The sequence below is a fragment of the Thamnophis sirtalis genome, unplaced genomic scaffold, assembly GCF_051295495.1.
Source record: "Thamnophis sirtalis isolate CommonGarterSnake01/CBP01778 unplaced genomic scaffold, rThaSir2_p1.2 scaffold_38, whole genome shotgun sequence".
NCBI lineage: Eukaryota > Metazoa > Chordata > Lepidosauria > Squamata > Natricidae > Thamnophis > Thamnophis sirtalis.
Genome location: NW_028261418.1, coordinates 88,241 through 160,329, shown reverse-complemented (window position 1 = coordinate 160,329; position 72,089 = coordinate 88,241). Strand labels below are relative to the sequence as shown.

Genomic DNA, 72,089 nt, shown 5'->3' with positions numbered 1-72,089 from the left:
CCTAAGTCCTTTTTTGATATGATAGAGGATTTTGAATTGAGAGATATCTGGCGAGAAAGGAATGCAGATGAATATGACTTTACCTTTTTCTCTGATAGACATCAATCCTTTCCTAGGATCGATTTTATACTAACAACCAATGATTTGCTTTCTAAAGAAGACGAAGATATGTTCCAGAGCCTTATCAGATCATAATCCAGTCTGGATGGAGTTGGGGGTGGGGATGCGAGTAAGAAGGTCTTAGAGACTGAATGAAAACTTATTTAGATATGAGAAAAACAATAATGAATGTAAAAAGTTGCTAAAAGAATATTTTGTTTTTAATATGAACAAGGGTACATCTATGAAAATGGTATGGGATGCAAGTAAAGCGTACATGAGAGGAGTTCTGATAAATATGAATAGACTACATAGACGCAAACAGGGGGAAAGGAGAATTGAACTTGAGAATGAAATTAGGAAGAGAGAGCAGGAACTAATCTTAAATCCAGGAGACAAAAAGATTAAAGAAACAATCACATTATTAAAAGAGCAATTTAATATGTTAATATCAGATCAGGTGGCTACCAATTTGCTATACACAAAACACAACACTTTCTGTAATGCAAACAAATCCGGTAGATGGTTAGCATATCTGATTAGGAAAAAACAGAAGTCTCGTAACATATCGAAATTACATTTTAAAGGAAAGGAAGTGTATCAACAGGAAGAGATTCAAAAAGTTTTTGGTGAATTTTTTATAGGATTGTATACGAATGATAAAATTCAAAGCTTAGATATAGATAGATACTTGGATAAAGAAAAAATATCCATAGTTAAAGATGAGCAGAGGGAAAGACTGAATCAACCAATAACCTCGGGGGAAATCCTACAAGCAATTAAACAGCTAAAGGCAGGGAAAGCACCAGGTACAGATGGCTTGACAGCGGTTTATTACAAAAATTTGCAGTTAGAAATGGTAGAACCGCTTAAGGAATTATTTAATAAGATCCAAGTGGAAGGGAAGGTACCCCCATCTTGGAAGATAGCCTTTATATCTCTGATCCCCAAAGAAGATCAAGACCCTACTCATCCAGGCTTCCGGGGAGTGGCCTGTCGCCGTCGGCAGCTTAACAGAGCTGCCCCCAGAATTCAGGTTCGTTATCTACTTAATATCAAGAAGATAACTCTTTTTTCAGACAAGAAAAAAGCAGTGAGGAATCTCAGCTGGTAAGAAACTTCTTTGAAGTTCACAGTTTGTTTTTTTGTGAGCTGTGGACGGAGGGGGAGGATCAACCTAAAGCTGAGTCATTCAACTCCGACCTGAACTTCGCAGCTGTTATTCACAGCACTAGACAGGACCCCCTCCCCCTCAGGACAATCTTTAGAAAAGAGACTATTAAAAATCAATACGAGCAAAGACCAAACTTGTGAACTTTGAAAACCTTTCTCTATCTGAAATACCAGCTTCAATGTTATAAAAAACTCTTTTGTTTAATTGTCTTCGAAATGGCGTTTACAGCTTCTGCATTTGTTATCTCCGGCTTCCTGCTACAGAATTAAAGAAACAATCTCTTATAATTTAATTAGAGCTACTCCCTTAAAGCTTTTAAGACTCTTTGTTGTTGAAACAGGGACATTCCAAACATTCCAAACGGACTTTCTCTTTTGAAATCCTCCGTAAAACCCCTTGAAAAAAAAAAAAAGAAGGAAAAAAAGGGGGGGGAGGAATTTCTTTTTCTCCACATAGCACAGTGGATTAGTAATTTAGAATAAATAATTAAAACTAAAATATAATGGCATCTAAATCAACCTCTGTCAAATTACCTCCGAAAACGTCTCCCATACCTGGTACAAAGCTGCAGCCCCCACCATCTATGCCCCCTAGTAGAGATGTACTAACAAAAGAATTTTTTCTGGAAATGTTCAAAGAATCCAGAGAACAGAACTTAGAAATGTTTAAAGAATTCAGAGAACAGAATCTAGAAATGCTCAAAGAATTCAAAGATGAAATAAGGAATGAGATGGAAGTTCTATATGACAAATTTGATACCAGGGTCACTAAAACGAATGATAATATGATGGGAATTGTAAATGTGATAACAGAATATATTTCTGGAATGGAAGATAATTTAGAAACTCTCAATGAAGCTAAAACTAACCTGATATCCAAAACTGAAGTGGTGGAACAAAAAATTGACAATGCTGAAAAACAAATTATTATGATACAGTATAAGCAGATGGAGCTTGCATTAAGAGTGAGGGGGCTGCGTGAAGAAAAGCAGGAGAACTTAAAGCAAATGTTTTCTGAAGCTTTTGACCGTCTGGTGGGAAAACCGGGATCCAATTTTGATTGGCAGATTGACAGGATTTTTCGTGTTAACTCATGGGCGGCAAAACAAAGGCAACTTCCCCGAGACGTAGTAATATACTTTGTTACAAGAGAATCTAGAAATATGATACTACAAGAGTCTTACAATACTAAGCTTCAAATTGGTGGACAGGACCTGATTGTTTTGAAAGAAATACCACCTCAGATGCTAAGAGCCAGAAGAGATTATGCTTTTCTGGTGGAAGAGCTCAGAAAGCGTCAGATACAGTACAGATGGGATGCCCCATTCGGTATTATAGTTACAATGGACAAACAAAGATATCGTCTCAGCTCTGTATGGAAAGCTCGTGATTTCTATCATAAGATTCTGAAGATGGGATACCCTGAACCTTCGGGATATGGTGAAAAACCACGAGACGAACAAGATAAACAGCAAACCACACAACCATCAGATAAAATGTATCATCTCCCTCTTCCGGAAGGGCAAGGAGTCAAGGAAAAAAGATCCAACCGTAAGACCACCAGACAAACGGATAAACAAGCTACTATGCAACAATCTCAACAATCGTTGGCCACTGATCAAGGAGCTACTGCAACAAGCTCAGAAGCTGTGGGAGGAGCTAAACCAAAGGTGAGACAGGCCTTGCGGGAGGCTCTAAAAAAGCTTCAGGCAACCAAAAATGACAACTAAGATTTTGACATGGAATGTTAACGGACTGAACTCTCCACAGAAAAGAAAGAAAATATTTCATTATCTCAAACAGTTTAAGAATGACATAATTTGCTTGCAAGAAACTCATATCAAATCAACCGATCAAAAATATTTGTTTAACCCCAAACTGGGCCAACATTTTGCGACCTCAGCCATGGAAAAGAAAAATGGCATAGTAGTATATTTAAGAAAAGATATTAAAGCTGAGCTAATTGAAGCAGATCCCTTTGGAAGATATATTGCATTAGATTTAATCTTAGAAGGGAAAAAGACGTTACTTTTGGGAATTTATGCTCCTAATCAACAACAAGATGGATTTTATAGAAATCTCCACGCTAAATTAGTACAGTGGGACTTTGAGTCTTGTATATTATTGGGTGACTGGAATGGCGTGATCGACACCAAAAGAGATAAGAAGACAGCTCGCCCGAACACCAAATTTCGAGCTAAGTTACCCAAAGCCTTTTTTGACATGCTGGACGACTTTGAATTGCGAGACGCTTGGCGCGAGAGGCATGCAGAAGAATATGACTTTACCTTTTTTTCCAATAGACATCAATCTCTTTCAAGGATTGATTTTATACTAATTACAAATGATTTACTTTGTAGGGTGAAGAAGACAAAGATTATGGCGAGAGTTCTTTCAGACCATAATCCAGTCTGGATGGAATTGGGAAGGGTAGCCCAGCCAAGAAGGGCCTGGAGGTTGAATGAAAACTTATTTAGATATGAAAAGTATGTTAATGATTGTAAAAAATTGCTATCGGAATATTTTGTTCTCAATATGAACAAGGGTACATCTTTGGAATATGTATGGGATGCAAGCAAAGCGTATATGAGAGGAGTATTAATGAATATAAACAAAATACATAGACACAAACAAGGGCAAAAACGAAAAGAATTGGAAGAGGAAATTAAAGGGAAAGAGTCAGAGTTAACATTGAATCCAGGAGATACAAAGATTAGGGAAACAATTGCTATATTAAAATCTCAGTTTGATATGCTGATCTCTGACCAGGTAGCTACTAGTTTATTATATGCTAAACATAATACTTTCTGCAATGCAAATAAACCCGGTAGGTGGTTGGCTTATCAGATTAGAAAAAAAAGGAAAGCTCGAAATGTATCCAAATTGTGTTACAGAGGGAAGGAAGTGTTTCAACAGGAAGAGATTCAAAAGGTATTTCGGGAATTTTTTACAGAGTTGTATAAAGGGGATAAAATTAAGGACGGAGATATAGACAAATTCTTAGATAAAGAGAAAATCCCCCTAGTTAGAGAAGAACATAGGCATAAGCTGAATCAACCTATAACCTCTGGGGAAATTTTGCAGGCAATTAAACAATTAAAGTTAGGGAAAGCACCAGGCACAGATGGTTTAACAGCTGTTTATTATAAAAATCTACAGTTAGAAATGGTAGAACCCCTCAGAGAACTATTCAATAAAATTCAATCGGGAGGGAAAGTGCCTCCTTCGTGGAAGACTGCGTTCATATCGTTGATACCCAAAGAAGATCAAGACCTTACCCAACCAAAAAATTATAGACCTATTTCATTACTCAATGTAGATTATAAAATTTTTACTAAAATATTAGCAAATAGGCTAATGGGGGTAATTCAGCAACTGATACATACCGATCAAACTGGTTTTATACAGGGCAGACAGATGAAGGACAACGTTAGATTAATTATCAACGCTTTAGAATACCTGGGAAAGAACAATCAAATCCCGGCCGCATTCATATTTTTGGATGCGGAGAAAGCCTTTGATCGAGTTAATTGGCAATTCCTGCTGAAGACATTGCAAAAAATGCAGATAGGAGATGGCTTTTTACGGTCAATTGGTGCAATATATCAGCAGCAAACAGCCCAGATCATTGTCAATGGAAATCTGACAGACTCCTTTCAAATTGAAAAAGGTACAAGACAGGGCTGTCCTCTGTCCCCATTATTGTTTATTATAACTTTGGAAATATTGTTGAATAAGATACGGGGCCTGGGCGGTCTAAAAGGGATTAAAATTAGACAGCAAGAATATAGAGTCCGTGCATTTGCGGATGATCTGGTTATAATATTGGAACAACCGCAGGAAACTAGTAGGGTATTATTGAATACAATCAATCAATATGGTCAAGTCTCAGGATTTAAAATAAATCTAGGAAAAACCAAAATAATAGCTATAAATATGACTACCAAACAGAAGGAAGAACTGAGGGCGATGCTAAGATGTGAGGTAGTTAAAAAAGTTAAATATCTTGGAGTTAATATTTTAATCTCAAATGGGAAATTATACAAGTATAATTATGAATCACTTTGGCATAGTACACAGTTAGAGTTGAAAAGGTGGGAAAAACTGCATTTGTCCTTGCTGGGTAGAATAGCGGCAGTAAAAATGAACATTTTACCAAAATTTTTATTTCTTTTTCAAATGTTACCAATACTTAAAAGAGATGCGAATCTTTTAGAATGGCAGAAGGGTATCAACAAATTTGTGTGGGCAGGAAAGAAGCCGAGGGTAAAGATGAAAATAATGCAAGATGCACGTGAAAGAGGAGGATTGAAATTACCTAATTTAAAATTATACTATGATGCAGTACTAATTGCACTATCTGCAATTAGTGATTGGATTCATCTAACTAATGACAGAATTTTGAATATCGAGGGATATGACTTGTTATATGGTTGGCATGCTTACCTGTTATTTAACAAAAAAACGGATAAGAAATTTAAAAATCACATCTTAAGAAATGCTTTATTGCGGGTTTGGAAAAAATATCAACATAAACTAAATGATAAAGTGCCCATGTGGGCAATTCCTAGACATGCAATTGAAAATATGAATGTAGAACAAAAACACGATAGAACCACCTATAGACAACTTCTTATCTCAGAAAGAGGGGTGATGGAACTAAAATCTTTAGAGGTACTTAAAGAAGAGAAGGTAGTTCAAACGTGGTTTCAGTATGGTCAACTACAGGCTAGGTGGAAAACAGATCAAAAAATTGGCTTTGTAAAAGTTGAGGATAATTTGTTTAAACAAATAAGAGATCAAAGCTCAATGCATATAAAGAGGATATATAATGTATTAGTACAGATGGATTCTGAAACGGAACTGATTAAGGATTGTATGATAAAATGGGCTCAGAATATCGAGGAACCAATAATGCTTGAAACATGGGAAAGAATCTGGGTAAGAAATGTGAAATTTACACAAGCACAAAACTTGAGAGAAAATTTTTATAAGATGTTTTATAGATGGCACCTAGATCCTAAAAAGCTTGCCTCTATGTATCCAAATGTTCAACCTAAATGTTGGAGATGTGGTTCTTGTGATGCTACATATTTTCATATATGGTGGACATGTCGTAATGTCAAGGCATTTTGGATAAAAATATGGTGGATCCTGCAAAACATCTTTAAAAGAAGGATAAAATTTACCCCCCAGTTGTTTTTACTGGGTATATGTATTGATTTTACAGCAGCAGAGACTAATTTGATTCTGTATTTAATAACGGCAGCAAGACTCTTGGTGGCGCAGTATTGGAAGAAGAAAGATTTACCTACAATTCAAGAATGGACTTTGAAAGTTATGAACTTAGCCGAAATGGCCAAAATCTCAGCATATCTCAAAGAACATTCAAACGAGAGATATAAACGAGACTGGAAAAAGTGGATTGATTATATAAAAAGTAAATATGGGACTAAGAAACTCCAGATAGCTTATGCTTAGTATCAGTAATAATCTAAATTGTTTAAAATTTGGGTAACAGTAAGAAGCTGAGTTCAATGTAGAGATATTTTAGACTGCGATTGTTCAAAAATTATACCACGTATGGTCTTTGGGAAGTCGGGGGGAGGGAAGGGAGGTGGGGATTTAGGGGGAGGGGGGAGGGGGGAAATACAATATGTGTTAAATTCCATGATTGTATTTGTATACTGTGGCTTTTCAATGTTAGTGCGAAAATAGAACAAACCGAATATACTGGAAGGTAATAGATACCGAAGGAAAGAGTCGAGTGAAAGAAGAAGGAGGGTGGAGAGGGTGAGAGAGAGGAGGAGGAGAAGGGAGGGAGGGAATGGAGAGGGAGTGATAGGGTTAAGGTTAGAAAGAAGGGGAGGGGAAGTAGGCGTAGAGGGGTGTGTGAGAAGGAAGAATGAAAGTTGGAGGGGGTTGAAAGAGGGTGTATGGCAGGCCAAGGTGGTATACTGGGTTTGTATTGTAGAGGGCATTTTCTATATAAGTGAGGGCCGTGTTTATTATTCAATGTTATATGCCCTGATTAAGCACAGTGAATATGTGATTGTATAGAATGAAAACATAATAAAATATATATTAAAAAAAAAAAGACCCTACTCATCCAAAAAATTATAGACCCATATCATTACTTAATATAGAATATAAAATCTTTACTAAAATACTAGCGAACAGGTTAATGTTGGTTATTCAACAATTGATTCATAACGATCAAACAGATTTTATTCAAGGGAGACATATGAGAACTAACGTAAGGTTAATCCTTAACACACTAGAATACCTGGGGAAGAACAATCAAATCCCTGTGGCGCTTATATTTTTAGATGCTATATGAAATGATTAAGAAAAAAGGCAAAACAATTGATTGGCACTACTTTATAATAAAATGTACTGCACTTCATCTACTAATGTACTCCTCTCACTGAAATTTTAGAGTGACTTAAGACCAACCCAAAACCTTTTGCAAAACAATAATGCCCCACCTACATATGAAAACTAAATGGACTGGCTCTGTTATGATGTACACGTAGTCCTTGATTTGTAACTGTGGCTTGGCGATTGTTCAAGGTTATGACAGACTCTTCCCCCCAAAAGGTACTTATGACTTGGTTCCAAAATTTCAATAGCCAGGCCTTATCTCTGTGATCACATGACTGTATTTTGGGCACCCAGTAACTGTCTGCAGAGTCCCACATTCAAATGACCACAATTTATGATGATTTTCAGCAAAAACACCCAAAGCAAACAATGGATTTGCTTAACTACTGCACTGTTCGCTTAACAACCATGGATTCACTTAAGACCATGGTTATTCAGTTAATGACTACTGCAAAAAAAAGGTTGTATATCAAGGATTACCTATACTGTGTAATATTGATTAATGATATTACTAACTTTGCCTCTGTAATGTTAGCCATCAACTGGAAATATTGTTCATCAATCAGAGACAAATCAGGGAGCCACAACATAAAGCATTTGTGAGGAGTATCCTGGGTTGATTATGTGCCTTCATGAGTGCTGATTTTTAGTGACTATAAATAAACTTTCTTGAAATGATCTGTCCCCAGGCTGGCCCTTAAGATTTCCCAAAGATATTTCCAGAATAACAGATTAATAGAGTTGGAAGGGACCTTGAGGTTTTCTAGTCCAACCCTTTGTTTAATGAATATTTTTTATTTCCATTTTCATTTTCATAACACACACTAACATGTATACTATACATAGCCCGTATCGTATAGTAATAAATAATGATTACATCAGTTCCTCTTGTCAACAATACCCAGAAAAATAGAAACCCATTATAGCTCTTCTACTCTCCATGCACCTCTTTTTTCTACCACCCTCCAACTTTCTATCTTCCCTCCATCATCCTTTTCTGCTCTATTTCCCCTCCCTTTCTACTGCTCCTCTCTCTACAATCCACTTCTCCTTATCCTTCTCATCTTCCCCCATTACCCTCTCTCCTATCCTTCTCTTCCCATTCTTCTCCCTTCTATTTCCCACTCCATTTTTTGCAGTGTTTTCAGCAGGAATTGCCAATTAACTCGATCAAAGGCTTTCTCAGCATCCAGAAATATGAACGCAGCAGGAATTTGATTGTTCTTTCCCAAGTATTCTAGTGCATTAATAATTAATCTTAAGTTACTTCTCATTTGTCTCCCTTGAATAAAACCTGTTTGATCACTGTGAATCAATTGTTGAATAACCAACATTAACCTATTTGCTAGTATTTTAGTAAAGATTTTATAATCTACATTAAGTAATGAGATAGGTCTATAGTTTTTTGGTTGAGTAATATCTTGGTCTTCTTTTTTTATTTATTTTCATTTTCATACACTCACATGTATACTGTACATAGCCAACACCATAGAGCATTAAACAATAATTGCATCAATTCCTCTTGTCAACAATGCCCCAGAAAGTAAAAACCCAATATAACTCTTCCGCTCTCCATAGACCTCTTTCTTCCACTACTCTCCAACTTTCTATCTTCCCTCCATCATCCCCCTCTACCCTATTTCCCCTCCCCCTCTACCACTCCTCTCTCCACCTCCACTCCCCCCTTCCTTCTCACCTTTCCCACCCTCTCTCCCATCCCTCTCTGCCCATCTTTCTTCTTTCCCACTCCTCCTCTCCTTGGTGTATTTCCGCTACATGTCTATATACTTGGCCTATCCTATTTTTAAAGAAAAATTAAAAAGAACAGTATACATGTGAAGTCACATTACATTGAGATCTAACACATCTTATCTAACCTAATATATATCCCTCCCTCCCCCACCCTCCCCTCCGACCCCCCACATCCTTCCCCCCCCCAGCTTCCCAGAACCCATACACGGTATAGATTTTTAACAGACATGGTCTAAAATATATTGAGAAGAAAAGAATAAGAAATTAATAACATCTCTACATTGAGCTTAGCTCCTTTTTGCTAAGCTAACTTTAAACAACTTAAATCATTCCTGATCTTAAGCATAGGCTATCTGGAATTTCTTAATCCCATATTTATTTTGTATATAATCAATCCATTTTTTCCAGTCTCGTTTATATCTCTCATTTGAGTGGTCTTTAAGATATGCAGATATTTTAGCCATCTTGGCTAAATTTGTAACTTTCAATGTCCATTCTTGAATTGTAGGCAAGTCTTCCTTCTTCCAGTATTGCACCACCAACAGTCTTGCTGCCGTTATTAAGTGCAAAGTCAAGTTAATCTCTACCGCTGTAAAGTCAGTACTTATACCTAACAAGAATAACTGAGGAGTAAACTTTATCCTTCTTTTAAAAATATTTTGCATAATCCACCATATTTTTATCCAAAACGCCTTAACCTTTTGGCAAGTCCACCATATATGGAAATATGTAGCATCGAGAGAACCACATCTCCAACATTTGGGTTGTAAATTCAGATACATAGAAGCCAGCTTTTTAGGATTTAAATAGAACATCTTGTAAAAATTTTCTCTCAAGTTTTGAGCTTGTGTAAATTTCACATTTCTTACCCCAATTCTTTCCCATGTATCCAACATTATTGGTTCTTCAATATTTTGAGCCCACTTTACCATACAATCTTTAACTAATTCTGTTTCCAAATCCATCTGTATTAATACATTATATATCCTCTTTATATGCATTAAACTTTGGTCTCTTATTTGTTTTAAAAGATTATCCTCAACTTGGATAAAACCAATTTTTTAATTTATTTTCCACCTGCCCTGTAATTGCCCGTACTGAAACCATGTTTGAACTGTCTTCTCCTCTTTTAATACCTCTAAGGATTTTAGTTGTAGTGCCCCCCTTTCCAAAATGAGAAGCTGTCTATAAGTAGTTCTATTCTGTTTTTGTGCTATATTCATATTTTCAATTGCATGTCTAGGAATTGCCCACAAGAGTATCTTGTCATTTAGTTTATGTTGATATTTTTTCCAGACCCGCAGTAAAGCGTTTCTTAAAATATGACTTTTAAAGTTTTTGTCCAGTTTTTTGTTGAATAACAGGTAAGCGTGCCAACCATATACCAGATCATATCCCTCAATATTCAATATCCTATCATTGGTTAAATCAATCCAATCACTAATTACGGATAATACCACTGCATCATAATATAGTTTTAGATTGGGTAATTTCAAACCTCTTCTCTCACGTACATCTTGCATTATTTTCAGCTTTACTCTCGGCTTCTTTCCTGCCCATACAAATTTATTGATACCCTTCTGCCATTCTAAAAGATTTGCATCTTTTTTGAGTATAGGTAACATTTGGAAAAGAAATAAAAATTTTGGTAAGATATTCATTTTCACTGCCGCTATTCTTCCCAGCCAAGATAAGTGCAACTTCTCCCATTTTTTCATCTCTATCTGTATACTATGCCAGAGTGGTTCATAATTATACTTAAATAATTTCCCATTTGAGATTGAAATATTAACTCCAAGATATTTGACCTTTTTGACTACCTCATATCCTAACATTCCTCCTAGTTCTTCCTTTTGTTTAGTATTCATATTTATGGCTAATATTTTTGTTTTCCCTAAGTTTATTTTAAAACCAGACACTTGACCATATTGATTAATCGTATTCATTAAAACCATACTGGATTCCTGCGGTTGTTCCAATATTATGACCAAATAATCTGCAAAAGCACGCACTCTGTATTCTTGCTGCCTAATCTTAATTCCTTTTAGACCATCCAAGCCCCATATTTTATTCAACAATACTTCCAAAGTTGTAATAAATAATTGTGGGGACAAAGGACAGCCCTGTCTTGTACCTTTTCCAATTTGAAAAGAGTCTGTTAAACTTCCATTGACTATGATTTGAGCTCTTTGCTGTTGATATATTGCTTTAATTGATTGTAATTCAATTAAATTACTCCACCTCCACTCCCCCCTTCCTTCTCACCTTTCCCTCCCACCCTCTCTCCCATCCCTCTCTACCCATCTTTCTTCTTTCCCACTCCTCCTCTCCTTGGTGTATTTCCGCTACATGTCAATATACTCTATAGTTTTTGGGTTGAGTAGTATCTTGATCTTCTTTGGGTATCAAAGATATAAAAGCTGTCTTCCAAGATGGAGGCACCTTACCTTCCGTTTGGATCTTATTAAATAATTCTCTAAGAGGTTCTACCATTTCTAACTGTAAATTTTTATAGTAAACCGCTGTCAAGCCATCTGTGCCTGGTGCCTTCCCTGACTTTAACTGCTTAATTACCTGTAAAATTTCCCCCGAGGTTATTGGTTGATTCAATTTTTGCCTGTGCTCTTCTTTAACTAAGGGTATTTTCTCTTTATCTAAATATTTGTCTATATCTAAACCATTAATTTTATCCCCCTTATACAACTCTGTAAAAAATTTCTGAAATGCCATTTGAATCTCATCCTGTTGAAACACCTCCTTCCCTCTATAGAGCAATTTAGTTGTGTTTCGAGAATTTTGTTTTTTCCTAATCTGATATGCTAACCATCTGCCAGATTTATTTGCATTACAAAAAGTATTATGTTTTGCATATAACAGACTAGTGGCTACCTGGTCTGAGATCAACATGTTAAATTGTTCCTTTAATATGGTAATTGCTTCTTTAATCTTTGTGTCTCCTGGTTTTAAAGTTAACTCTTGCCCTTTCTTCCTGATTTCATCTTCCAGTTCTGTTCGTTTTACCCCTTGGTTATGTCTATGTAATCTATTTATATTTATCAAAACTCCTCTCATATATGCTTTACTTGCATCCCATACAATTTCCATAGGTGTGCCCTTATTCATATTAAAAACAAAGTATTCTGATAGCAATTTTTTACATTCATTAATGTACTTTTCATATCTGAATAAATTTTCATTCAATCTCCAAGACCTTTTTGCTTGTGTCACCCCTCCCAACTCCATCCAAACTGGGTTGGGATCTGATAAAACTCTAGCTGAGATCTTTGTCTTCTTCACCCTGGAAAGCAAATCGTTAGTAATTAATATAAAATCGATCCTAGAAAAGGATTGATGTCTATCAGAGAAAAAGGTAAAGTCATGTTCTTCTGCATTTCTTTCTCGCCAAATATCTCTCAATTCAAAGTCATCCATCATATCGAAAAAGGACTTAGGTAGTTTTGCTCGCATTTGAGTATTTGGGCGAGAAACCTTCTTATCTTTCTTAGTGTCCACAACACCATTCCAGTCACCCAGTAGTATGCAAGACCTATAATCCCACTGTACTAATTTGGCATGAAGTTTTCTATAAAATCCATCTTGTTGTTGGTTGGGAGCATATATTCCCAATATCAATGTCCTTTTCTCTTCTAATAGCAGATCTATTGCAATATATCTTCCGTGGGGATCTGCTTCGATTAATTCAGCTTTCATGTCTTTTCTTAAGTATATAACTATACCATTTTTCTTCTCCGTAGCAGAAGCTATAAAGTGTTGACCAAATCTTGTATTGATCAAATATTTTTGATCAGTTGATCTGATATGAGTTTTTTGCAAGCAAATTATATCATTCTTGAACTGTTTAAGATAGTGGAATATTTTCTTTCTCTTCTGTGGAGAGTTCAATCCTTTGACGTTCCATGTTAAAAGCTTAGTTGTCATCTTTGGTTTTCTGAAGCTTTTTTTAGAGCCTCCTGGATATCCTGAAGTTTAACCTTTGGCCTGGCTCCTCCCACTGCTTCTAAACTGGTTACTGTAGCTTCTTGACCGATGGCAGGTGATTGTTGGGATTGTTGTATTTTTGATTGTTGATCCATTCGTCTGGTAATCATACGGTTTGGTCTTTGTTCCATGGCTCCTTGTGCTTCTAAGAGAGAAAGATGATCCATCTTATTTGGTAATTGTGTAGTTTGCTGTCTGTCTTGTCCTTCTTGTTCTCTTCCTCTAGGTCCAGATGGTGCAGGATGTCCTGCCTTCAAAATATTATGGTAAAAATCTTGAGCTTTCCATACAGAATTAAGACAATATCTTTGCCCCTCGAATGTGAGTGCTAGGCCAAATGGTGCATCCCATCTGAACTGTAGCTGGCGATTTCTAAGCTCTTCAACTAAAAAAGCATAGTCTTTCCTGGATCTTAGCATTTGAGGTGGTATCTCTTTCAGAACGGTCAATTCCTGACCCCCAGTTTGAAGCTTGGTTTTATAAGACTCTTGTAATATCATATTCCTCATGTCTCTTGTAGTAAAATATATCACAATGTCCTGTGGAAGCTGCTTCTGCTTCGCCAGCCAAGAATTAGCACGGTAAATTTTATCAATTTGCCAATCAAAGTTACCCCCTGGTCTTCCCATCAGGCTATCAAACGCTTCTGAAAGAATCTGTTTCAAGTTTTCCTGCTTGTTTTCAGGCAAACCCCTTACTCTTAGTGCCAGTTCCATTTGTCTACTGTATCATAATAATTTCTTTTTCAGCATTTTCAACTTTTTGTTGCACCACCTCTGTTTTCGATACCAGTTTAGTATTGGCATCATTAAGATCATCTAGTCTGTCTTCAATTCCGGAAACATGTTCTGTCAATAAACTTACAATCCCCAGCATATCATCTCTGATTTTTTGAACCTGGGTCTCAAGTTTATCAGACAGATCTTTATGCGCCACGGATATCTCTTCTTTGAGCCCTTCTTTGAGTTCTTTGAATTTTGTTTCCACCGTAATTGCCTGAGTATTAAAAGCCTCAACCAGCTCCTTCAGGAATAATTCTTTCGTTAGTGGCTCACCTATAGGGGGAGTAGGAGGCAGAGACTGCAGTTTTTTTAAAAAAATATTATTATTACATAAACAACACATATACACAACAATGAAAAAAATACACACACCAATAAAAAAACACAAAAAGAAAAAAAACATCATCACATACAGCATGTCATTTGGTTACAGGTGTTTTAACATCCATATTCTCGAATAATATTTACCATCTCAGACTTTTCATCTAGTATAACTAAATACCTCACTTTCATTCTACAATATATATTCAGTTACCATTAATATTATTTTCCCCCAGAAAATATGCTTATATTTATTATTATCCTTGTACGTCGTACTTTCAAACGGAGGTCTTATTCCTTCATTTTTCAACAAAATATTCTAAATAGTCACTGCATATATATACCAATTTTCAATTATTCCCTTATTAAAATTATTTATCAACAACAAGATATCATTATAGTACGTTCTTAACATTATACATTATATCACCAGTCCTCTGTTAAGTATACATAAAATCATTATTATTCTTATCCTTTTTAAAGCAAAAAGTTCTAAAATATTCAATTCATAGATATATTAATTTTCCATTGTATCATTGTTAATTTATTTCACAGCATAATTGTGTTATCATTTAACTTCTTCAATTAAAGCATGAGTAAATCATTTTTCATTTCCAAGTTTTTTCCCCTAGCCACTGATAAAACAAGTCCCATATCTTATAAAATTGCTCGTCCTCTTTTTCTCTAATTTCAATTGTCAATTTACTCATTTCAGCACAGTCCATTATTTTTCGGATAACTTCTTCCTGTTTTGGTATTGTTTCATTTTTCCAGTTTTTTGCAAATACGATTCTGGCTGCTGTTAACACATTTACAATCAGATGTTTTAAGTCTTTGTTGTAGATTTCTGGTATGATCCCCAATAAGAAGACCTCTGGTTTAAAGTCTATTTGTTTGTGTGTCATTTTCTCCAGCCACATGCGGATTTTAGTCCAGTATCTTTTAGCTTCAATGCAAGTCCACCACATGTGGTAATATGAGCCCGGTATCTGAAGACATTTCCAACACTTTTCTGATTTATTCTTGGACATTCTTGCGATTCTGGTTGGGGGTAGATGCCACCTGTAAAACATCTTATACAAGTTTTCTCTATATGCAGTAGACATTGTCATTTTATAATTTTGAGACCACAGTTTCTGCCATTTCTCTAAGTCAATCCCATACCTAAAAAATTTTCCCCAAGCTATCATAGTTTCTTTAACTTGTTCTTCTTGCAATTTAACCTCCAATAAATATCCATATAATTTTTTAATTACTTTTTCATCAGTACCTGTTAAAATTTTGTCTAACTCAGTCATTTTATTGTAAAAACCTTTGGATTTTCTATCTTCATTATATCTGGATTGTATCTGTACATATGAATACCAGTTCATTTCTATCCCTTCTTGTTTCAACTCTTGGATAGATTTGAGTTCACCCTCTGCATTCAATAATTCAACATATCTAACTGTTTGTTCCTTTTAATATATTATTGGGTATGAAAATGTTTCAATTGTTGATATCCAGACTGGAATTTTTAAGTAATCTAATCTTTTAACCTTTTCCCAGTTTGATAACAACGCCTCCCTTATATAATGTCTTCTAAAATAACCATGTGCTTTAGTTCCCTTATACCATAAGAAAGCATGCCATCCCAACAGTAAATCATGACCTTCTACATTCAATAATCTAGAGTTTTTTAATGATATCCACACCTTAATCCACATCAAGTTTCTTGCTTGGTAATATAGCTCCCAATCAGGTAGGCCAAATCCTCCTCTAATTCTAGCATCTTGTAGCAATTTAAGGTTCTTTGAATTTTGTTTCCACCGTAATTGCCTGAGTATTAAAAGCCTCAACCAGCTCCTTCAGGAAGAATTCTTTCGTTAGTGGCTCACTAACTAGTCCCCTCACTAACGGGGAGCAGGAGGCAGAGACTGCAGTTTTGTGCCAGGTGCAGGCGATGTGCCAGAGCCTTTAGGAGCTGGGGGGGCATCTTTAGAGTAAGATTTGGCTTAGAGGCCATTCCAAGTTGTCTTCCGGGGAGGGGCTTGCTGATGGGAGCTGCTCATTACAGCTCCCGAATCCCTGGTCACGTTATCTGTCGGATGATCAATCCATCAGACATCTGACAGCTTGTTTACCTTATTCTTCAGGCAAAGAAGATAAGGTGAGCCGTTCTGCTGAGCAAAGTGCCATCCGGCCCTCACAGTTTGTGTCTGGGAGGTGGGGAAGGCCAGCTGAGGGTAGAATTGTCTCCGTGCCGGGAATTCCAGCTGCGATTTGCAGTGTGAAGCAAACTCTCTCTTCCTCAGAACAAAACTTGATTTATTGAGTCGAAGGCGAGCAGGACTGGTACATGTGAGCCCTTAATTGTTTGTTTAAATCTTAGCTTCATTTTTACAAGAACTTCTTCTGATATCTTAACTATTAAAGAGACAGTTAAAATGGCACCGAGCTCGCTGAGCTGCTTCGTAACACTGTTTATGTTTTGAATTTCTACGGAGTTTTAAAACTTCAAAGGAAAGGAGTGATTTATCACTTCACTTCACAGCTGTATAATTGGCCAGCAGAGTTTTATTAATTGGTTGAAGTAGTCCAACCCTTTGTTGAGGCAGGAAACCCTACAGTGTTTCAGATAAATGGTTGTCCAATCTCTTCTTAGCAACCTCCAATGTTGGAGCACCCACAAGTAATTTCACTGATTAATTGTTCTAACTGTCAGGAAATTTCTCCTTAGTTCTAGTTTGGTTATTGCTTTTTGTCTGGTGCTTTGGTTTTCCCTTTCTTCTTTTTGGCAGCCCCTTAGATATTGGGACACTGTTATCACATCACCCCTAGTCCTTCTTTTCATTAAACTAGACATACCTAATTCCTGCAACCATTCTTCATATATTTTCTTTTTCTTCTTTCCAATTCTCCTAGCATTTTAGACTTCTCAAGAGAGCTAGGTCTTGAGATAATGTCTGCCAAATAAGGCATTCTTGCAGTGGTCTTTTGCCAAAAGAAAAAGTCAGCTGTCTGTTACCATGATAACTTTCTGTATTCAAAAGAGTTGTAGAGTTTGTGTTGTTAGAGATAATCACCTAAGGAAAGCCAAAAACTGTTTTCATATATATCAAGCCCAACCGACCAAGAAATAATATGTGTGGTAAGCATCAATTAAAAGTCCCTTTAAATTGTTATTTTCTCTCTCTGCATATTTTTCTTTAAAAAGATCATCCAAAATTCTGCCAGTAAGGTGTTTCACTGTACTGGAAAGTGCTATCCAATTCAAACCATTTTAAAGGTGTGCCATATGGAGAAGAATATGGGGCAATGAAGTTTTTCCTTAAGAGGCAGAATCTAAAAAACAGGCAGAGCAAAGCCTTCTCCAAGGTGTAAGATATATTTTTAAAGAATTCACAATTATAGCTGCTATTTACACATTTGAATGATATACAAATGGGCACACTTCTGTTACTGTTGACATGGTAATATCTCTCCAGAGGACTATTGCTATTATTTTTTTCTGTTTATATGATGTTTTTTTACAATTTATAAGCTGTGGCACTCATTTGATTGAACTCCTCTAATTTCCCTTCATAATTCAGATAGCAGCTTTTCACTGTGGTGCAAGTGGTATAGTATGTTACAGAATTAATGTAGCACAATACACCCAAAACAAATGAAATAGATAGTTTGAGGCAGTTGTAGGAAGTTATCACCCAGCCCTCTCCCAGAAAAATGAAATATCCTAGGAAATATTGAAAAGGCAGAATATTTATCTGGATGTGAAAAGAAAGAAACATGTTTTAAAAGAATAGCTGCCTGTAGCTTCCTGCCCATCCCCACTTTGTCAATGGGCCATTAAGAAGGCCAAGCCAGTCCACTTTACATAATAAAGACTTCTCCACTTCAGCTCCAGGGGGATGGGATTAAAACATGATAATATTGGCTCTTTACCCAACTCGCCACATGGCATCTGAGAACTCAACCAAACCTGGATTCAAAACACAGCCTAGAGAGTTGCCCCTGCATGGCCCCATGGGAGTCTGACAACCAATCAGAATACATTTCTTACACAGGAACAGGAAACAGAGAGGTGGGACTGAACAGGTTATAAAAAGCCTAGCAAGCCTCTCCCTCAACCCTTCTCTTCTTCTCCACCAACATTGAAGCATGTGATCACCTTTTCTGTTCAGGGTCAAGCCATGTAGTCCTGTCCACCATTAAACCATCTTTCCAAGCAGCCTCCATGTCTCCAGTGTCTTTTTCCACACTTGGAGCCGAACCCAGAAGGACATTTCTTTCATCACAGTCAAACTAGCAACTTGTTTTCCTTATTTTTATGTGGAATGCAGTTGGTTTGGGGTTTTTTTTTCATTTCCAACATTCATAGCCCCAAAGACATTAAATTTAATTCTTTATTTGCTTACACCTAATAGATAGGATCTTGCCAGACTAAAGTTATCATCCAGAACCTTTTTGTCCCTTCTCCATCCAGTTAAGGACAGTGCAGTTTCTTATTTTGGCTTCTCTATAGAATGTGTTGCCTCCTTCCTGGGAAGTCGCAGTGAGATTGCTGAGATTTTCCACTACCCTTTTCTTCTTCAGCTACACATTTCATCCTGCACATGCTCAGATAAAAAGGGTAAAGACCAAGTAACAGGCAGTAATACTAATCAGTTATATTCATATTGAAATGAAAGCAAAGAGTATAGTTGTCAGGCATGAAGAATCAGGACTACACATTATTTTAATTAAGCAAGTAAAGCTGATTCATTACTCATGCCTATACACAAGAATCTAATCAACTAATTGGTGCTAGAAAGGAGTTAAATGAATTCAAGAGAGGCTGGATTTGGGCTCCTTAGGAACATAACAATTTCAGACTGATTCCTGTCCTGATTCTTCTTCCAGGTTCTGCCTCTCCTTCTACAGCAGTACTGATTTATTTTAATGTTCTGCATTAGGAAGGGTTGAATGGCAGTGTGTTTATCTGGAATCCTTAAGGTGGTCATAAATCAGTTGATTGAATTTTGCATCTTGAATTTCTTAAATGGCTATATTTCTGGAAAAAAAACCATTTTCAACATATTTTAGGATACATTTATAGATATTAGAGTACTAAGTGTGAAATAAGCAACATATCTTTAAAGAAATAAAATTCATTAAGGAAAAAGAAAACAACACACTACTCTTCTTTGATATCCTCATACACAATATACAGAGTAAAGAATATAATAGCCATCCAGAACATTAGCAGAGCATACCATATATAGTCAGACTATATGATGAAAATTCTTTAATCTTACAACACATGGACAGACTCAACTGAACTGAACTGAGACACTGAGCATTTTAGACCAAGCTAAATCCATAAATACTAGGGAATTCCTGGAAGCTTGGCATTCAGGCAAATAAATCATCCATAGATACATAGAAATAAACTACATATACATACCATTCAAAAGAGACAATAAAAAAGCTAAGAAGGAAACGAAAGACAAGAATATATCTTATCCGAGAGCCGACATGCAGAGATTAATACCAGACAAAATAATCAAACAAAGAACAATACTCTAATCAAGGAACTACAAAGAGAAAATCATAACCTCACCAAAACTGAAAGAGAAACTACTATATATGAACAGGGAACAAATGATACAATACAATACAATAGCAGAGTTGGAAAGGACCTTGGAGGTCTTCTAGTCCAACCCCCTGCCTAGGCAGGAAACCCTATACCATTTCAGACAAATGGCTATCCAACATCTTCTTAAAGGCTTCTAGTGTTGTGGCATTCACAACTTCTGGAGGCAAGCTATTCCACTGATTAATTGTTCTAACTGTCAGGAAATTTCTCCTCAGTTCTAAGTTGCTTCTCTCCTTGATTAGTTTCTACCCATTGCTTCTTGTTCTACCCTCAGGTACCTTGGAGAATAGTTTGACTCCCTCTTCTTTGTGGCAACCCGTGAGATATTGGAAGACTGCTATCATGTCTCCCCTAGTCCTTCTTTTCATTAAACTAGAAATACCCAGTTCCTGCAACCTTTCTTCATATGTTTTCGTCTCCAGTCCCCTAATCATCTTTGTTGCTCTTCTCTGCACTCTTTCTAGAGTCTCCACATCTTTTCTACATTGTGGTGACCAAAACTGAATGCAGTATTCCAAGTGTGGCCTTGGTAACAAGGCATTATAAAGTGGTATTAACACTTCACATGATCTTGATTCTATCCCTCTGTTTATGTAGCCAAGAACTGTGTTGGCTTTTTTGGCAGCTGCTGCACACTGCTGGCTCATATTTAAATGGTTGTCCACTAGGACTCCAAGATCCCTCTCACAGTTACTACTATTGAGCAAGGTACCACCTGTACTGCACCTGTGCATTTTGTTTTTCTTGCCTAAATGTAGAACCTTACTCTTTTCACCATTGAATTTCATTTTATTAGATAGTGACCAATGTTCAAGTTTGTCAAGATCCTTCTGTATCTTAAGCCTATCTTCTGGACAATGTTCCCTCTAAGGTGTGCGGCCGTGTGGCCGCGCACATAGCAATTACATTGCGCAGCAGTTTCCCACTGCCGCACAGTGTTGTTTGCTGGACAAGGACTGCAGTCTCTGTACTCTGCAGAATAGAATCGTGAACGAAAACCCCTCCAGCTAAACGGGAGTCTTGACAACATTTTAAAAAAAATGTTTGCGCGGAATTGGTGCGTTTTATTATGCAGCCACACCTGGGTGGCACCTCCTGATTCTCTGCGCTTCGGACCTTTCAACAAAGCCTTTCCCCACCCTGCGCTGGGGGACTTGCTTGCGTGCAAGCCGGCGCCCCAAATGGAGCTGGGTCCGGTCGTCTCCTCCCTGCCTTTCCTTCCCTTTTTTTGCCCTGTCTCGGACATGCCAGCGTGCATGCTGAGGACTCGCTCACTTAGACGCCAAGGTTGCTGCGTGCTTAGCTGTGATTGTATCTCCTCCTGTTTTTCCCCTCCTTCTTACATGCCCCCTTGGTGCAGCGGGCTACTGCTGGCAAAAGGAGTGGGGCGGACGACATTGCACAACTGGGTAAATTATAAACCACAGATTTGAATCCTATTTAATTTTTAATGGTATCAAATTTAACTATAAAATTTAACTTTACCTACTTTTTTTTTCCTGGCCCTGCTAAATTCTGGTCCCTGGTGATACAATGAGTTAAATGCATTCTGGCTTGGATTTCCTATTGTGCAATTTGTGTCATGGACTTAATCATTTTAAATTCCATAAAATGCCAGTACACATCCTTTCTGCCAAGAGATCAGAAAAAACAATGCTTGAATCTTCCGATATTTAAATGATTTATAATTTTGTTTAGATATATAATTTGGATTACATTTGAAAGCTATGCATTGATTAAATACTACGGAATACAATCCTACGGCAGTTCTTTCTTTTTTGGTTTTAGAAAAGCATAATTCCCTTTTTAGCCAGGCTTTTTGAATTAGATTATGGTGATGTTAACACCAGTTTTGAAGTAGATTTCAATTTTAAAAAAAATCTTTTAGCTGCTTTGAATACCTTGGAGATGAAAAGATGGGGTACAAAACTTAAATAATAAAAAAATTGTACATTCATTTTGAAAAATAAATGCAATACTTGATTAATTTCATATCTTTATTTAAAATAATTTTGGCATGGCATATGATTTTATTGATTTAGTTGGAAATGATGTGGATGTTGTATCTGATTCTGAGGTATATATATATATTGTTAAATAACATAACATATAGCATATAGTCCAAACTTGCTAGACTATTTAATTGATCTTACTACTTTAAAGGGGGAGAGTTTCATGATAAATTATTTTATTACATTTATGTTGCATTTATATATTATATTTATTACATTTATATTCCACATTATATATTTGTATTGTTATTTAAGTGTTTATTGTCAATTTTGATAGATATTATATTGATATATCAATACTGATTTTAGTTATACTAAATAACAATTACTGCTATTATTTATCAGCATTAAATATTTACAGTTTTTAATATTGAGTTAGTCATATTTTAGAATAATAGGATTATCTTTTAATAGGATAATTGGCAAAATCTAATTCAAATGTGATGGCTTGCATTCCAAAGGAATGTGAGAGGACAGGTTGCCTGCAAAATGCCAGGACCCCGGCTGTTGGTGCCATGTCTCTCTCTAGCCAGTCTAACAATGTAAACGCTCAGCAGAGAAGCTTTTTTTCCCCCAGTGTGAGCGGAAAAGTATAGTGTTTGAGCGGCACATTTTCATGCCTGGCATTCATCAGGCTGAAACCTTGCTCGCAATCGGCAAGCGCTTGACGTTTAGAATGTTGCGCAAATGTCCAGCAGACGTGACAGCAGTTCAAACTGTTGCTCTCCCGCTCACATTGAAAAAAAATGAGAGGGAACATTGCTTCTGGAGTGTTGGCTATTCCTGCCAGCTTGGTGTCATCTGCAAATTTGATGAGTTCCCCATTTATTCCCTCATCCAAATCATTGATGAAGATGTTGAAGAGTACTGGGCCTAAAACAGAACCTTGGAGTACTCCACTGCATCCTCCCTCCATGTAGATGCAATTCCATTGAGGACTACACGCTGAGTGTGGTTGGTCAGCCAGTTACGAATCCATCTGGTGGTGATGCTATTCAACCCACATTCTTCTACTTTATCTAGTAGTAGGTTATGGTCTACTTTATTAAATGCCTTACTGAAGTTCAAGTAAACTATATCGACAGCATTCCTCTGGTCCACTAATTTTGTCACTTTGTCAAAGAATGCAATAAGATTAGTCTTGCATGATCTGTTTTTGACAAACCCATGTTGGCTTTTGGTTATTACTTTATTTACTTCTAGGTGTTCGCTAATTTGTTGCTTATCTTTCTTCCCTGGTATTGGGGTCAGGCTGATAGGTCTATAGTTTCCTGGATCTATTTTTTCCCCTTTTTTGAAGATGGGAACCACATCAGCTCTTTTCCAGTCCTCTGGCAGTTCCCCGGTGCTCCAGGATCTCTGAAAGAAATAGTTCAATGGTTCTGAGATCTCATCTGCCAGTTCCTTCAGAACCCTGGGCTGTAATCCATCCTATCCTGGTGATTTGAACTCGTTTGAAATCCCACACTCATTCGCACTGATGATGTTACCTAGTTGGGTAATGACACATCTGCATGCAACCAAACTCAGAGAGCAGCAAGGACTCCAGAGTTCATTGAACCACATACATCATATACTCTTGAATAGTACTGGTTATAAAATGTATTTGTTTTCTGAGATTACTACATGAATCTCTGGATATTCAATGCAAAATACTGTATAGTATTAATAGTATTGGTCCTTTTAATGATACACATAGAGGGAGATTCAGAATATGTTTGCCCACTCAACCCCTATGAAGATGCAAGAGGGAAGGCATTTTAAAGCAGATTCCAAATAGGGAATCTTCCTGCATCAGCCCTCAGGGACAACTGAAGAAAAAACATGACATAATGTTTAGGGATTTCCAGTGTAGTTAGATATGTCATGGGGGAGGCAGAGTATCTGATGATTCACTGGCAAGAAAGTACGTGGTCGTGGCTAGCTCAGACTAGCACTCTAGATCTGATACATACTGATAAGTATTTTGTTCTGCTCATAATTCATGCTGTGTACAAGACCTGGAGAGGGGCCCAAGGATCAGATGTTAACTCTATTGTCTGTTTCAACATGGATTCATGGTATGCACATTCTCCTGTTCTGATTTTATGTGTGTTATAAAATGATGAACTCTTTTAGTATTAGTGCTATCAGTGCCTTCCTTCCTTCCTTCCTTCCTTCCTTCCCTTTTTTTCTGAATTTGATTTTGGGATTTCACCTGCAAAGGAACTAATTTACTTCACATCTGCAGAGCTCCCCTGTCCTTAATCCCACTGTGAGATAAGAAAAGATAATATTAAGTTGTTGCTTGGAGATTTCTAATGCTGATTAGAACAAGAACAGGAAAATTTATTTTGCTCACCAGCTCTAGTTTCTTATAGCAAGCTCGCATATGAATGCTTCAAACATTATTTCAAATAGGTGATTCAGAATATGTGGGAACCTTTTTAGGGAAGCCATACAGATAGTCCTCAGGTTACAATGGAAATTGGGATCAAAATTTCCATCAATAAGCGATGCAGTAATAAAACACAACATCACATAGCTGCATTGCTTAGTGATGGCACTAGTTCTAGTGTTAACTTCAGAACTCTATGGTTATTGAATAGGAAGAGGTGAGAGTTGCAGGCAAGCAAGTAAGCAGATAAAAGCTGCAGATGAGAACTATTGACAGGATGGTGAGCAGATGCTGCAGGGGATGGGCGGATGCTGTAGGCAAAGAGTCTGGATAGGGGCTACGGGGGTAGTGGACAGGAGCTACAGGCAGGTGCTAAGACAGTGATGGCTAACCTTTTTCCCATCGCATGCCAAAAGCGGGGAGAGCACAGTGGGGTTGTGCATGGGTGTGCCAACACCCATAATGCTATGTGTGCGACCCCCATGCGCATGCACGCATGACCCCCTCCCCCCCACTTTTGGCCCGTGATGGACCCGTTTTTCACTCTCCTCAGGCTCCAGAGGCTTTCTAGGAGCCTGGGGAAGGCAAAAACAGCCTCCCTCCCCCGGAGGCCATCAGGAGGCTTCCCCAAAGCCTCCAGAATGAGAAAAATGACACTATGGGCAAACCAGAAGTCGCACTCCGGAGGCTTCAGTGCAGCCTCCTGAAGGCTCCAGAGGGCAAAAAATGACCCTATGGGCAAACCAGAAGTCACTTCCGGGTTGCCCGTAGGGCCATTTTTCGGCCTCCAGAGCCTTCAGGAGGCTGCACTGAAGCCTCCGGAGCGTGAAAAATGGCCCAACGCGCAAAGCAGAAGTCCATTCCCGAACTTCTGGTTTACACGTTGGGTTGTTTTTTGCGCTTGAAAGCTCCAGAGGGCAAAAAAAAGCCTTAAAAGAAGGCTGAAGTCAGCTGGCCAGTGCGCACATGCACGCTGGAGCTGACAGGGCAATGCCTTGCGTGCCCTAACAAATGGCTCCATGTGCCACTTGTGGCATGCTTGCCATAGGTTCACCATCATGATGCTAAGAAGTGCAAGCAAGGGAACAGGTGCTGCAGGCAGATGGACAGGTGTCACAAGTAGGTATTAGAACTGAAGTGGGCAAATATGTGGCAGTAGCAACTTGTGAACTCCTACCAGCTTTCCTGTTGATTTGCTTGTGAGAAGCCGGCAGAGAACAACAGAAATCATTGCTCACTGTGACATTGCAATTGTGAGTAAGGCACTGAGACCCAGATCACAATCCCATGACCACAGGGATGCTGAGATGGTTAGCATTCCAAAGACTCCTTGTTCAATATTGTCATAACTTTGAACAGTCACTGAACGAGTCATCATAATTTAAAGACTACCTCTATCTTCTTTCAGAATCTGGTTGTTTCAAAAAATCCTGTTACATGTTTGAAGTACGTTGTCCAAATTGTTTTCAAGTCTCCATAGATATAATACAGACAACAAAGACTAGTCTTCACTTTCAATATATTATATTCTTTTGGAACAATACTGTCTAGGCTTGAAACTAGGCAAGGATAGCAAATGAAAGATTAATGGTTATTTTGCCTTGGTCTGGAAAAGAAAACATCCTCTGTTTAGTGTCTCCTCTATCTCATGCATTCCATGCTTTGTATTAATTGTGGACAACTTGAACATCCTGGTTTCTTTCAGGACAATATTCCTGAAAAAACTAAAGTGCACAGTTTAAAACTACCCTCTTAACAGGGAAAAGAATATAAAAATCACCGCTGTAGTAAGTGACTATATTATTTTAATTGTAAACCATAGCTATTGGCCAAATGGCTCTTTAAACATTTAAAGAGCCTGCTATAATTACATAGCTCTTTTATAGTTTCTTCCAAATAGTTTAGACTTTAGAATCTTCATAAATGAAGACATAAGCGTACAAGTGAAAACTTAAATGGTAAGTTTCAAAACAAAAACCAAAGTGAAGGAGGCATTCAGGTTTTCCAATTTGCTACCTTCCATTTGTATTGGAGTGCAACACTCAACTGTGAAGTATGATGGAAACCGTAGTCCTTTCAAAGCATTGGGTGCTTTGAGGGTGTTGGACTTTCCAACCTCCCAACAAGAGAAAATTGACTCATAGTATTACACTGCCACACAGACTTTCAGAGCTCCTTTTTTGGTGAATTTGATAGGGCTGCCTTTTGACCTAATGATATATTATTCATCAGCATGCTTGTCTAGTCAAGGAACAGCAGAGAAAGGGTCTTTCAGTATGCAAAATAATGAGAGGCTTTGAATGCTATTACAAAACAAATAGTTCTTCCACAGCAGGAACAATTCTTCTAGAGATATCATAGCTGTTCTTGATAATATTTATCAACTCAAAGATGATATAGAATATTGTAAATTTCTCATAAATAATGTTACTGCAAAGTAATTCTAAATATAACAATATGTCTATACCTTCTATTATATAGCAACATCATCAGAACGATGAGATAGGTTCATACTCAGCAGAAAAAAGGATAAAGAACTCTAAGACAGGATAATATAGAATGAAGGCAATTTATTTTCATCAGTTATTAGCTAAGATATTTCTTGTTTTGGAAGAGAGTTAGTTGACAGTGTTTTATCCCATACTTTCTAGAATCTTTTACCACATTCTATTTGACTGATTGTTTAAGAAAAAAATTTTCATACCTGAAAAAAACTATATCTGAAATCTTACCAGCAGATTAGGTTGCTGCAAAAACAAAAGCAGGGAACATCCCATAATGATATAAAAAGTGACTAGCCAGAGCATTTGGCAGCTGAGAATAAACTGGCAGTGAAAGGTATGAAAAAAAACTATTGGAGCCTTTGTTGGCATAGAAAGAACTTGTTTCACTGACTCTAAACTGTGACATATGACAAAGAATGATATTTACATTCTTGATGTCAGATCTAAAACATAGCAGCCATCTACCTCTTGGGCATCTTCACTATAATTTCTAAGACTGATGGTTATACTGCACTTCTTGTCATTATCTTGGTCTTCCTTACACTTACTTGTGACTCCATTTTTTTACCATACTCCTTGACTTTCATTATTACTGGTTGCAAATTATTTGCATTTTCAGTTATGAGAGTAATGTCATCAATACAGCATAAATTATTACTGCTTCTTCCTATTTTAAAGCCAAGCTCATCTTCCAATACAACCTCTTCAATATTTATTGAACACAGAGGAGAGTATATAGTCTTGCCTTGTTCCTTTGCTGACATCTAACCAATCTGCTTTAATATGTTCCCTCTGGACTGTGGCTTCTTGTCCTCTGTATGATTTTGCATGAGGACAATGACATTTTCTCACACTCCTGTTTTTATAAGAAATTGCTTCAGTTGATATCATAGACACAATCAAAGCCCTTTCTATTAAGGCTCTTGTTGAGTTTTTTTTCTCAATTACCCAGCATTCCTCAGCAATAATGTCTCATATTCCTTGGCCTTTTCTAAAACCAGCTTGAAGATCAGGCATTTTTTAGCCAAATTAAAATAGAGACCATTATGTTTTCATTTCTGAATTACACTGAAACAAAACATTGTAACAGTTTGAACCTATAGAACAGAGGTAGTCAACCTTTTTATACCTACCGCTCACTTTTGTATCTCTGTTAGTAGTAAAATTTTCTAACCGCCCACCAGTTCCACAATAATGGTGATTTACAAAGTAGGGAAGTAACTTTACTTTATAAAATTTATAAAGCAGAGTTACAGCAAACTCCTACCGCCCACCATGAAAGCTGGAACGCCCACCAGTGGGCGGTAGGGACCAGGTTGACTACCACTGCTATAGAACAATAAATATACTCAGTCTGAATTTTTAAATTCCATGTTCGCATTTGTGCTGCTATAGTTAAAAGGTAGATTTATCATTTCAAACTTAATTATCAAACCATATCTGCTAAACTTAGCAACTGGCTTCATATTATTACTACTTGTGATATTATGCAAGAACAAAGTAAGTAGTCATCTTTTTTTGCAATTAGAATATGTATTATGTGCAAGTTCAGGATTTACCAAATACATTTTTTTACTCTTATTTACTTTAATGAATAGAAATTGTTAAAAAGATTCAAAAAATGAAAAAGAAACGAACAAAGATTAGCCATATTAACCTCCATAGGGGAAACAGCTGTTTTTAAACATAGTGAAAACAATGACCACAGAGAATAATATTGATTAGTCTTGCTATTATGTTGATAAATTACTTATATGCTAAAATAATTATAACATTCTGGGGAAAAATACCTACCTATACCTATGACTCTACATAAATTAAACCAGACTGCTTACTTGGATCATTAATAATAAAGCCAAAGCTTAACCATTTTGGATACATATTGCATAGGCCAGGCTAAGTAGAGAAAACCCTGAATCTCTCAAAAATACAAAGTAGCCCAAAAAGCTTCACAAAAGATAGGGTTACTAGACACTACTACTGACAACACAAATATGAACATACAAGAATGTTTAAAAAAAGGTTTTACTGCGACTTAACATCAACATATATGCAGAGTGGGGTATATTGGGAAAGACTGTTATAAATTAACCATTAGGTAAACATAATCAGTCATCCTTTTAAGTTAAGGATGACAGTTATAAGGATAGAGCAGATGGCAACATTTATTTTTAAGATTTGAGTGAGTAACCCATAGCAAATTATGGGACCTACAAGTGGTAGAAGAGGCACATTTCCTTTGGTCCTTCAGAGTAGAGGTTCTGAAAGTCTCTGTAGATCCTATCTTATGCTAATTGGTTTTGTAGTACCAATAAATAAAGCTACCACTCTTTAAAAACCATGTCAGTCATATCTAATATCTCTTTTCCAGAAGGAGATTATTAGAGTTAAACTGTTCTCCTTTTCTGGCTGTAAAGTAAGTAATGCAGATCAATATGAGTTCACTATGAGCTTTTTGACATTAATATGAAAGTAACTTACAAGAAGATTTTAAAGAAATAGTTCTATATAACCATATAATTTAGGCAATCCTATTCAAACAGTCTTTTTGAATGAGATTTATTCTCCATTATTAAATGAAGTCACTTATATGCATACATCATGTTATGTTGACATCTTATAAAATTATATTGATAAAGTATGGGTGGTTTTCAGAAAGATCTATTTTCCTTTTGCTGTATATCTTTCTTTCCTTTTATTTTCTTTCCTACTACCCTGAAGTTTGATAACAAGAGTCTTTCCTGGACACTTCAAGATTTTTTTCATTTATTTAGACAGTGGTTATGAAATTTGCCAAAAGATATAGTGGTTTCTTCTTCTACTAAAGAAAGAGAAAGAAAGATGTTGTATATGTAAATATATATTAATCCTTTATATTACAGATAGCTTATGAACAACATTTCATTATTAATCATTTATGGATAAAATGTCATAATTATTAATAGGTAAAGCATACTAGTATTAGTCAATATTAATCAACAATAAAATTGTTGATTAATGGTCATTTTGAAATATTGCTTTTGATGATGAAAATCTTTCCAGTGTTGTATGATGCTTTGGGCACACTTTCTTTTTTTAAAAAAAATATTTTTATTAAACAGTTTGGGTTGGAATTGCCTTATTTTGCGTGGATCTCCACAGCCCAAGTGGTTGGATTCACACAACATGTGAAGCTAGACAGGAGAGCATGGATAGATGAAGGGAGGGAGGGAGGAAGTGTGTGTGTGTGTATGTACACACACACACACACACACACACACACACAAACACACCGTGTTTTCCCGAAAATACAACATGTCCTGAAACTAAAGCCCTGCCATATTTTTCAGGTGGGCAAAAATATAAGCCCCCCCCAAAAAAATATGCCCCCTGGACAACCCCCCCTCTGGCCAGGCAGAGCACCGCTCACCGACCTAGCAGTATCGTGAAGGTGCCGCTCTGGGTGTATGCTCTATGGTTGTGGGCCAGCTGCCAGCAGAGCGTACAACCATAGAGCATATGCCCAGAGTAGCCACTGCTGAAAGACTTGGTTTGGAAGCCGCAGAAAAAGCCATGCAGTGGCGGTGGCAGTGGCAGTGGAGCTGTCCTGGCTCTGCGGGGAGAGCTGGGCCAAGGCATCGTGAGGCTGGGAGGTGCGTGAGCGAGAGCGGAACAGCCGCTCATGTAACCCCCTTCTCCAGCCATGCAGAGTGCCATTCACTGGCATTTTGAAGGCGCCAAGCTGTGAGAGCCGGGTGGCAGCGTACCGGAGCCTGCCCGGAGCACTGGGTACTGTTCCGGTAGGTACTCCACGGTGCTCGGGAGGGCCCCTTTGTTAAATATTAATGAGCCATGTAAATGAGGCTCAGTTAGTTCGGCACCTTCTCGGAGGCCAGCAACAGCCTGCTGCCTCCTGATTGGCCAGGACGCAGCAGGAGCTGTTGCCGGCCGAAAGTTACTTTTGATTGGTCTGGGACTTGACAGCAGTTGCTGCCCAAGTCCCGGGTTCCTATTGGTTAAACAGTTATATAAATACCTTGGCGCGCACTGCGCCACTTTGAATCGCTGTCTTTAGTTATTGTAAATAAACCTGTTAGTTGTTCATCCTGGTTGTCGCGTCCCTTCTTCAGTCTACAAAACTGGCGACGAGGATGGGATTGGCGATTCCGCGACGCTAGGGTGAAGAGAGAGAGAGAGGGGTAGTTAGCTGCCGCCGCTCAAAGCCAGCAACGAACACTGCTCGGAAGAAGAAGATTTTTTTTTCCATTCCCTCCATCCGTCTCTCATCCACCAAGATGACTTCTGTGCTTCCTCCGTTCGCCCCCTTTGGTTCTGCCGGAGAATCCTGGGAGGGCTTTATGGAGAGATTTGAGTGCTACTTGATAGCATCAAAAGACCAGGCTCAAACCGAGGAAGAAAAGTGCAGCTTCTTCCTCTCCTGCTGTGAACCCTCAATGTTCGCCTCCGCAAGAGCCCTGGCCGCCCCGAGGCCAGCATACAAGCTGGGGTGGGAAGAACTGATGGCAAGATTAAAAAATCACTACGCCCCCACCCCATCTGTCATTGCCCGCCGCTTTGCTTTTCGCCGCCGGGTCCAGAAGAAAAACGAATCAATAAGTCAATTCCTAGAGGCTTTGCGTATGGTGGACGCTCAGTGTGACTTTTCTAATTTAGAAGAGAATCTGGTGGAACAGTTTGTGTGCGGGGTCTGCGACGTCAACCTGCGGAGCCGCATGTTCCGGAACCACCAGATCACCTTGCTCCAGGCCGTGGAGACTGCCAGAGCAGCCGAGCTCTCGGAGCAGTCCACGGCCGATATTGAGCGGCTACACTGTTGTTAAGGACGCGCCACCTCGTCCCTGCTTACCATTGAGGTTGAGCCCGCCTTCTGGGCCTTCTCGAGAGGGCGTGCCTTGGAGCTACACCCCCTTCCGGGAGGAGCTACGACAAGGAGGTCCACCTCCGCCGACGACTCCTGTCGAACTGCGAAGGTCGGGGCGGGTCCGGCGCCGCCCCGCCTACCTTAAGGACTACGCATGCTCCACCCGGGAGCATGCGCGGAACTGGGGGGGAAGGGGTGTTAAATATTAATGAGCCATGTAAATGAGGCTCAGTTAGTTCAGCACCTTCTCGGAGGCCAGCAACAGCCTGCTGCCTCCTGATTGGCCAGGACGCAGCAGGAGCTGTTGCCGGCCGAAAGTTACTTTTGATTGGTCCGGGACTTGACAGCAGTTGCTGCCCAAGTCCCGGGTTCCTATTGGTTAAACAGTTATATAAATACCTTGGCGCGCACTGCGCCACTTTGAATCGCTGTCTTTAGTTATTGTAAATAAACCTGTTAGTTGTTCATCCTGGTTGTCGCGTCCCTTCTTCAGTCTACAAAACCCTTCACCCGAGCTTCTTACCGTGTCTTAAAGCTGTCGGCACTAGGACTTCCTGTGGTGACATCACCATGCTTAGAGCAGAGGAAAGAGAGCTCTCCCAACCTCTAACTCTAACTTCTTCGTTTGGGGTCATTTTTTAGCGCTGTTGCTCCTGAACAGGCCAGCAGATTAAAGGGGATACTCTGTAGATGCTGGGGTGATAAGGCAAATCCCCCAGCGGATAGGAGAAACCCCCTAAACGGACGAGGAACTATCTTGCCATTTGGTTAGGACCAGCGATGGCGACTGCATAAGAAGGAAGGAAATAGAGAGGGAAGCAGTTGAAATCGGGATATTTGTTACTATTGCTGACAACCCAAAGAGGAGGTCAACGCGAAATTGGCAGAGAGAGTGAGCTGGAAAGAAGGAGACGCTGGGAAGGAGACTGTTTTTGCAGTTCAATTTTGCCGAAAAGAAGTGAAGCAGAGACGCTGAGTTTGCTGAGTTGGAAGGGACAGGCCAAATAACTTGAAGGAATTGGCCAAGTGAGAACGAAAACCTGGCATGGACATCTGCCGAGAAGACTTGGAAAGCTCAGATTGTTTAACAATCGGGTTGGTAGTTTAGTTGTTTTTGCTTTTTCTTCTTGTTCTTCCATCTGCTGTTTTGTTTTCTCCAAAGAATAGTTGAAATTATAAGTACTTGATATTTATTTGCCTCGGAACAGTGTCAGAGAGAGAGGAATGTTTTGGAAGGGACCTCTTCCTTACTTCTTTGCTGGAAACCTGGATATTAACAGCCTCTGTGAGGGGAGAGTGACACCTAGTGGACTGTAAATGTGGACCGTGAAATCTGATGCAAGAAAACGGTGACATAAGTTTGTGTGTATATATATATATATGCATAGAGATAAACTAACTACTAGAATTGAATACCTGTATAAATAATAAAATTGAGAGACATCTATTGGTATAAGATAATAGTGTGGTATATAAAGCTATGATATATATTAATTAAGGACCAAAATAGAATTGAATACTATATAGGAATGTTCAGGTATTGAAACTTGATATTAAGGAAGGTTAACTATTGTCAAATATTGTAATATACAATTACTTATATTATTGATATTACTGATAAAGTAGAAGTAAAATAAAGTAAAACTTATATGCAATTGTGGGCAAGGATAAATAGGGGGATAAAAATGGCAACTTCAATAAAATTAGTGGGGGGGGGAAACTACACCCAATGTGATTTCAGCCACACACCCTTCCTCAAATCAAAGATCAATTGAGAGTGTGTTGGGGTTGGAGAGAGGCGAAAAGATGGCAGGAACAATAGGGCCAGCTCCAACGAGTATGCAATTGATGCTCCAGATGATACAAGAGACATTGGCAAAAAGCCAGGAAGTGACAACTATTAATCATGAAGAGACAAGGAGGAATCATAAAGAAATGAAAAATGAAATGGGAGAATTGAAAGGAACTATCAAAAATGTAGATGACAAAATTGAAAGTATACAGAAGGCCTTAGCAATTAATGAACAGAAAATCCAGTGTATGGAAGAAAAAATAGAACAAGCAGATCAGAAGATGGGAAAAAATGGAATTGGAATATAAACAACTTAATAAAGAACTAGAAATATCAATAACCCGACTTGAAAATGAAAGAGCTGCATTCTACCTAAGATTCCAGAACATACCAGAAGAGAAGGAGGAAGACCTGAAAAGAAAAATGATTGAAATTTTCACTGAAATGCTCAAAATAAAAGAACAAGAGTTGAGAGGAGAAATCGATGAAGCTTATCGGGTGCATACTAACTATGCCAGAAGACATAGACTCCCAAGAGAAGTGCATGTAAGATTTGCTAAAAAAACAACGAGAGATGAAATGTACAAAAAAACTAGAGAAGAGACGATTACATTACAGGGAAAAGAGTTGATCACTCTCAAACAGATTCCACGGAGAATTCGGGAACAATGTAGGCAGTACCAATTTTTAACAAACCAGTTAAATAAAAATAGAACAATGTACAGATGGTTGGTACCAGAAGGGGTTCTGATATCTCGGCAAGGAAAAAGATATGATAGAGAATACAGAAGAAGCACAGAAATTCTATGAAGAATATAGCAAAGCGGAAGAAGAACAAAGAAGTAAAGAGGGACTAGAAAGTAAGGGCCGAGAGGAAGAAACATACAGAGAGCAGAGAACGAAGGCACGAGAGGGAAAAGTCAGATACAAACTAGAAATAACTAGAAGTTTAAAAAAAAACCAGCTAAAGATGGATCAAGAAATAACAATTATCTTGATAAACTTGAATGGACTGAATGCACCAAAAAAAGGGGCCCAGATGTTTAATAAACTTAAGAAATTGAAGGTAGATATAGCCTGTATACAGGAAGTAAGAATTGACAGGGCTTGGATTTCATCTGGGCTATGTAATCAAGTAGATGAAATTGAAATAGAACCAAATGAGTGGGCAGACCAATTTAATAACTCAAAAGGAATTAGCACAGAAAATTAAAATAGTCAGACTGAATTATTAGGAATAAGCCATCAAATCAGGATGATGGCTGGCATATAGACTGTAGAACGAACGAGAAAAAAGGAAATGATATGAAATTATATGGGTTTGTGGAAATACCATCCTCAAGAAAACATAAACTGAGATTTGAAAGAGACACCCATAACAAGAGAAAAAGAAAGGGAGGGGAGAAGGAAGGAGATGAGAGGAGGAAGGAAGTAGAGAAGGGAGGGAAGAAGGAAGGGAAAGAAGAAGAGGGTAGAATGGAGAGAAAGAGAAGGAGAGACAGTAGGAAAAGAAGAGGAAGAGTGGAGGAGAGGTAAGGGAAGAAGAAAGAGGTAAGGAGAGGTGGGTGGAAGGAAGAGAAAGAGAAGGAGAGAGGGCAGAAATGGGTAGAGAGAGGGTAAGAGTAGGGGAGAGGTAAGGGAAGAAAGAAGGGGAAGGAGAGGAGGAAGGAAGGAAGTAGAGAAGGAAGGGAGGGAGAAAAGAAAGGGAAAATAAGGTGGTGTTACAACAGGCGCTAGGGATGGTAAACAAATCAACCCAAACTGTATATTATAACCTTTTAAATGGAATAATAAAAGTATAAGAATGGCAAAGGAAAAGAATAACTATGTGAATGTATACCTATAATTGTGTGTAAGAGAATAAATGACAGTAAAAATATAAAATACAATATAGGTAAACAATATTTTGGTATAAATAACTAAGTATAAACAAATATAGAATTGTACATAAAAATGGATAACGAATAAGGAGACCACGAATGCAAGATAGAAATGTATAGAAGGGAAAACACTAACTGTAAAGAAACTGATACAGAACTGCTATATGATATATGATGGAACTTCTTGTTCCTATGTTGTGTTAAGTCATGTGTTTGTTTTTGTTTATGTGTTTAAAATAAAAAAAAATAAAAAAATAAAGCTGTCAGTACTTCCGCGCAATGCGCCTGCGCGACGCTCCATCTGCTTGTGGAAGTGTCGTTTGCAGCTACAACGTGTGTGCGCACGTGCCGCACGTGTGCATGTGGGTGATGCTGGGGCCTTTCCAACCGTACCAGTTGGAACGGAATCCGGAACCCACCACTGGTGTGTGTGTGTGTGTGTGTGTGTGTGTGTGTGTGTGTCATGTGACTGGATGGGACTGAATGATGTTGAGTTGGCCACTCCCACCCAAGTATTGTGGCTCCCAGTGTTTTCTGTGGGAAATGGGTCCAAGTGGCTCTTTGAATGTTTAAGGTAGCAGACCCTTGCACTAGACCAAACTGCTTCAGTTATTTTCATCAGCAAACAAAAGGCAATATAATTTCCCTGGAGGAAAAAAATGAGGGAAAACAGGCAATGTATTTTACTCTCTCCATATGGAAAAAAAATGTTTTCCTACTTTTCTTTGTTAGGCCCAAGTTGATCCATAAGTAATCCATATGGTCAATAATGTGTACTTTTAGGCATAACTGTGCACTGTTTCAGAAGTTGCATAAATCTAGCAACTTTTTAAATACTCGTGGGTCACTCTCTATGCCCGCTCATGTCAAAATTAACACCCTATCCCATCACTGTTTTGTACAACCTTTACCTTGGCTGAACCCCAACTCCAAGCATATTATAATCATGTTACTATGGAAGTTCATTATGCCTCCATGAGATCATGAATTTAAGTTTAAATTTTAAAACAAGTAATTGTGTCTTATATCTTTTGGACTCTGGGGACCAACTTAAGCAACTTAAATCCAATTTGACAATGGTTTATTTAATCTTTCTATTATAAAAATAGATTAGATATCCAATTCCTCAATAATAAGTGTTATTTGGATTCAGTTGACTAGGTTTATGAAATAGCTATGAGCAAAAAAATACAGTGTGAACCTGTTTCTGAATACAGCTAAGAGAAGGAATGGGCTTTCTTTTCAAGCCAGCTAGGGAAAATGTTATTCAATGAAAAAAGATAACATATAACATTAACCAAACTTCCCCAAACATAGGGATATTTCACTGCTGTTCAGGAAATGCTATGCCTAGATACAGATCATCTGAGACATATTTTGCATTCTGGTTTATTTTTAAGGAGGGCCCACTTGGGGCTTAAAATTCCTGAAATCTCTAGGATGGGATCAGGTCAGTACTCAGAAATATGCACTTGCTTTGTTTCTTCCTGTGTAGCAAATATTCTCTGGGGAGATTTAATTCCTGCTTAAGCTTTTGATGGTCTAGTCATTTTCAGCTCGTTTCAGCTCAAATGGAATAGACAGATTGCACATTGATCATCTTATCAAAATGATACTGAATGTATTTTCCAAAAATATACCTAACACATTGTTCACTAGGACTTGACACAGAAAGCTGCTTTAACTCTTAGGACAGCTAAGAATTCCAGGTGGGATAATATAAATATTTCTTCAAGTATTATTAGTAGATATGTGTATATAACTAAGGGTAAGATTGGAGTTAAGGCTAGTATTATTTCAACATCTATGACATATTTATATTATATTAATAAAAAAATCACAAATATAGTTAGTTCGAAAGCATGTAAAAATGCAAGTAGAAAAATAGGGACCAATTTGGTGGGAAGGTAACAGTGTTCCATGCACCTTTGGTGTTTAGTCATGCCGGCCACATGACCACGGAGACATCTTCGGACAACACTTGCTCTATGGCTTTGAAATGGAGAAGACCACTGCCCCCTAGAGTCAGGAACAGCTAGCACATATGTGCGAGGGGAACATTTACCTTTACCTTATACTTAATGCAAAAAAGATAGAGAACAACTGGAGTAGTTTTCTTTTTTTAAAAAAAAGAAGAAAAATAATGACTCAACTGGTTTTTGATAAAAACTGGAACATAGAAGGAAAATCAAAAACTTAAAGATCACAGAGGACTTCAGCTACATAGGTTGGATGTGCTGCATACCTTCTTTCGCATCAGTCAACTAATTGTTGTGTTATGGAGGCGACTATGTTTTTTCTGCCATTTCTAATGTCCATACAAATAAATAATCAGGCAATCATTGAATTTTCTTACAGGATTGTTTGAGGGGAAATTTGTCTTCCAACTTGCACACCATCTAACTATCAGCCTAACTTCCCTTACAGAAGCATAATGATAAAATTTAAGAACTTTCAAGTTCAAGAAGCTCTGTGAGCTCCCGAAATATGGATGGTGTACATAGAAATGGTAGACTCTACATGGCATGTATGTTTCATAACAAGGTGACACATTTCCAGATCAAAGTGGTTGCACGAAAGTGAACATTCCAACTCTCCACAGCTCTTCCCTAAGCTTGGTTTCATCTAAAATGAAATACTGAGAAAAATTAAGTTCACCAGAGGATACTTTTTTGAAATGTTTCCATTGGCTAATGGCATGCCATTTCACTTCGCAGAGCAGGAACAGAGCCTTATGAATCATTATTCTTAGCACATACAATGCACTTTATTGCATTTCACACATCACAAGTTAGTTTCTTCTTCTTCTTTTTAATTTGTTATTTTAAACACTTAAACACATCAAGAAAAACAAACACGTAACTTAAAACAACACAGGAACTAAACGTTCCATCATACAGCAGTTACATATCAGTGTATCTTTACAGCTAATGTTTCCCCTCCTATACATTTCAATTTTACATTTGTGGTCCCCTTGTTTCATACTCCTTTTCATGTACCATTTCTTAGTTATTTATATTTAGTCATTTATATGAGACTATCGTATTGCCTATATTATATTGTATATACTTTTCTTACCTTAGTATATCTTATCCCTTCCTATCCCCTATCTCTATATCCTAATTCTTCTACTGTACCTTAATTTTACATTTCCCTATTTCTTTTTTCTTTTTTTTAATTTTTAATTTTCAAAACAAATACAACACATACTTCTTTACATACTGTAGAAAGTGTATCAGTTGGTTACAAAAAGACTTTCGTGCACCTCTTCCACAGTCAACAAACATAATTCATATTAACTCAAGTATTTTAACTCAGATATTTATACATGTTACCATCATCATACCTCCATTTCCATTTGACTATAATTGTTTAAATATCCTTCATAAAATATCCCAAGATTTAATACATAACCACATACTGGCATTTCATTTACTATTTCTAAAATCCTCCATTAACACTGAATCCTTATGTCCTATTCTAGCTAAACATCCATAATGTTTAATAACAAAATTTTCTAATCCTCCTTTCCAAATCACTGTTTACTATTTACATCCAGTTTCCTATGTTGTACATACACACACACACACACACACACACACACACACACACACACATACACACACACACACATTTGTGTTGTATTTGTGCTGATAAATAAATAAAGGGAGACTACTATAGATCTGTTTCAAGCTATTTAGCTCTCATCAGCTAGCCATACCCTTACTGGGATTCGAACCTGGGCTGTATTACATATTAGGCAGATGTGTTAACCACTAAGCCACAAGGTTCTCCTCCTTTATCAGCTGAGCTAGGGAAATAGGTATGTATTTAGTGTCACAACCCCTGGTATGCCCAAATATGGGAGGAAGCTTACTGCTTCCATGCTCTGTCTATCGGCTCATCACAAGAGACCATTCAGACAGAAACCCAATATTAAAAAAAAAAAAAGGGTTTCTGTCTGGATGGTCTCTTGTGACGAGCCGATAGACAGAGAATGGAAGCAGTAAGCTTCCTCCCATATTTGGACATACCAGGGGTTGTGACACTAAATACATACATACATACATACATACATACATACATACATACATACATACATACATATATATAATTATCCCTCCTTTATTTAACTATATCCTGTATCATAACATTTTCAATATTCATATTTATTCATATCATAACACTACACATTGTATACATTAGTAACATTATCAATTATTTATTTAATTATATCTGTTGTCACTAAATTTCACTAAGTTTAACTAGTTTTAAATTATACTATTCCATCTATCAACCTGTATCTTTCCAGTAGCAAAACAGTCTCATATCTTCTGCCATTTGTAGTGTCAGTCCTCTAATCTTCTCCTTAATCAACTTTGTATGGACTCCTCTTAGCAACTCCTTGTTTATAAAATCTCTCATGTAATTTCGATGCCCTTCTTCTGTTTCCTTAATCAGCTTATCTTTGATTTTCAATAGTGTTATCAATGATATTGCTAATAAAATTTCTCTCTTTAAATCCATAAATTCTTTGTTTTTTCTTCTTCTGTATCTTGCCATCTGTATCTTGTAGATTTCTCCTCCATTTAGTTCCTCTTTCAGTATTCCACTCTTTCCAATTTCAGAGACAAACCAATCACCACAAATATCAGCAAATTTAATTTCTTTATATTCATTTTCCTCTTTGATTTTTAGGGTTTTAACCACCACTTTTTCCACTTGATAAACATCAACTTCTTCATCATATTTTGCTGTTAGATGCCCTAAGTCTTCCAGCTTCTTCTCTATCCTCTCATATGTATTTGATAATGTCTGTATTTCTGAAAATATCTTTTGCAGACTTAAAGTTTCTTTCTGCTGTTGAAATTGTGCCATTATTTCCAGCTAACAAACACTGCTGCTCTAGCTTAGAAGGTTAACAAAATTAAGCATAGATTCACAATAACGTTTTATTTTCACTTTTCTCTGGTTAAAGATATACTTCAAAGGAACATCTGCATGCTTTTCTTCTGATCACTCTCTATAAACAAGGAGTGAGACCTTGGAGTGCCAAGCCAGGATAATCAGTGTGAAAAGTAAGAGTGTTTCGAACCCAATACACAAACCTTCCAGCCTCCAAGTAGCAGTGTTATTGTTGCAATTTTCTTTGTTTCTTTTTGTATCTTTTTTGTATTTCAAGTTTTAAAAAAGTCCGATTCTTGAATGAGTTAGAAGAGCACTCACAGTAATGAAAGAGAAGAATTTTAGTCCATAGGTTACAAAGAATAATAAAAGAAAAAAAATAGAAGAAAACTTAATCCATTTGTTTTAAAAGGCTTGCATAAATTCCATCCATAAAGATAGCATTTAAAAAGTAAGATAACCCACTGTCCAAAACCATTCAAAGCTTAATTCCACCGCTTGTTTCTTCTGTTCTCAAATTTAAATTAACTTTAAGTTTTTTATAGGCAGTCTCTTTTAAAACAGCAAAAATTCCTCATCAGCTGGAAACACTTTCTCTTTCCGTATCCTTCCATTTTGGAGCCGTCCCAACTTCATCAGCCTAATGGCTGGATTTTTTGTCACCAGCTAAAAGAACTTCTCTTGGATCCATCAGGGACTTTGCGATGTCCCTAAGATCAGCAAGACATATTCTTCCTGTTCACTGTCTCTGTGGGATGGTTTAGGTCCGATTGGACCACCCAGTGGCCAAAGTATTGGCTGTGGTCTTGGAGCATCAAGCCCGCATATCCGTATTGTTGCAATGTTGGCACCTCCTCCCCCCTATTTCTTATTTCTATCCTCTAACCATTTGTACCATTTTCCCCAAACTAATAGTATTCTGATTCCTCCTTTCCTTGTTATTTCCTTCGTCAATTTGTCCATCTCCACTCATTCTAAGATCTTCCTTATCACTTCATCTTCCTTCAGTTACTATATTGTTCTTCCACTTTTGTGCATACGTTATTCTGGCCGCTGTTGGAATATGTAGGATTAGGTATAATATTTCTCTACTATACTTTGTTGTAGTTAAACCTAATAAAATAGTTTCAGTTTCCAGTCTATGTGGTTCCCCATTATTTCTTGAGCCACTTTTTAATTTTGGTCCAGTATTTTTTTGGCCTTCTTGCATGTCCACCATGTGTGATAGTAAGTCCCATATGATTTTTCACACTTCTAGCACATAAGTGATATGTTTGGGAATATCTTTGTGAGCCTCGTGGGTGACAAGTGCCATCTATAAAACATTTTGTACTGATTTTCCTTGTATATCGCACACATGGTCAGTTACAAATGTGTTTCCCAAAGTTTTTCTCATTTTTCCAGCTCAGTATTATACCTGAAGTTTTTTGCCCACCTTAATCATAGTTTCCTTGACAACTTTCTCTTAGTTAGTTTCAATATAGTGTGTTTGTAAACAGATAACAAACTGTTAATGACTACAATATGAATAGATTAAATTTTTGAGAGCTCCTGCTAATAAAAACCAAAACACACAGAATATGCCATAAATAAATTCTTCATATTTATATTCTTCATATTTATTACTTCTTGAATGTTCATCACCTGATCATCCGGCATACATGGAAAAATAGCACCAGGTCTATAGAACTCTTCCTAGCATTGTTTGGCTGCCAGACCTTGTGGGTGGGACTGGGGATACAGGGAAAGTTGTCATGTTTTAAGTCTCTGGGAAGCTAAAGTCTGCTGCATGTGTTTCCCTTCTAGGTTGGGATTTTTACCAAGAGTATGCAGAGGTGGTAATCTGTTGATTGGCAAAGCTGCAATTAATGCGGAAAGCTTGGGTGGGGTGGGGTGGGGTGGGAAAAAAGGACCCAAAGTATCTCCTTATTTGTTTATTTTTATTTAAAATATTTATAAAGCTGCTCACTTTATAACAAACAAGTATATGGGGCTACATGTGTTTTGTCTCAGAAAAGAGGAAAATTGTGCAATTACTTTTGCCTCAATTCATTCTGAACTTTGGACTCCCTAAGCCCATCTCTACAAGTTTGAACTCCCTATTACTATGTACTCCTCTTTCATTATTAGTCCTGCTTCTGTTTCTTATAGATCTCCATTTTGCTTCTCAGCTTGCTGTTTATTCTTTCATTTTTTACCTTCAAAGCATTTGTTTTTTCCTTTCCTGTGGAATGTGTGTCATTACACGTCTAAGTATAAGTATAGTGTAAGTATAGTCTTTATTGTCATTGTACTGTTGAAATAAATGTCCTTCTGGGTTCAGCTCCAAGTGGGAAAGAAGACACTGGAGAGATGGAGGCTGCTTGGAAAGATGGTTTATTGTTGGACAGGGCCACATGGCTTGAGCCCTGAACAGAATAGGTGATCAAATGCTTCAATGTTAGTGGAGAAGAAGAAAAGGGCTGAAGGAGGGGCTTGCTAGACTTTTTATACCCTGTTTAGTCCCACCTCTCTGTTTCCTGTTCCTGTGTAAGAAATGTATTCTGATTGGTTGTCAGACTCCCATGGGGCCATGCAGGGGCTACTCTCTAGGCTGTGATGAGTTCTCAGATGCCTTGTGGTCAGTTGAGTAAAGTTCCAACATTATCATGCCTTTGCTCCCATCCCCCCTGGGGCTGGAGTGGAGAAGTCTTTATTATGTAAAGTGGGCTAGCCTGGCCTTCTCAATGGCCTATTGACAAAGTGGGGATGGGCAGGAAGCTACAGGCAACTATTCTGTCTTTTAAAGCATGTTTCTTTCTTTTCACATCCAGAGAAATATTCTGCCTTTTCAATATTTCCTAGAATATTTCATTTTTCTGGGAGAAGGCTGGATGATAACTTTCCACAATCCCTCCTTTTTTCCCCCAAAACATGTGCGTGGAACGCACATGTTTTTGACAAAAGATTAAAATGGTCAGATCAGGGAGACTTAATTCTTCTGATGAAAAACCATTGAGAGAGACAGCAGAAGGATCTCTTCAGTGGCTCCCAGATAGCTTTCAACCATGAAGGTCTAGCAACCAGGGCACAAATTTCTGGAAAGAAATTTACAGTATCCAATTTTCCATGCCAATTAGTATCAGATATCACTTTCTGTGAGCTTTCAGATAGGTTTTAAGCAAGCAGAAATCCCAAAATTATTCACAGCCATGCTTCCCTTTAAGTTACAGGCTGCCCATTTTAAAAGGGATGGTTCTTGAACCTGCCCTGGCTCTTATTTTAGTGAGGCCAAATTGAGTTTAGCTGGTGTGCAAGCCAGGCTATTTAGTATTTGTAAAATTACACAGAATGAGCCTGGGGACTCCTACTCATGAGACCACCAGTGCAACATATCCTGCTTTACTGGGCAGCGTGGGGTTTTTTTTTTTTTTTTGTTTTTTTTTTGGTCACAGTGAGGGCTTGGGGGTTTTTTGGGGGGGGGAGATCCTCTCTGCTAGCTCTTCAACTGGGGGAATTGCCTGAGGGGAATTGACCCACCCCCAATGGGATTAAAAGGGAGAAATCACTGTTTAGGCTTTTGTGCTGGGGCAAAAAACAACCTAGGAAAAACTGTGTGTGGAGGAGATAGTTTCAATCTAATTCTGAATAGACTCTCTCTCTCTCTCTCTCTCCCTCCCTCCCTCCCTCTCTCTCTCTCTCTCTCTCTCTCTCTCTCTCCTTTGTGTGTGTGTGTAGCTGTTTCTACAATACAGAAAATACAGACATTTTGGACAAACTTTCCCTCCCACTAGACAGAAATCTAAGGTGTTCAGAAATTGCTGTGCTAGGCATTCTCAAATACAATTCTTACATGAATACATTAAACTGATTACAATATAAATGAGACAAGAAAGAAACCTTACAATGAATTTCTATGAAGGAAGCAAAGAAAGAAAACTTTAGGATCAATTTTCACCCTCCCCCATAGTCTTTACAGCTGTCTTCTGGGGATAGAAGAGAGTTTTTTGGTCTTTATTTCTCTATCTCAGGGTCCATTCTTTTATATCTGCTGAATGGCATTAGGCTTAGCTTGCTGGTAAGAGTGGTCAGTCAGGCTTGGTAGAGTCTGTCCCAGGCTTGGCTAAGTTTTTTCCCCCATGTCAGGTTTTATCAGGATGCAATCACCAGCAGCCAATTCAAGAGTTATGGTTTGAGCTAGCAGTCCTTTGTTTCTGAGGTGAAGAAAAAGAGGAGAGGCCAAATATACAGTTCTTTACAGACATATCTTTAGTCTCATGTTGTGGAATCTCACCCATTCTGTCCAAGTGTGGAAATGCAAACATTATTCCAGAAGGCAGACAATGTAAATTTCATGGAACATGACATTCCCACTGCTTCTATGATTGAAACGCTTTTGCAGTAAGATGAGTAAATTTTCAAAAGGGACAACAACTTGTGTTGCAAACAAACAAACAAAATATCATAGGGTAGAGCACCTTGACTCACAAGCTTTTAAAAATGCACTCAGATGTAAAAGAGAAAGGGAAGAAAAACAGCTTTAAAAAAAATGCAATTAAAAAAAAGAGGTTCTTTGAGTCAACACTCCAAAATATTAGATTCCATTCAGATGGAAGCAAATTCTCATTAAATGTTAAAACATTTACAAATGTAAGCAAAATATCTCAAAATCATTTCTTTTTATAGGTTTAATTAAGCATTTTAAACCTCAAAAATTTCCAGAAGGAAAAGAAAAAAAATCAAAATTGTATTCAGAGCAGAAAAGATGTAATTGCATAACTTTTATAGATGAAAAGATAACAACAGTGAAAGGTAAAGGAGCAGGTCACCCATTTACTCCAAATTTCTCAGAAGAGAGAGGGAAAAAAATGGTTAAAGTGAACAGAAAAACTTCAGCCCCCCCTTCAATGACCCAAAAGGAAGGAGGGAATGAAGAGGGGGTGCACAGAGGCATTCACAGGTATCACTGGGGGCATTTCATACACACACTCATTGTAAAATGAGCAGACACTCACTCTCCCCGCCTTTTCTGCTTCCTCCAAAGAATGACCCAGAAGGAAGAAGGGGGGGGGCGGGATTCACGCAGGCAATCACAGGTCTCTGGACCTCTTCACTTAGTACTCCCTGGGGCATTGGGGACACATACATTCATACTGCAATCAGACGCTCATGCTTGCTCATGCTAACCAATCATTATAACTATTTCAGGAAGCTTTTTCACAAGCCACCAAGCTTCATTTTATTTTATTAGAGGATCTCACTCTCCCTTCAGGTTTGGAAATAACACATAAGCATACACACACATACCATTAAACAATCTTTCAACTTACTATTTCTTTATATGAAAGGAAATCAAAGTATATTCATACCAACTTTTACCATTGACATACTCACATTTGCACTGCAATCAGACTGCTTGTGTAAATTAATTTCACATACAAAAAAATCCCATTTCATTCTTTCTTCATACAAAGCAATTATTACAATTATTTCAGGGAGCTGTACATAAGCCAATGAGCTCCATTTTCTATTATTAAGGGATCTCAACTTCCCTCCAGGTCTGGAAATGATTACACACACATATACCATGGAACAACACTTTCAGACCTGGGGGAGATTCTATCCCTTTAAATCTTCAATTTCCTTTACCTGGGGAACATGTGGCTCATTCTGCAAGCAGTGGGGAAACTCAGAGAGCAGTTTAAATCCTAACTACTCTCCCCTCCCCCACAGCTTAAAGCCCAAGCTTATTTATTTATTTAGCTAGCTGGTCAAACATATCACCATCAATTCAATGCCATTCAATTCTACATGTTATTAGTATAGATGCAAACCTAAGAATTTTTTTAACAGACATTATATCAAATTAATCAAGTCCAATTACCTAGGTCTTCCCATTCAGTCAGGCTTTACCTTATTACCTGCTATCCCTGTGGACTCCTTAATCTCTTTGGGGAAGAAACTCAGGTAGAACTTCTCTTCAGTTCATCTGATGGTGGCCAGAAAATCAGCAAATTTGTTACAAAATCTAAATCAAAACTCTCTTCTAGAGGCCAGGTTTCGAGTAGGTTGGCCAGATAGATGTGCAGAGGGTTTTTACTCAGGTTGAAGGCAAACCTTTAGTATGAATTTCCTTCATCTCATACATGCACACACAAGGCAACACTCTCCTCCTCCCCCCCAAAAGGAAAAAAAATCTATACTCACCTGAAAAACGTCAGGGCTGAAAACATGAGAACAAGGTTCCCTCCCCCACAAAAAAGGCATTGTTGGAGGATTAAGGGTAAGGGAGGGGCTTGGGGGTGGGTAGAAAGCTTGCAGGCAGAGTTTAAAAAAAGGTAAAATCATCCGTTACTAAACAGATAAACTGATAACATTATGGGGATATCACAGATGAGAAATGGGGTCTGGATTCACATGCTTCAGGAAGGAAATAAACAGGTAAAATCATTTAAACACACGATAGAAGCAAGGATGAAACTTTTCCTGTAAATGAACTTAAAACGTTTCCTGGGTTGTTACTTTAAGGTACAGGGAAGGAAGGCAGGAAAAAAACTTCTCTGTACTCTAGTTTTTTTTTTGGGGGGGGGGAACAAACTGAGCGAAGGCAATTTCTGCCAGTTTACTCTTTTCTTTCTTTGAACACTTCCCAGCACAAATCTGTTAAATTAGGGAAGGCACAAATCTTAACAAACAAGCCATGTGGTTGCATAAAAGACAAAGAAAGAGACAGACAAGAGAAAAAAAGAAACCCCAACATTTTTCCCTTTTCTTTTAAGTACCTTTATATAGCCAAATTAGTTTTCCTGTATTATCTTTCAGCAAAGCCCATTTCTCACACGATTTCCTTGCCTTCATGCCTGCCAAGATAGGCATGTGCCTGGCGTCCCAGGCTTCTAGGAAATCTCCAAGGGATTTTCCCTTCACCCTCGAGCTAACACCTCCCATGACCCATTAGATGCAGGGCTCACTTTGGCTTAGCCGGGTGCCCAGCGCCCCATAAATTTTCAGAAAAAAAAAGATTCTGGGAAGGACTTCAAATTCCCCTATGAAGTATTCGGTCCCTTCCTACCAGGGAATTTCCGCTAGGGTTTTACAGATCAAAAAGGTAATCTGAGAAGGACCTCTGCCCTTTCAGTTAGTACCCACATCTCCTTCCTTTACACACAATGAGGCTTTGCTTTCTTTTTGCTTTCACAGGACAACAACAACAACAAAATTTTCATTCATTTTTCCATCCATTTTCACACACACTCTCCTTTTCCTAACAGAAGGTCCTGTGCTCTGGCCTGACCCTAATACTTTCCAGGCTCTCTTGGTAAAACACACAGAGGAACCAAGATCCAGCTGTGATCAGGAGAAGGATCCCACACATGGACGCATACACACATTTCCCATGCTTTGCCATGCTTTAAATTAAACTTTAGAGAATTAAAATTTAGAGGTACTCACCTTCTTTCTAGGCAGCCTTTCAGCTCAAACTCAAAACCCCTTTAAAACCTAGATCCAATGGTTAAGGTCAAGATAAAGTCCACCCACAGACTCAATGGGGTCTGTGCCGACATGGAAGGCTTACCTGGGCCATATCCATTTGTTAGGTTAGCTTGGAGTCCCATCTGTGGGTCGCCAATTGTTGAAAGAAATGTCCTTCTGGGTTCAGCTCCAAGTGGGGAAGAAGACACTGGAGACATGGAGGCTGCTTGGAAAGATGGTTTATTGTTGGACAGAGCCACATGGCTTGAGGGCTGGATGATAATTTCCCACAGTACAAAATAAATACAACAAAATTGGTTTTAGCCTCACTGGTGCAAAATTATAGCGGAAACAAAAAAAGAAAAAACTAGTCATACGTTTCCACGTGTGCATGGAGTGATTGTGGTTGTATTTAAAAATCTGACAGCCCAAGGATAGAAACTATTTTTAAACCTATTTGTTCGGTTGGCTATACTTTGATGTCCTGCCCGGTGGTAGAAGTGCAAAGATACATTGATTTTTCATTTTTTTCAATATTCAATATTTCCATATTTCATTTTTTAGATTCTTTCTCACTGACCAACTAGTGAACCAAAAACAAGGAAATTCTAAGGAGATTTGAATCCCCAAAAGTAAAGGATACACCATATTGGTACATAATATTTGTAACATGTTTGTATTCCTGTCCAAATACAAATCTTTTTTGGGTTGAAAGGATTTTCTGGTTTTTCAGATTTTCTGTTTTTTCTGGATTTTCAGATTAATATTTCATATTTTCACCAATTCTGAGTGTTGGTGAAATCAAACTGTGAAAAATAAAAAAGAATATTGGCTCATAAAGTTCTTGGCTTTCATAATCTATTCACTAATATGACTCAAAATACAGGAAATTAACAAAATGAGCAGGAAATCTTAGTACAGGGAGGCAAATATAATTACTAAGTGTAATGGAAATCTGGTGGAATGAATCCCATGATTGTAATTTAACAACTGTAATAGCCATCAGTAGGAATTGAGAAGTTCCAACATATGGTAAAAGTGACTATATCTACTCAGAAATAAATAGTCACAAGATCTAAGCTGTTACAAGGAAAACTGTGTTTTGCAATTCCTGATGATGTTTTTGTCAGTACAATGGTGTTTAAGGGGTGCTCCAGTTGTTTTGAGATAGCACCAATTAATACCAGTACGATCTTTGATCTCTTGTGCCACAGTTATTCTACTTCTGTTTGCAGATCTTTGTATTTTATGATCCACTGGAGAGGTCTCTCCTGAACTCTCCAGGTACTTGCAACATCCTTTGTCCAGACCTTTTTAAAACTTTCTCATCAACAGTTGTTAAATCTGAGGTGTTATGTGGCAAATGATTGTTTAAATTTGTAGGAAGTTAAAACCCATTCCTCTCCTAGAAAAATGAAATATCCTAGGAAATATTGAAAAGGCAGAATATTATATTTCTCTGGATCAGAAATGGAGAAACATATTTTTAGGCAGGAAACAGACTCCCTCTTAATAGTCCCCACTTTCCTTAATGGGCCATTAAAATGCCTGAGCCAGTCTATTCTACATAACAAAGAGTTCCCCCTTCAACTCCAGGGTAATGGGATTAAGGCATGATAGTATTAGCCCTTTACCCATCTCACCACAGGGCACCTAGGAAAAAGCAATGCTCAACCAAACTTGACTCAAAGCACAACCTAATGAATTGCCCCTGCATGGCCCCATGGGAGTCTGACAACCAATCAGAATATATTTCTTACACAGGAACAGGAAACAGAGAGGTGGGGCCGAACAGAGAGTATAAAGCCAGGAACTTTCAGCCCTTCTCTCTCTTCTTCTTCACCCAACATTGAAGCATGTGATCACCTTTTCTGTTCAGGACTCAAGCCATGTAGTCCTGTCCATCTTTCCAAGCAGCCTCCATGTCTCCAGTGTTTTTTCCCCACTTGGAGCTGAACCCAGAAGGACATTTCTTCCAACAAATTCTAAACCCCTAGAGCATTTTAGTTTCTTCTTCTTCTATTATTTTGTGGTCTCGTCAGTTCTTGCTTGCAGGCAAATTGTATTTGTCATTCTTACTTTATTATTATGAAATCATTGTTTACATATGCCCTGGGAAGGCAGAGGCAGAAACAGATCAATTAAGGTTGAATTTGAATAGATTATCTCAAATATCTTTGGGGCTTCAAAATTCCAAATCAGATTTGGTGGAAATTTGAAGCTATCATGTCCCTTCTCAGACTCCTGAGAAGGAAGCATTCCAGATCCATCAGTTTCACAACTTAGTTTTAAGGGACACCTCTTTGATGAGAGGGAAATCACAGCTTCAGGTACTTAAAAATGCCATATAAAAGAAAACCAAAACTTGTCTACTTGGTTTCTTCCATAAAACAAGGCAGAGAATATTGTAATGGATTAATCATACAAGAATAAAGATGTCAGTTGAAAGAAAAAAATACAGTTTGAACAGTTCAATAGAATTAATTATTTAGGGAAGTAGCAAACACCTTTTACTGGTTGTGTTCAGAAAGAGGTTTCAGAGTCTACTGACAGAGTATTTTAATCTGATTCCTACATAAAGCAGGGAATGTGAATTTAATGCCCTTTCCAATTTAGTTAATTCTAAAACCGATATGTTAATCAAGAATAAGGCGACCAGACGTCCCGCTTTTGGCGGGATAGTCACGCTTTTTCACAATTTTTCCCGCATCCCGGTTTTTTTTTTTAAAGTCCTGATTTTTTTTTAAAGTTATGAAAAAGCCTCCAGCCACCGAGGCTCTCCTAGCAACTGGGAGCGTATATTCTTCGAGACGAGCGCATTCCCACCCGCGCATCCCTGGGAGCTGTTGCCAATGGCTGAGGGAGGAGAAGACTTACTCCATGTGGAGACCGCGGACTTCCCTCATGGATTTTTTCTTTTTCTGTTGCATTGAGCAGCCCCTCCCTCCCCCCCTCTCTCTTCCGCCCCCCCTCTCTCTCTCTCTCGGAGCTAGCTAGCAGCTGCCTCCGAGGCTGTCCAAGCTCAGCCCCTCCCCCGCCCCCGCCCCGGACTGCTGCTTCTAAATTTGCATTGTGTGTTGTTTGAGGAGGGGATTACTGTGCCATAGAAACACAGTGTATGTCTCACGTGGCTGATAACCTGGTCTCTACAGAAGAGGTAATTTTAAAAACTTCGGAGCGAATCCAGAAAGAGGCTGAAGGAGTGTGTGAGGAGGGGGGATTTTCTAAACCCCATTGAATCCAGAGGAGGGGAGAGAGAGAGAAAGAGGGAGTGTGTGCACGGAGGGGGGAAATGTCCCATTGAATCCAGAGGAGGGGAGAGAGAGGGGGGAGAGAGAAAGAGGGAGTGTGTGCACGGAGGGGAGATTTTGTAAACCCCATTGAATCCAGAGGAGGGGGGAGAGAGAGAGAGAAAGAGGGAGTGTGTGCACGGAGGGGGGAAATGTTCCATTGAATCCAGAGGAGGGGAGGGAGAGAGAGAGAGAGACAAAGAGGGAGTGTGTGCAGGGAGGGGGGATTTTCTAAACCCCATTGAATCCAGAGGAGGGGAGAGAGAGAGAGAAAGAGGGAGTGTGTGCACAGGAGGGGGGATTTTCTAAAAGTCCCATTGAATCCAGAGGAGGAGTGTGTGTGTTTGTGTGTGTGTGTGTGTGTGTGTGTGTGTGTGTGTGTGAGAGAGAGAGAGAGAGAGAGAGAGAGAGAGAGAGAGAGACTATCATTAAGTGTTGTAGCTTATGATTCTTGATGAATGTATTCTATTTTATTTTTTTTATGTACACCGAAGACAAATTCCTTGTGTGTCCAATCACACTTGGCTAATAAACTATTCTACTCTACTCTACTCTACTCTACTCTACTCTACTCTACTCTACTCTACTCTACTCTACTCTACTCACTCATTTCTATTTCAATTCTAATAAGGAGTTTAGCTTCTCTCTCTTGAAAATGTAAGCTAGCATAAGGCATTATAATGCAAGCTAGCTTTAGCTTTCAAACAGTTCATTTAGTGACCAAAGTTATAATGGCATTGAAAAAAGTGACTGATGACCATTTTTCACACTTAGCGACCATTTTCACACTTAGCGACCATTGCAGCATCCTCATGGTCACGTGATCAAAATTTTGATGTTTGGCAACAGATTCATATTTATGATGCTTTCAGTGTCCTGGGGTCATGTAATCCGCCTTGTGTGACCTTTTGACAAAATATAAAATTTTTAATCAAGCCCCCCCCCCCCCCGCCCCCGGTCAATGGTGTCCCTCTTTACCAATCTGAAAATCTGGTCACCTTAATCAAGAATGAATTACCATGTTTTTTTAAAAAAAACCTAACTCACATTTCAAAGATCATAAACAGATGATGTAAAATATGCACTATCATAATGTTTTCTATTTATTTTTAAATTATTCATTGGAGAAAAAATATTTTACTATTCCTCCCACTCTTCGCATAACTTCAACAATCATCAGATTTGAGGAATTACACGTGGGGAGGGAGGGGGAGTAAATACTTGGTATTCCTCCAAGTTAAAAAAAGATTTTCGACGAACTTGGATCAGAGATATCACATCTTGAAATTCTATCAGAAAATATTAAATTCTTCTTGTAATAAAACTATCAGCAGAAGACAAACTATTTTGACTTTAGCTAACTTGAAACAATGACAGTAGTATTCAATAGTAAATAATATATATATTTTTAAAAACACCGTTATATGTACGTGAACTGCAATGCATTAATCAAAAATTATATCTGGTGCCATTAATTGACAACTACATTTGGTGTCTTAACTCTTTACACTGCATTTGCAATACTGCCAGACAAGTTGTGATTATGCTTAAACCACTCTCAAAACAAACTTTTGAAATAAGAATAATTTTTGAACAATGCCTTTTAAAAATATTTTTTATCATAAACACAGCTGTTGTAACATCTCTGTTATCATCTCAGGAAACCAAGCCGTGAGAGCAAATTTCTCGTTATCTAACGTCGTCTAAACAGTGCGATTTCAATACGCGGCTATTAACGATCGTTACAAAGAGATCATACTGAAGAAGGCATTCAACAAGCTCTTTTTGGGATTACTAAAGGAGATTTTTTCCGACTTGGCCTCTTTAAGACGCGTGGACTTCGATTCCCAGGACTGATCGTTGGCTTGGGAATTCTGGGAGTTGAAGTTCACATATCTTAAAGCAGTGGTCTCCAACCTTGGCAACTTTTAAGACCTGTGGACTTCAACTCCCAGAGTTCCTCAGCCAGCTTTGCTCTGTCTTAAAGGAGCCACGTTGGAAAAATATACAGTGGGGCAAGGAAATCCAAGTTCAATTCGCGTCAGGCCAAAATATCAGCCGCCTAAGTGTGGCGTCACGATGCAAGGCCCTTCTACCCCTGCGCAGGATGGCTGCCGCAGTTGGGCTGTGAAGGATGCGGCTGACTCGAAAGCGGCTCTGCTTCGTGTTGTTGGTGGTATACTTGGTTTTTTCCCTCTACGCGGCTTACAGCGTCTTCCTGAAGCCTCGCCGGCCTGCCGCCTCACGAGCGGGCCAGCGGGAGAAGCAGGGGCAAGGTAACGAAATGGGGACACTTAGCTCTTTCCCCCAGCAACATCAGGTGGAGATGGACCGCTTTTTTGCCTTTCAGTCTAATTGAATTCAGGACATCCGCATCAGCCGAGGGCTTCTATGCTTCAACATACCTTTTCTTCTGGTGCATTGAGCAGCGCAGTGCATGGCAAAACAGGATACCAGCCTCTCTGTTGTGTGTGTTATATCAGTGGTCTCCAACCTTGGCAACTTTAAGACTTGTGGACTTCAACTCCTAGAGTTCCTCAGCCAGCTGGGAGTTGAAGTCTACAGGTCTTAAAATTGCCAAGGTTGGAGACCACTGTGTTATATGAAGCTTCAAATAATCCCATTAAGGGATTAGCATATTCCCACAGAGTTAACTATGTTATATTGCAACTTTCACAATTCAGGATCCTGAGGGCTTCAGCATTAACGTCTGGACCACTCCAGAGTATCTCTGAAACCTTTATTATTATTATTTTAATGAAATGTCTTTTAATATGAAAGTTACGATGTATTTAGATTTGTTCTATAATGGTACTGTTAAAATAAGGGAAAGAGCAGAACAAGTTAAAATAAGGGAAAGAGCAGAACATTTGCACTTTTGAACCTATGGTATATATTTTCTAAGTGTCTGTAGTCAGTTTAGTTTGCCACAATTACGTTTTTATAAAGAGAGCTGGTTTGGTGTGATGGTTGAGGCATCAGACTTAAAAAGCTAGCTTGGTGATCTTGGGCCAGTCACTCTCTCAACCCGAGGAAGCAGACGTTGGCAAACCTCCTCTTAAAAATCTTTACGAGAAAATTACAGGGATTTCTCCAGGAAGTCAACAGGAATCAAGGCTAATTTGGCACTAAAAGAAACAAACAAAAATTTAAGTAGTATTCTACTGTGATTGCTTCATATTGTACATTGTATAATATACTTACTTCAATACAACAGTTGGAATAGTTTCTGTCCTTGTGGGAATTTAGACACCACCAGCAAATCCCTTCCTACATTGGAAACTTTTTCTATTATAAAATAATGAGATATGGTGGAATATGGAGCAGTTTCAGAACAGAAATCATGAGGAATCAGGTTAATTTTTATTAAATAGAGTGAAAATGGATTATAAAGAGATGACATTAATATTACAGTATATTCATTGGCTATCAATCCTTGCCTTCTGTCTCTCATGACTGATGTTGTTTTTTATATAGCTAGAATACTAACATTCCAGCAGATCCATCTTTTTGCCCACATTTTCCAAATCCCTCTCTCTCCAGTTCGCTATTATCTTCAGAATAAATGCCAGAAATGAGTATCTCAAGTTACAAGGCTTTGATTGACAGTTGAATACTGTATCATTACCAGTATTTTGGTATATTTGTGATCTGTTATCTAACCCCAAATAACGTTATCTCATAATTTCTATAAGGGATTGTGATAATTATTTTTGTATTTCATAGGAACTATTGAAATTTACTTAGACATTTGCTAAAAAAATCAAAACTGAACTTTCTTTGTTTTTTCCTTGAAAACATTTCACCTCTCATCTAAGAATCTCAAAAAAGATCAGAACTGAAGAAGCTTCTTGGATGAGAAGTGAAACATTTTCAAGGAAAAAAACCAAGCAAGTCCAGCCTTTTGAAAAAGCCTCTCTAGGTAGGCCAACCATGACCTGGGAGGTTGAAAATCTCCATAGACATTTAAAAAAAATTAAAATAAAACTTTTCATAAATCCAAGATCTCCACTTTTTTCATGCTATTGTATGTTCCCTTCACCTGTGTGAAAAGCGGATATCCAATATCCAGGGATACTGAAAGCAAATACAAGTGAAAAGCTACCCATTGTTAAGAGGTCGTTTCTAATTTTTTAAAAGTAAATATGTAGCTGAAATCTGTTATACCCAATTTAGTTTTATACTTCTGCTTTAGCAAAGCTTTTTATTGATTAAAAAAACCTTCCAATTTATGTAGTATATTTCTGTTGAGTTGGCTCAGGCAAAGAAATTCAAGTAGGCTGGGGTAATAATAATTCATTCTTTCTGAACATTAAAAAATAGCGCTAGAAATTCAGTGTCATACATACACTTGGTTTGAAAGGGAAAAAATAAATTTTGTTCAGCTATTTTCTGCTTAACAAAATGTTCAAGGAAGGCGCTAACATCCCAATAACCAGTAGTAATGTCAAAGAATAATATTCACAACATTTTATCAGTCTTTAAATGTTTTGCTGTTCTTTTTGGCAAAGTATATTTTAAGTTGTGTAATGAGATGTGCTGCAAAGATTAATGCTCTTCTTGAAAGTTCACCTGCATCGTTAATATTATAATCTACAGGCCTTAACATTAGAAAGCTAAGGAAATAACATTTCTTTTGTTTACTGTTTCTGTGTATAATATGAGTATGCATACCAAGGGGAAATTCATACATGTACATATTTGATTGTATGTGTGAATTAGGTTTTGTAATGCCTACTGTTTTCTATACAGATAGACCTCAACTTATAACAGTTTATGTCTATGGAGATTCTCAGTCATGCAGGTCATGGTTATCCCAAAGATGCTTTTCAAGAGGCAACAGGACTTTTTTGTTTTTCCTTGAAAATGTTTTGCTTCTCATCCAAGAAGCTTCTTCAGCTCGGAGCATCAAACAAGACAGTCCAGTTGCTTCCTGAAAAAGCACCTTTGGGACAACAATTCATTTAGTGACTGTTCAATGTTAACAATGGCACTGAAAAAAGTGACATGACTATTTTTCATACTTAGGACATTGCAGTATCATGTGATCAAAATTCAGCCACTTGGCAACTAACTCATATTTATGACAGTTATAGTGTCCAGTTGCAGTAGTAACCTATGGGGTGTGGGAGGGGCTTAATGGGTGCAGAAGGATGTGGGGACACAGTGAGAGTTGGGGAATTTGCAAAGTTTAGGAAGGGTATGAGGAAGACCCAGTGAAGCTTGGGAAGGGTGTACAGAGGTTCACAAAGTTCAAGGAAACTACATGAGGAAGGCACAATGAGTCTTAAGTGTGGCCAGTGTGGCATAGGGAGGATGCACAGGTTGGGGAGATTTACCTCAGCAACTAGTATCAAATATGTGTGCTTGAATAACATTTGCAGTAGATGAGTATACATAGAATGATAACGGTTTAGTGATGAAAAGTAACTTTGCAACCAATACTTGGGTTTACAATCTTTACTGGTATGTAAAATAAAAACTAAACTAAGACCACAAGTACAGTTTCACTTAGAAATTGGTTAACTTAACAATTAAATTGCCAGCTCCAATTTTGGTTGCAAAATAAAGACTACCTATCTGCCCTGAATGGCAAAGGCTTTTCACGATTTCAGATAGGTTCCTATCTGGAGATACTGTGGTTAATGTAGATGTTTTCATTATGTTTTTGATAACTTAATTGTTAGTATATGTACTAAATGGATTTGTAACAATTATTATTTGAAAGGCATCTTGGAATAACTGCCCCTCTGTGAAATAATTCATATGAGATTTTCATGTGATTTCTCATTTTTGATTCCTAGAACATGTTGTTTTGGGAGTTGAACAATGGAATCCTTGGGAAGTTAATGAGAAAATTTATTTGCAGCAGAAATCTGCAAGTAGCTTTCAGATGCTGAAAAAGATATCATTGCAACAAAACCCCACAGACTTCAGAGTACAAATTTGGGGAAAAGCTGCTATTGGTAAGCATTTGTAATTAACAAAGTACAGTGGGGCAAAAAAGTATTTAGTCAGCCACCAATTGTGCAAGTTCTCCCACTTAAAAAGATGAGAGAGGCCTGTAATTGACATCGTAGGTAGACCTCAACTATGAGAGACAAAATGAGAAAACAAATGTAAATGCTGTTTTTTAAAATATTATTACTTACTTGTTTAATTTAATTGCAAACATTTTATCTCCTGAGATGTCACTGTATTGAGTGGATATAGGTGTTAGAAAATAATTTGTTTGTACTTCTAAAAGGGGTCCCAAAAGATCCTGAAGTATATTTCACAAATATTTAAATAATTAAGGTCAAATTAAATATGAAATGAGACATATAATTGCCTGTCAACATATTTTAAAATTAACTTGGATACCACTCTCTATAGTTACAAAATTTGTCTTTATAGTTACATAGTTTTATAGTTGTTAAACCACGGGAGCTACTTTTAAAATAAGATGATATATAAGATGTGTGTTAACACAAGCATAGAGATTGAAATGTTAAAATTGCACCTATAGTTAAAAAATTGTTTAACTATGTAATTGTACATAATTGTATATGAAGTTATATAACCAATGAATTAAAAACTGCCCCCCAAAATATGATGCTATGTTAAGTTAGTTGCCATTCTTCCCCAATCCTGCTCTTCTCTTATCAGAAGAGATACCGTATTTTTTGGAATATAAGACGCACCTTTTTTCCTCAAAAAAGAGGCTGAAAGTCTGGGTGCGTCTTATACATTGAATACAGCATTTTTTTGCCTCCCGAAACCCCGCCCTTCACCAAAATGGCTGTGCATAGCCTTTTGAAGGCTTTCAGAGAGCTCCTGGGGGCTGGGGAGGGCAGAAATAAGCAAAAAATGGGCCGTTCTCCCCCCCCCCCCCGACCCAAGCAGCACTCTATAAGCCTACATAAGGCTATTCATGCCTTTTTATTTGGGGGGAAAAAAACGGGCCCATTTTCGCAAAAAATGGGCCGTTTTTCAGAGGTTTGCAAAGTGCAAAAAGGTTTTTTTTCTTTTTCGGAAAGCTTTTTAACTGATGAGAATTACATTGATCAAGTGCTGTGCCAGCCGAAACAAAGTCTTAAGGTTTGTAAGCAATTTCCTTCTCCAGCACATGGATAAATACACCTGGAAACATCTACCTACCTACGTACTCTCTCTCTCCCTACCTATCTACTGTGTTCCTCTCTCTTTCTATTTCTCTCTCTATCCTTCTACCTACCTACCTACCTACATACTCTGTCTCTCTACCTACCTTCTGTATTTTTCTCTCTCTATATCCCTCTATCTACCTACCTACTCTCTCTCTCCCAACCTATCTACTGTATTTCTCTCTCTATCTCTTTCTATTTCTCTCTCTCTATCCCTCTACCTACCTACCTACCTACACACAAACACTCTCTCTACTACCTACCTACTGTATTTCTCTTTCTCTCTATCCCTCTACCTACGTATTCTCTCTCTCTCCCTACCTATCTACTGTATTTCTCTCTCTCTATCTCTTTCTATTTCTCTCTCTATCCCTCTACCTACCTACCTACACACGCTCTCTCTACCTACCTTCTGTATTTCTCTCTCTCCCCCTCTATCTACCTACCTACCTACTCTATCTCTCCCTACCTACCTATCTACTGTATTTCTCTCTCTCTCTCTTTCTCTCTCTCTCTCTATCCTCTACCTACCCACCTATCTACACACACACACACTCTCCCTACCTACTTTCTGTATTTCTCTCTCTCTCTATCCCTCTACCTACCTACTCTCTCTCTCTCCCTACCTATCTATTGTATTTCTCTCTCTCTCTCTATTTCTCTCTTTCTATTCCTCTACCTATCTACCTACCTACACACACACACTCTCTACTACCTACCTACTGTATTTCTCTTTCTCTCTATCCCTCTACCTACCTATTCTCTCTCTTTCCCTACCTATCTACTGTATTTCTCTCTCTCTATCTCTTTCTATTTATTTCTCTATCCCTCTACCTAACTACCTACTCTCTCTACCTACCTACCTTCCTTATTTCTCTTTCTTTCTCTCCCTCTATCCATCTACCTACCTACTTTTTTTTTTAATTTGCCTCTTCAAAACCTAGGTGCGTCTTATACTCCGGTGCATCTTATACCCGGAAAAATATAGTATTTCTCATGTATCTATGCCATATAATGTTACACAGATTTCAGTCAGAGGGCCAAAACACTTTTATGTTTCTAAGGTTCTGAGTTGAAACAATTCTTGCAATCTCTGAAGTGATCTCTTTTAAAGTACAAACCAGCTGTTCCAAACTAAAAAAAGAAAATTTTCAGAATGATCAAAACATCATTGGAACACTTCCAGCAAATCAATCAATTCAAATTCAAAACGTTCATATTTTCAGTGTAACTTATAATGAGTTTTTGTATCTGTATGAACAAAAACTATGCTTTGCTACTTCTGAGTCTTAGTGCCTATTGTATATGAATAATCAGTTGTTAGTGCTGTGCAAATTACAGTACTTAGTTCTTTTTTTTAGAGTTAGATTTGTTTGCTGGACTGCAGCATTAATAAATTGTATTCAAGAAAGAAGCAACAGTTATTTTGAAGCACATAGACCAGAAAAGTCTATTTCCTTATTCCCTTCCTGATTTGACTTCTTAGAAGCAACTGTAAGTTAGGCTCTCATTATTTTATTTGTTTTACAAAATGTATTAAGTCAATTTAAGATATCAAATCTATGGAAGTCCTGCTTTTTAGGATTTGCTGTTAAAAGAAAATACCACAACCAGAAAAATCTGAATGTGCCCATTCTATTTATAGATGAAATAATTCTTTAATATCTCAGGCATCCCACACTTCCTGTTTAGCTAGTATTGGGAGGAATAATGACTTAATAAAAATTTCCATCTCTTGCTGAACAGCTTGAATGGACCAGATTATTTATTCATAGGTGAAGAAGCTGTCATTTCTTCTTTGAAACATAATTATTCTGAAATCAAACCTTAGTCATGTAAAAATTCTATTATTTGCCCGCCACTATTGTCTGGAGACACCTAATTTTTATTCTGTAATGTTTATATTTGTATTTTATTATTTATTCTTAATAGCTATGGCTTAATAAAAATCTACCTAGCTAATTTCTTTTGCATTCTTTCTTGAAATTATTCTGCTTTGTTTTATTTTTCTACATATTAATCTTGGCTATTTTTATTATTCTTTTGAACATCAAATATTTCCTTAATCATTACATTGTAAATTGTATTTTATAGGCCTTTATTTATGGGAGCATATCTTCGAAGGTTTGCTTGAGCCTGCAGATATAAAAGCTCAGTGGAGAGAAGGAAGCACAAAAATAGGAAAATCATATTTCAGGTATCATCTGTATGATGTGTCTTTTCAATGTACTGATAGTATTTTCATAGCCTAGTGTAATGCTTAGTGTAATTTGGCACATTAAATAATGGAAAATGCCAATATTCAACCTCATGGATTCTTCCTATCGTATTTAGCACTAAAGAATATCTTCTGTTGCCAATGGGGGAAAATAAATAGATTCTTAAAACTGGAGTTGAGGAAACTTTGATTTATTTGTTCTAGACCAGGTCTGTCAAACTCGCAGGCCAGATGCATCACGCACTTGCCACACCCAGTTTAGTGAAGGGGGGGGAGTCCTGATATGTCACATGATGCCGTGAGTTTGACACCCCTGTTCTAGACTCTACCCTTTATTCAGATTTTTTTTTTGTTTTATATATTCAATTAATAGCAGTAAACCATTTCAAAAGTGATTTTTCAATACAGAAATACTAACCTGTATTTTTCACAGATGAATCAAAACTAGATGTAATAATAAACTATTGTTATTTGAAAAAGGAAATGAATTCGATCTTATCAGTTTTCAAAACTGTTTTATGAAGATGAAAGGACAGACATTTTTGGCTTGATTTAACCTCTTCTGGGATTTTCCCTATCCATCATAGATATAATCATAATCAGAAGCTCCTGATTATTACTCCTGCAGTGATCAGATTCTGCTAGATAAGGTTACTCATACCTATGTTAGAATATAGTAGCCATAGGGAGTATGGTTACTAAAATATCACCTTAGCAGAAAAGGCCAGCATATCCTTACACTTTTTAAGTTATCCTCAGTATATGGCTGCTATACAACTTCATTTTCCATTTCCAAATCCTAGGAAGATTCAAAAAATCTTGTACAGGTATCTGGAAATAGATTTGGATTGGATGAGGACTATCATATTTTTCGGAGTATAAGACGTACCTTTTTCCCTCAAAAAAGAAGCTGAAAATCTGGGTGCGTCTTATACACTAAATACAGCATTTTTTTGCCTCCAAGCCCCCCCCCCCCAGCTTTCACCAAAATGGCTGTGCATAGCCTTTAGGAGGCTTTCAGAGTGCTCCTGGGGGCTGGGGAGGGCAGAAATGAGTAAAAAATGGACCATTTTTTTGCTCAATTTCCCCCCCCCCAAAGCTCCCAGGAGCACTCCTAAAAGCTATCCATGTCCTTTTTTTGACAAAAACTGGGCCTGTTTTTGCAAAAAAATGGCTGTTTTTTTGCTCGCTTTTGCCCACAATACAGGAGCACTCAACAAGCCTAAAAGGGTATTCATGCCCTTAAAAAAAACAAAAAAAAACCGGACCTGTTTCCGTGAAAAACGGGCCATTTTTGGGAGGTCTGCAGAGTGCAAAAACTTTTATTTTTAAATTTGACTCTTCAAAATCTTGGTGCATCTTATACTCCAGTGCGCCGTATACTCCGAAAAATACATAATAACTGAACTTTAATCCAGATAAAACAAAATTACTGCATAAGGGAATGCTGAATGGCTTTGCACTCCCTTAAAAATATGGTATGCAGGTTGGGAATTCTGGATTCAGCACCATAGGAGGAAAGATTACTTTCTGTGCTTTTTTTTACTTTGCTTGATTTGAGAAAGCTGCCTTTTTACATTTATCGTGTACTTCCATCTAGCCTGGATGCAGTAATTATTTAATGAGGTGCTACCCTCAAAGTATAATATTTTCAGCTTCCAAAAATGAAACTGCCTAGGGATTAGAGCTTATATAATACCAAAACTCTAATGGGAAGGATGTGCTTCTGTTAAAGATGAACTGATAAAATAGCCAGTGGTCATAATGATGTGATCAGTCAGCTCTCAGAAGTTGTACCGTGTTTTTATGCATCCTATAAAAAAGAAGAGTAAAATTACATTTAGCACCAATGAAACACAAGTGGCAACTGTTACTTAAACTGGCTCTATGCATATATATGTGACACACAAATAGAAAAAACACACACATACACACCAGTGCACTTTTTTCTATTTGTGCTTTATTGTTTACAGTTTCATCACAGGCCCATCTGTAGTTCCTGGTTACTTCTCTGTAGAAGCTGACACTGTCGTCTTAATATTGAATGGCAGAGAAGAGGGAAAGATCGCCTACGCCACTCAGTGGCTACAATATGCACAAACACTAATGCAAACACACAAGCTGCAGCATGTTGCTGTTGTGTTGCTTGGGAACGAACAGTGCAAAAATGAATGGATTTTTCCTTATTTAAAATCCTATGGAGGATTTGTAGAACTATTTTTTCTAATATATGACAGCTCCATAGTAAATGAAGAAGATATTTTTCAGTGGCCTCTAGGAGTAGCAACGTAAGTATTGAATATTATCAAGCAACAATTTTAAAATGTGCATGAAATTTGAACTGTTTTCCTCAGATTTCTGTACATGAAATTAACATAAAAATAGTTTGAATATTTAAAACTTTGTAAAATTTCTCTTATAAACAAGTAGAAGATGACAGTGCAATTCTGTATTGCCAAATTGAAAAATAAATACCACTGAGTTCAGTTATTCCCAGACCATATAGGATTGTTCTCTTTTAACAGGTCTAATAAAGTTTTCTTTTCAATCCAATTAGCATGCTTATGCAATTTGTTTATAGTTATAGACATTTTCCTGTGGTTGAACCAAGTTGGTCAATGCTCCAAGGACCAAGACCATATCAGTGTAACTTCCTGGGAACTGTTTATAAGAATTCATCTAGAGAAATTGTATTGGAGATATTGATGCAAAGTGGGCTTCACAAGCTCTGTTGGATTTCAGTCAGAGAACAGTAAGAAATATCATTTGTAGTCATAAAACCTTTGAAAGGATTAAAATATTGTATTTTGTCTTGACTGCAGTAGCAATATAATGCAATCATCTTTATAATAATGGAGAAAAATAGCCAATATTATTGAGGATAAGAATGATTTTAAGGATTCTAACGGTGATGCCTTTTAAAAATGTGATAGGTGTTGTATTTATATATGAAATTTAAATGTGTGAAATAGAATGTTCTGCTGCAACAGGGGTGTCAAAGTGGGGGCCCGTGGGCCAGATGGGTCATATGGTTCTGATTCTCCCCACCCGAATGTTGAATGAAAGTTGCGTTTTATTGTTTGATTTTTATTTATGCACTGTCTTATGTTTTTTGTGTTGCACCCCCTTTCCTATGTATTGTAAGCCGCCCTGAGTCCCCTCAGGGAAAAGGGCGGCCTATAAATCATAAATAAAATCCTAAATAAATAAAATCCTAAAAATATGCAGGCCACACCCACCCCGGCTCCACAAAGGCAAAAAACAAGTGACATGATCGACTTTGACACCTGTGTGCTACAGCATCAGAGCCTTAGCTGATCACAGCTTCTGTGAATTTCCTTCTAAGAATGTCTCTATCATTATAATCTCTTAGCAGGTGGCATCATGTGAGTTCAGATGCTAAACAAAATTGGCCTGGATAAACTCTTGCCTTCAAGGAAAATAGAATTATAGGCTAAACGGAGGAATCAATTTTTGCTGCTCTGGTGCCAAAAATGTGTCCAAGAAATCACTAGAAATCCATTTCAATTCAGTTACTAGGTATAATAGTAGTAATAATTGAATAGATTTTAATGATTTGCCTAATCTTTAGGCATTTCTATTGCTGCTGTAGCAATTTTACTACATTTGAAATTTACATTGTAAATTTTACAGTTTACTCTAAAACGGTGCATTTCCAGACTCTTCTTGTCTTGTTTTAGGTGGATTCCTCAAGAAACTAATGAGAGTTTGCAGATCTATCAAAATGCATTGTTGGAGAGTGATCTTACATTATGTCCAGTGGGAGTAAATACTGAATGCTATAGAATCTATGAAGCTTGTTCATTTGGCTCTGTTCCTGTGGTGGAAGATGTAATGACACCAGGCAATTGTGGAAATTCATCTGTGCACCATAGAGCACCACTGCAATTACTAAAGACCATGGGAGCTCCCTTTATCTTTATTAAAGACTGGAAAGAGCTTCCTGCTGTTTTAGAAAAAGAGCAAAATATGACTCTACAACAAAAGATTCAAAGAAGGAAAATACTTATGGAATGGTATCAGCAATTCAAAGCACAAATGAGACAAAAATTTGTTAGCACTTTAGAAAAAGCATTCTTACCTAAGGATAAAGGTGATTGATTTCAACATGAACTGAAATATGGTTTCTTGCAGCATTTCAGTGAAATATCATTTTTTAAAGAAAATACTTTTTGTCATCTATTGTAAATAAAATTCATCTAGGAAAAATAAATGCATATCTGTAATGTAGAAATGTTGAATGAATGTTGACTCTTCCTAATATGTGTACACATGACAAATTTAGTTGAAATACACTTTTAAACTGTAGTCTTTATATCTGCTTGCCAGGAGGAAACTTATTTAAACTCAGCAGATGTGCCCTCTGTGATAATGTGTAGAATATTTTTCATTACCTGTGCCTCATTACCTATTATTTGGATGCTATTTTTACTTAGTTTTTCTTTTACTCCAGTAAAATAAATTATAAAGAGTTTGTTTGGAAAGCAGATGTCACTAAGGAAAAAAATTGCTTTGATTTTTTTCAATAAAATGTAAGTACCGTATTTTCACGACCATAAGCCGCACCGGGTTATAAGCCGCAGTATCAGTTAACGTTAATTTTTCAAACTTTTTTCATACATAAAGTGCACCGGGTTATAAGCCGCACCAACGGAGGGGCACCCTAAAAAAAAAAAAGAAAGGAGCCAAGCCGTTCCAGAGATGTGAAGGGAAGCTCCGGGTGAGAAAGCGGCTTTCAAAGCTCCATCGAGCCCCGCATGTGGATTTATTTATTATTTGCTCAGGGATCCGGATCCGGGCCACCTGTTCCTCCGGGGGCAGCCCAAGCCTTTGAGCGGGGAGCGGAGCTTTCTCCCGAAACGGCGCTTCTGCTCCCCTTTGGCACTTAGCTCTGGGAGAAAAATGGAGCGTGACGGACGTATCAGAAGCTGATCCGGGAGAGCTGGCAGAAAGTGAGCAACAGCCCCCTGGAGCACAGCGTCGTCCGCGCGGAAGGCAATCCAGTCTTTATAAAGGAGCTGATCTCTTCTCTTCTCTCTCTCTCTTTCTTTCTCTCCCCCCCATCCTCTCTCTCCGGCTCTCCTTTCATTCTGCTCCCCCCCCCACCGTTTTGCTTACAAAGCAAGAACGATCAAGCGGTGGGGCGTAGAAGCTTGAGGGGGGGGGAGAGAGAGAGAGAGACCACGGCCAATGTCGGCTGGCACAGCAACCGGATTTCTGGCTCCGAAGATGCTCTTACGGGCTGCCTCGTTCGCCGCTCCACCCTGAGAGCTTGGTAAAAAAATAATAAGGGGGGGGGCACCCTTTGTCCCTTCTGCAATACAGAGGCGGGGGGTGCGGCAGGGGGGGGGAATCCTGCCGCTCCTAATCAACTAAGGTCTGGTGGCTTCCAAGCTTGCGTCCCCCCCCCTTCTATCTCTTTTCAGGCAGATACCGGATCCATCAGCCCCTCCCAGCCCTCCCCCCCACCGCCAGCAGACCCGGTCCGGGAAAGACGGCAGAGAGGAAAAGAGAGAAAGAGAAAGAGGGAGGGAGAAAGAGGAAGAATAGAGAAAGCAGGAGGCTTCCCGCATCCGCGCGATGCTTTGAACCCAAATTGGAGGGGGGGGGCGTCCCGAGAGACGCATTCGCATGACACCTCTAACCCGGATTGGGTGGGGTGGGGGGGAGAAAACGGGGTGAGGGTCTGTCTGGTGGGTGGGCTCTGCTGGCAAATAAAACCCGGGGGGAAAATGGGTCGGTTGAACAATGCGTCAATGCAGGGGTGGAGGGAAAGCCTGGGCTGGGGCTAATGGGGCTTGTATTCCTCTACCCCAACTGGCCGGGGGCTGCTGCTGGGGCTGGTAGTCCGGCCAGCCAGCCAGCTGCAGGCTTGGCTTTCAATCTGGACTTCCTACCAAGCGGGGGGGGGGCTCGGAAACGGGCGCTCAGCCCAGCCGTCCTCGTGCTTCAAGTTTGAGCGTCAAATCGGGAGGGAGAGATTTTCGATCTTTTTCCATACATAAAGCGCACCGGGTTATAAGCCGCACTGCCGGTTTTTTATCAAATTTTAGGATTTTCAGTGCGGCTTATAGTCGTGAAAATACGGTAATTAAAATTATTCAGCAATTTTCACAGCAAAGCAGAAGTTCACTGTTTAGAAATGGTATTAACAAGAATAACAAGCTTTTATGTAGCTTTTTAGTTAAAATTAAAACATTTTTAAAAGTGTAAATCAGTTGTTTTGATTTCAGTAAGAAATCTTTTAAATTAGTTACTTAACATTATTATCTTTTTCAATGTTTGCCATTGAAAATTATAAAGCTGCATGATTGCTATTTAATTTACTCACTTGAATTCCAAATACAGAATATTTTAATTAAGGTATGCTTAAAATTAAATATTGAAAAAATTATTCAAAATGAGTCAATCAACTAAACATTTGTGAAATTAAACCCTAAGATACAGATCCCTGGGACCTTTTGAATGTCAATGCATCTATTTCTATCTTTATTTACATTTCATTTTAACTCTGTTTTTAGAGATTGCACAGGATATAACACATTTTCAAAGGAATGAATAGGTCATGGCAAACCACTCTAATTTGTTTTATAATTTAATTGCATGGTGGCCGTAGTATACGGTATATTATATGTTGTAAAATATTTGAATAATTCTCCCATTTAATCCTAATGACAATAGCAAAATGAATACTAGATTATACTATTGATGAAAGAAATGTCCTGGGTTCGGCTCCATGTGGGGAAAAAGACACTGGAGACATGGAGGCTGCTTGGAAAGATGGTTTATTGGTGGACACAGTGACATGCAGGCAGGGGAGGCAGGGGAGGCAGAGCCTCACCACTGTCATCATTAAAAGAAAAAAAATGTAAAAGGAAAAAGGCTGAGGTAGTTGCTGCCAGAGTCACAGTGGATGACTCTACTTAGTGCTTAACTGTTTAAAAAAGCCTCTAAAAAAAGTGCCCTCTTCAGGAGGAGGCAAGAGAACCATGTGCCTCATTTAGTCTATCTTTATGATCTCTTGAGCAGAGTTAAGCAAGGGTTAAAAGGCAAAAAATTCCTTATGTAGATGAGGCACGTGGTTCTCTTGCCTCCTCCTGTAGAGGGCACTTTTTTAGAGGCTTTTTTTAAACAGTTAAGCAGAGTCACCCATTGGAGGCTCTGGCAGCAGCTAACCCAGCCTTACTTCAGCAGCTCTTGCCTTTTTCTTTTTACATTTTTTTACATTTTCATCATGGCAGACAAGAGGAGAGTTGAAATCCTTTGTGAAACAGCTGGAAAAGGTATGTAGGTCGGATGGAGGGGGGAGGAATTCAAAATTATTGTAATTTGTAAGTAATTGCAACTTGTATTATTATAAGTAATTTGTGTTTGTGTGTGTTTTACCCGCCTCTGCTGGTTCGTGGGCTGGCACTTTATTTTTTATTTTTTAAAGCCCTGCCGCTGCGCCGGCCATAGAGCGGGATGCATCTCGCTCTATGGCAGACGCGGCACCGGGACTTTAAAGCCATGCCGCCGGGGCCCTGCCGCCACTAACGAGCTGCTAGGTCAACAGCTACCATCCAGTAGAGTCAAGATGCAACTGCGGGGTTGTTTTTTTTTTTTAACCATGGTCGAAGATTCCCCGTCCACTAAGCGTGTTCACCTCCCCAGCAGTAGGAACTCCCCCAGGAAGGATGGTGCCATGAAACTAGGCTGGCCTTCAGCAGGGAGGTCCTGGTCTGGGAGAATCTGCAAGGCCGGACTTTAGCAGAAGGCGGCGTCTCCAGGCACGCCGCACCAGGACCACACCCTCTCGCTCGCCCTCAGCCTGGCCAGGCAGATAGAGGGTTAAGCCAGGCAGGGCCGAGGAGCCAGCCAGCCGGCGAGAGCAGCTCCTGCGCAGGGTGGGGATCGGGTTCTGGCCCCGGTCTGCCTTGCTCGCGAAGTTGTCCAGGGGCCGGAGAGAAGTTGGCGATGCTGGGCGGAGGCAAGGGTGCTTGCGTCCCTACTGGCCATGGTGTTCCGCAGGCGGGCGAAGAGCCACCCACTATTCAGCCAGGAGTTTCTCATCCACAACCACGCTGACATTGGCTTCTGCCTGGTGCTCTGCGTGTTGATCTCACTTATGTTCGAGGTGAGCAGTGGTTCACTGTGGCGGCAGGGCCCCGGCGGCAGGGCTTTAAAGTCCCGGTGGCAGGGCTTCAAAGTGGTGGCAGGGCCCCGGCGGCAGGGCTTTAAAATCCCGGCAGCAGGGCTTCAAAGAGGCGGCAGGGCTTTAAAGTACCGGTGCCGCGTCCGCCATAGAGCTCTGTGGCAGCGGGGCTTCGGTGGAGCTTTCTGAAAGCGCCGGGGAAGCCCTGGCGCTGGCAGACATATGGCAGCTTTTGCCTGCTTGCCTCACCGGCATGAACCTCACCGCACGTCACTGGGTGGACAGGACCACATGGCTTGAGGCCTGGACAGAAAAGGTGATCACATGTTTCAATGTTGGTGGAGAAGAGAAGGGAAAAAGAAAAGCTGAGTCCCTGGTTTTGATTTGATTTGATTTAATAAATTTATGGGCCGCCCAATTCTGAAGGACTCTGGGCGGCTTACAAAAAATAAATTTTAAAAAGTAAAGAGTTAAAAACAAACGGAGAAAAACAGATTAAAAGAAAGCACATCATGCACCCAGTCTAATCGGGGCTGGACCTCAGTCAAGAGGTCAACAGCCCCAGGCCTGCCCTCTCTGGTCTTTGATCCTGAGCTTGTATTCTCATTGGTTGTCAGACTCCCATGGGGCCATGCAGGGACAACACTCTAGGCTGCTTTTTGAATCCAGGTTTGGTTGAGTTCTCAGATGCCATGTGAGTAAAGGGCCAATATCATCATACCTTGATCCCATCCCCCTGGAGGTGAAGTGGAGAACTCTTTATTATGTAAAGGGACTACTTGGCCTTCTTAATGGCCCACTGACAAAGTGGGATGGGCAGGAAGCTACAGGAAGCTATTCTGTCTTTTAAAACATGTTTCTTTCTTTTCACCTCCAGAGAAATATTCTGCCTTTTCAATATTTCCTAGGATATTTCATTTTTCTGGGAGAGGGCTGGGTGATAACTTCCTACACTATAATTATGGCTGGTTAAACATTCAAACCTGAAAAATTTGTATCAGTGCATAGCAAGCTGGAAGGAAACTTCAAGTGACATACCACAAGGTCTTATGCCAGTGTACTTATAAACAGTTTGGATGATGAGCTGTAAATAGGATTATCAAATAAGATAAAACTGGGAGAAATACAAACTCCTTCGCTTGGATGTTTTTTTGCTGAAGATGTGAAACAGGCTGGTTGACATCTGTCATAGATGTTCTAGTCTAGTTGTTATGCCTGCAGGAGGAGTTGGATGAGATTATTCTAACATTCCACCTTTATATTCTATGATTCTGTTTGCATTGCCTAGAAATAATACAATACAAAAAGGATAAGACGGCATAAAAATATGAACTTAAAATAATAAAAAGCATGCTACAATCTTATGTATGGCAACCATAATTAACTTGATCACAGTATATGAATCATCGTATGATCTATGTATGAATATACAAGAATGACTACAAATAATATAGGAATCAGAGTTGTCATGGTCATAAGACAACTCAGACCCAATTTTATGACAGTTATTAAGTGAATCACCATGGTTGTTAAACATATACATAGTCATAAGTGTGAGCTCATTTTTCCAAAAGGTTTTAGAAATCACAATCACATGACTGTAGGACACTACAACCAGTGTTAATGCGAGTCACCTGCCAATCACCTGAATGGTGAACCCTCCCATGACCACTGGGAATGTAATAGGCACCTGCAGAAGCAGGGACGGGAATTTTGGCAGCACAGAACTTTCTTAGGAAGGAATAGATTTCATCAGGGAAAAGGCCAAGATTAAACTTGAGAGAAACTTGCTTTCTCATCTTTTGGCTTGGGCCTGAATCATTGGATGGTTCAAGAGTCATGAAAACCAGTCGTGGGAGGACTGACCTTTTTTCAGTATTGTCATAACTTCAAATGGTTACTTAAAAATGGTCATAAATTGATGCCAGGCTCAAGCTGCACTATTTTTTTTACATATTTGTCTTAAAATATTTACGCATTTCTTAATATACATTTTCTTTTCTAAAATATGAAGCTTGCAGATAGAAGATAAAATAGATGCCCTTGTTTAATAAAAAAATATAAGAAATATTAAAGCAAATTAAGTGGAAGAGCCTACAAGTTTTCATCTGGCTCCAAATGATACTCTTGTAAAGAAAGTCATGGATAGCTCTTTTTTATGTAGGTCTAAATGATATGTCTGGTATAGTGGTAGAGAAGCAATACATCTGAATTTCTAACATTTCTAACTCTTACATGTAAAGACATTTTTCAGAAACACAAATATGTATCATTTGTAAATACAGAACTAGAAATTTATCTGATATTAGTGCACAAAATCATTTAGTACAAATTTAACACCCGATCCCATTTTTATATAATGCAAAAGTTTTACAGAAATGCAAATTACTGGTATGTTGCAGGAAGTAATATGTTGTTTGCATAGGATGAGCAAAAACAGATATAAGTAAATATTCTGTATCTTATATGGGTCTGCAGATCATAAAAACTATAATAAAATCAAGCATCATAATGACATGTTTGGTTAAGGAGACTTTGAATTCTGGCCCCACCTTAGTCACAAAACCAGCTGGGTGACTTTGCGGCAGTCATTCTCAATCCTTGGAATGGAATGTGTGAATGATTTTGAGAATGAGAGGAAGCGACATGCCTAGGAAACACTCAGACAAGAAAGGCAGGAGCCCCTAGTGGTTTATGGGTCAGAGAAAGAAACTTAGGAAGGACCTGCCCTATCAAGCAGTTAAAAGTAGAGGCAGGAAGTTTGTACTTTTGGACCTGCAAGGTTTAGTTTTAGAATCAGTTTATCTAGTCATCCTTCCTGTCTGGTTTACCTGGAAAGGATGAAAGCCCCAGGAGGCAGGTAATGGAAAAACTATTTCTGAAATCTCACCCATAAAACTGCAGAGGCTTGCCGAGGCAATCGTCAAGAGTTAACACTGACTCAAAGGAAACCCCCCCCCTTCTCCAAAAGTAATAACATAGCACCTGGGTATATTATAGCAGTGCTTCTATAACCCAGATTAAATAAAGGATCCAGATTGCAAGCTTTGTCTGCAAGTCTTTAGACATAAAGATTTGTTTGTATATAAAGTAAGAGCTGGAGTAATTGTTTCAAGAAGGATATGGGCTGCTATGAGTGCCTGGAGGCAAAGCAGGATGTAAATCCAACAAACATATTGTCAGCATCACTTCATTCAGTAATCAGGAAAGAAAACCACTGGACTCCATTTGTATTGAAATCAAGTGTACTTTTACTAATTATAAATGAACAGTTGCAAAGCTAAGCTGAGTCTGGTTAATTAGGCATGAAAGCTAATAATATAATGTATAATCCATTCCCCTCCCCTTGGCATCCCCGTGTACAGTCCAAT

At 38.4% G+C, this 72,089-nt stretch overlaps 1 protein-coding gene across 3 annotated transcripts; it reads left to right on the top strand.

The window, feature by feature from the left end:
* Positions 1–32,389: 32,389 nt before the first annotated feature.
* Positions 32,390–64,899, top strand: LOC106543805 (ribitol xylosyltransferase 1). Of its 3 annotated transcripts, none has more exons than XM_087703174.1 (6): positions 32,390–32,976; positions 57,005–57,166; positions 60,440–60,542; positions 62,537–62,851; positions 63,145–63,315; positions 64,265–64,899. In XM_087703174.1, exons 2-6 carry the CDS (start codon positions 57,094–57,096, stop codon positions 64,683–64,685), a joined length of 1,083 nt encoding a protein of 360 aa, XP_087559300.1. In that variant the 5' UTR covers positions 32,390–32,976; positions 57,005–57,093; the 3' UTR covers positions 64,686–64,899. The 3 variants fall into 3 exon arrangements, with proteins under 3 accessions (XP_087559300.1, XP_013915359.2, XP_013915358.2); XM_014059883.2 differs by lacking the exon at positions 32,390–32,976 and adding an exon at positions 53,226–53,476; XM_014059884.2 differs by lacking the exons at positions 32,390–32,976; positions 63,145–63,315 and adding an exon at positions 53,223–53,476.
* The last annotated feature ends 7,190 nt before the right edge of the window (positions 64,900–72,089 follow it).

Coding starts and splice junctions, on each gene's coding strand:
- LOC106543805 (XM_014059883.2), top strand. CDS start 53,335: ATGCGGCTGACTCGAAAGCGGCTCTGCTTCGTGTTGTTGGTGGTATAC. Junction 60,543..62,536: donor ATAGGAAAATCATATTTCAG/GTATCATCTGTA, acceptor TATTGTTTACAG/TTTCATCACAGGCCCATCTG. Junction 62,852..63,144: donor TGGCCTCTAGGAGTAGCAAC/GTAAGTATTGAA, acceptor ATTTGTTTATAG/TTATAGACATTTTCCTGTGG.